The 71,635-nt window shown below is 48.9% G+C and overlaps 1 protein-coding gene across 3 annotated transcripts; it reads right to left on the minus strand.

Annotated features, from left to right (window-relative positions):
- Positions 1-3,164: 3,164 nt before the first annotated feature.
- LOC311515927 (GTPase IMAP family member 9-like) lies at positions 3,165-25,410 on the minus strand. 3 transcript variants are annotated; one of them, XM_084619444.1, is made up of 5 exons: positions 25,217-25,410; positions 21,250-21,324; positions 19,464-19,498; positions 14,937-14,986; positions 3,165-4,189 (listed from the first exon to the last, which is right to left on the minus strand). In XM_084619444.1, exons 4-5 carry the CDS (start codon positions 14,977-14,979, stop codon positions 3,279-3,281), a joined length of 954 nt encoding a protein of 317 aa, XP_084475570.1. In that variant the 5' UTR covers positions 14,980-14,986; positions 19,464-19,498; positions 21,250-21,324; positions 25,217-25,410; the 3' UTR covers positions 3,165-3,278. The 3 variants fall into 3 exon arrangements, with proteins under 3 accessions (XP_084475570.1, XP_084475571.1, XP_084475572.1); XM_084619445.1 differs by lacking the exons at positions 21,250-21,324; positions 25,217-25,410 and adding an exon at positions 20,217-20,245; XM_084619446.1 differs by lacking the exons at positions 19,464-19,498; positions 21,250-21,324.
- Positions 25,411-71,635: the final 46,225 nt, after the last annotated feature.

The raw sequence follows: 71,635 nt of genomic DNA on the forward strand, positions 1-71,635 counted from the left end.
TCAAAAATTTAAATTCTCCAAATCCCAGCTCCACTGTCACCTAACCCTGCAGGCACCTAAATTTCCTGCTGTAAAGTCCCCAAAGTGCCCAAATTTATGCTGCTGTGTAAATCTGAGTCCTGACAACATCTGACTCACACCTAAGCCCCATGAGATGCGCAAACTAGTAATTTCCCAACCCTGACCTAGCTCACCTGTAGTGCCCAAATGATGGCTGAGGGAGAAATGGCTCCCCCCCACTATGCCTGCTAGCCCAGTGGATAGGGCACTCACCCAGGGTATGGGAGAGCTAGGTTCAAATCCTTACTCTGCCTGGTATTGAACAGGGACTTGAACCCAGTTCTCCCACTCCCAGATGAGTTCCCTAATCACCAGGCTATTGGCTGTAATAGAGGGGGTATCACTCAGCCTCTCCTGTTCAAGGTGTTCCACTTTGTAGGCCATGGAATAACAGAAATGTAGGGCTGGGAACATAGGCACTGACTCTGAGGATGCTCCAGGGCTGCAGCACCCATGGGGAAAAATTAGTGGGTGCTCTGCACCCACCAGCAGCCAAGCTCCGCCCCACCTCCCCCACACTTCTCCCCACTCCTCCCCCCCAGTGCTTCCCATCCACCAGCCGCCTAACAGCTGTTTGGCAGTACTTAGGACTTTCCGGGAGGGAGGGGAAGGAGCAGAGACGTGGCCCACTCAGGGGAGGAGGTGGAGAAGAGGCGGGGCAGGGACTTGGAAGCGGGTGGGATGTGGGAGGGGTTGAGGTGGGAAAAGGCAATGCAGGGGTGTGGCAGTCGAGCACCCAGCGGGCAGAGGGGAAGTCGGTGCCTATGGCTGGAAGGAACCTCAACAGGATTTGCGTGAACTTTGGTTTTAAACTGAGTTGGGATATTAGTGTGAGCAATAGGCCCAAAGCATGCAAATATAGTACCAATCTATAAAAAGGGAAATAAGGACAACCCGGGGAATTACAAACCAGTCACCTTAACTTCAGTACAAGGAAAAATAATGGAGCAAATAATTAAGCAATCAATTTGCAAACATCTAGAAAATAATAAGGTGATAAGTAACCGTCAGCATGGCTTTGTCAAGAACAAATCACGTCAAACCAACCTAATAGTTTCTTTGACAGGGTAACAAGCCTTGTGGATGGGGGGAATCAGTAGATGTGGTATATCTTGATGCAGTAAGGCTTTTGATACTGTCTTGTATGACCGTCTCATAAACAAGCTAGGGAAATATAAGGTGGGTACATAACTGGTTGGAAAACCATTCCCGGAGAGTAGTTATCAGTGGTTTACAGTCAAACTTCAAGGACATATTGAATGGGGTCCTGCAGGGATCAGTTCTGGGTCCAGTTCTGTTCAATATCTTCATCAATGATTCAGATAAAGTCATAGATAATATGCTTATAAAGTTTGTGGATGATACCAAGCCGGGGGATGTTGTAAGTGCTTTCCAGGATGAGGTTAAAATTCAAAATGATCTTGACAAACTGGAGAAATGGTTTGAAGGAAATAGGATGAAATTCAATAAGGAGATAAGAAATATGTGGACAAGTTGGAGAAAATCCAGAGAAGAGCAACAAAAATTATTAAAGTTCTAGAAAACATGACATATGAGGGAAGATTGAAAAAAAATTGGTTTGTTTAGTCAGGAAAAGAGAACACTGAGGGGAGGACAAGATAACAATTTTAAATTACATAAAAGGTTGTTACTAAAAGGAGGGAGACAAATTGTTATCCTTAACCTCTGAGGATAGGACAATAAACAATGGACTTAAATTGCAGCAAGGGAGGTTGAGGTTGGACATTAGAAAAACTTCAGGGTAGTTAAGCATTGGAATAAATTGCCTAGGGAGGTTGTGGAATCTCTATTTATGGAGATTTTTAAGAGCAGCTTAGACAAACACCTGTCAGGGATGATCTACATAATACTTAGTCATGTCTTGAATGCACAAGACTAGACTAAAAGACCTCTTGAGGTCCCTTCCAGTCCTTCGAGTTTATGATTCTGTGAAATGATGTGTGTTCATGAGCAGATTCAAATTTTTGTTGTGATCTTTTTGGACATTTTGGACTGAACTAAGTAGTTAACTGGTGTTCAGCAGCATTCTCAAAGGAGAAACATGAACTTGTTGTCAACTTCCCACAGTGCTTCATGGTACTCCCTCCAAACCCTCACTTGAACCTCAATCTCTTTTGCACATGCAGCCACCAACAAGTCACAAGTTGTACATCTCTCTGATCCATCCACCTCTCCAATAAAACAGACTCAGACTACTTGACCTAATGTCTCCAGACACCCAAGGCGGCAATGTGTCCTTCCCTCAACAATACCATTCCCTTGTCTCCCCAGCAGCCACGCTGCCAACTATGTTCCTTCCTTCCCACACTTCTACCTCATTCTCTTACCCACCCATTCATCCCAAGCCTATGGCCACGGGTCATCAATGAAGCAAGCAACATGGGAGGTCTTCAGACAAGGGTCTTATTGAAGTTTCCCCCTCTACTGGCATGTTACAGTGAAGCTCCTGATAGCATGTTATACTGCATCCTTCAGTCGTCAGCAAAACTGTGGCCCAGTCAGTTTGCATATTTTAAAATTGATTCACACCTGTGACTGTGTAGGGAAGCAGCCATCAGTTTCTGGATCAGCATCTTTTAAAGTGACTGTGCAGTAACAGGACTTCGGTGTGTGTAGAGCGTTATTTCTTACAGAGCATTCTCTGCGAGGGGCTCTGACCTTTGGAATGTCGCCTTCCACACGCTGGTCCGAAACAGCCTGACACTGCTCACCTTCTGCACACCCTGCAAAGTTCACATTCTAAAAGACAGAAGCAGTTGTAGGGGGCCGCTCTATTGAGGAGAGAGTCCGGTGTGAGGGGAGAGTTTAAATCTACACTGGGCGTGCTGACTCTTCATCGCTATAAATTACGTGTTGTTTGAAATGACCAAAATTTGATACAATGAGATTTTAATGGAAATGCTGCCATGTTTATTATACTGCCACCATTTGGTTTTCCATAAAAAAAGTACAGATTTGACACATCTGTATACAATCCTTAATGGAATTTCTTGTGTGAAGTTATTGTAAAACAAATCTAAATGACTTAATCTAATCATAATTTGCATGTTTGTCTTTTGCTGTATTCGTGGTAAGAAGCTGAGCTATAGAACATAGGAAGCTGTAGAATTAGAATGAAGAGAAATTCTGTCCATGATTATTAATAAACTACATTTCAACTCCAAGAGAAAAACAAATAGGAAACTGAGTTATCATCATTAACCAAACCAGTAATTATACAATGAAAGAATGCACCTCCATCCTCTCCTACATATAGCACATCCTATCCTACATATAGCATATATCACAAATATCACAGGTCTCCATAGATAAACTGTAATTATACGACAACATGCTTTCCCAATTCTGTTTAATACCCCACAATGCTCAGATTCTGCCATGTCTTTTTGGTTTGTGATGTGCTGTTTCACGTCTTCTCCAAAGTTTTTGCATTTTTCTTCAAAGTTTCCATTAACATCACTGAGCACCACCTCTGCCTTAAAATATAATTCGCTAGTATAATATGAGTTTCCGTTTTCCCACACCATTCTCTCAGCTATTTCTATCAGCTTACTAACCTGCTCTTTCTGTTCTGCTCCAGTTGCTTTGTTATTGAAAGCACAGTATCGGTCCCCACACTTCTGAATCAGCGTCTGGAGATCTCTGTTATCCGAGTGTCTCACATAGTCACTCAGTGAACCATCTCCTAAATCTTCTTTTCGGGTGAACAAGACGATCATGTACCTCATGGCCTCAACTCCAAAAATCTCCTCTACTCTCCTCACCGCGTCCTTGTCTTCTTCAGTGTAACGGCCCAGCTGGGTCACCAGCACCAGAGCGTGCGGGCCTGGGACAGAGAGCGCGATACAGCGACTGATCTCTTGGTAAGTGTCTGTGCTACAGATCTTTGGATCAAAAATTGCAGGAGTATCAAGCACTCGAACTGTCTTCCCATTCCAGATCCTACTGCCAGCTTTACAAATCTTAGTTACTGTCTGTGCTCCCAGTATGGATGCAAACACTCTCTCACCAAGGATGGTGTTTCCTGTTGCACTTTTCCCAGCTCCTGTTTTACCTACAAGGACGATTCTCAGTTCTGATTCCCCGTATTGGCTGTGGTAACGCAAATCTGTTCAGAACAAAAATAGTAATGTCACTTCAGAGATAACAAAGTTCAGCCATGGGGGAGAGATTGATGTTTTGACATTACAGAAACGACAGGGATTTTTTGGGTGCAATCTTGCCTCCCGCTGCTTTGCTGTGTGGCCTCCCTGTGTCTCAGTACCACCACCCCGTAATGGAATCGCAGTACTGCTATAGTTAGGGCTGAGAATCACTTATTGTTTAAAGGATGACTTTTCTAAATCCTCTAAAACCTGCTTGGATTGTCTCCACATTTGCTGTGCCTCCTGGAGATCTAGGGCAGGGTCATTGATCTACATTTGGGGTAATTTGAGCCAGGAGTTCCTGACAGAAAGCCCCCCTAAAAATATCATGTGACATCAACACTTTTTGATTCTTCTAAGATTTGTTTTGCCTGCAGCTGGGGCTCCAACTGTGATGCTGATCCTCCCTAAACGGGGATATAACCCATTCAGGATTGATCTCGGCTAGTGCACCCACCCAGGTCTCCTTTGGGGAAGGAATACTGAACCAGCTATTGCGGCTAAAGTGTAGAACTCCAATATGGGCTGACTCAAACTGATGCTCTAGAGCAGGGGTCGGCAACCTTTCAGAAGTGGTGTGCCGAGTCTTCATTTATTCACTTTCATTTAAGGTTTTGCGTGCCTGTCATACATTTTAACGTTTTTTAGAAGGTCTCTCGCTATAAGTCTATATATTATATAACTAAACTATTGTTACATGTAAAGTAAACAAGGTTTTCAAAATGTTTAAGAAGCTTCATTTAAAATTAAATTAAAATGCTGATCTTACACCCTGGCCTGCTCATCCCGCTGCCAGCCTGGGGTTCCGTTCACCTAGGCCGACAGCAGGCTGAGTGAGGCCTGCGGCCGGGACCCTGGCTGGCAAGGAGCCGGCAGCCAGAACCTCAGACCGGCAGTGGGCTGAGCAGGGCCGGTGGCTGGGACCCCAGACCGGCAGTGGGCTGAGCGGCTCAGCCCGCTGCCACTCAGCCCGCTGCCAGTCTGGCGTTCCGTCCGCCGGCTCCTGCCAGCCAGGGTCCCGGCTGCCGGCCCCACTCAGCCTGCTGACAGTCTGGGGTCCCGGCCCTGTCCACATAGAGTGGGTACCTACCTTCTCCCTGGTTCTAGCCATTCTCTTCCTCTCTCTGCACTGAGATGAGGGTGGGAGTGTGCTGAGAACAGGGCTGGGGGTGAAGGAGCAGGCTGGGGGTTGGGGTGCAGGGTCTGGCCAGGAGCTAGAATGAGGGAGGGGGCTCAGGGTTGGGGCAGGAGGTTTGGGTGTGGAGTGCTTACCTGGGCAGCTCCCATTTGGTGCGAGGGGTGCAGGTGGGAATGTGGATGTGTGTGTGTGTACAGGCGCTCCCGTTTGGTGCTCAGGGTGGGGATATGGGGGGTGCAAGAATTAGGGCATGGGGTATGGGGGGGCTGGGTATGTGTGGGGGGTGCAGGAGTCAGGGCAGGGGGCTGGGGGTGTGTAAGGAGGGTACAGGAGTCAGGGCAGAGGGGGCTGGTTATGTGGGGGGGGATGGGGGTGCTGGAGTCAGGGCTGGGGCTGTGCGGGGGTGCAGGGGTCAGGGCACAGAGCTGGGGTTTGTGCGGGGTGCACGGGTCAGGGCACAGGGCTGGGGTGTGTGAGGGGGGTGCAGGGGTCAGGGCAGAAGGCTGGGGGGGCGTGAGGGGTTCAGGGGTCTGGGTAGAGGGATGGGGGGTGGGCTGGGGTCGGGGGGGTGCTCCCAGCCCCCTGCCCTGAGCGGCTCACGGCAGGGCGCTGGAGGGGATATGCCAATTCCACTCCCTTCCCCAAGGTCCAGCTCCACTTTTCCCGCTCCCCCTCCCTCGCAAGGGCCATCGGCGGCAGGGAGAGAGAGGAGGAGGGGTGGGAACCCGGCAAGCCTGGGGAAGAGGCGGGGGGAGGGGGAAGCTCGCCTGCCCTGCACGGAGAGAGCCGGGGGTGGGGGGCAGAGAAGAGTGGGCCGGGCCGGGCCGGGCAGGATTTTTAATGGCATGCTGCTGACTGCCGGGGTCCACAACGTACCATTAAAAATTGGCTCGCTTGCCGTCTTTGGCGCACGTGCCATAGGTTGCCGACCCTGCTCTCGAGAGAGTGAAATGGGCATGTGCGGCAGCAATGGGGCTCTGTTGCAAGCCAGAAGCTTGCAGGCTCTGTAGTTACTGCAGCTTGATGGCTCCAGGTGACATGCTGTGGTCATTGAATCTGAACACTTCTGGTTTAAGAACATATTTTAAAGTGCTCTAAAATCCATGTGCAGACTCCAAGTTTAGGGCATGTTTACACTCCAAAATTAAGTTGACCTAACTTATGTCGGCATAAGCGGCTACAGTAATTAGATCTCTTGTGCGTGTCTATACTTAGCTCCTTGTGTTGGCGATGTACGTCCTCACTAAGAGTGCTTGCACCAAGTGAACTGTCAGTGAGGGGCATTGTGGGACGGATTCCGAAAGCCACCAACTGTCAGTGTGAGCAACGCGGTGTCTACACTGATACTGCATCAACCTAACTACGTCGATGTTGACTCTACGCCGCTCACGGAGGTGGAGTTATTAAATCGGTGCAGTGGGAGAGTTTTGTCAGTGAGAGTGAAATGTTCATGTAGGCACTTACAGAATTAGTCGACATAAGGTGCCTTGCATCAACCTAACTCTAATGTAGACCAGGGCTTACTTTGGAAGTTTTGTAAAGGAAAACAGCATTGATTTACTAGAGGGAAGATAAAAGACTCTGGAGACCAGTTAGGCTCATACAATCATGACTCATGCTCCTCACCTGATTCTGAAGGGGCCAGGGTTCTGTGGCTGGAAGGAGCTGACACAGGCCAGAACAATGAGGGAGAGGGACAATTTTCAAAATAGGATATACAAATTACCCAAACCCACAACGAAGCACAGACAGCCACCAGCATTTCATTAGCATAAGAAAATAAGGACATTGTCATGTTAATGGTGTCTTCGTGATCAGGGAAGTGCTTAGAATCCAAAGAGGGTTGTTTTCAGAGTTGTGTTCAGCGTCCTACAACACACACACACACACACCTTGATGCACAAGGTGCTGGAAATGCTGGGTAGCAACCTCAGGGTAAGGATGGGTCTGAACTAGTCGGGTGGAAAGAAAGGGGAGAAAATTCAGTTTGTTTTTTAATTTTAAATATTCCAATCAGGTCTTGTCTGACCAGCACAAGAGCAGAAGGAATAAGAAAAGAAGGGGAACCTCTCTGAGGATTATATTCATGTATTAGACTTATAGGCCAGAAGGGACCATCATGATCATTTAGTATGACTTCCTGCACATTGCAGGCAACAAACTTCATCACCCACTCTCCACTTTAAACCTGCAAGTGACCCAGGCCCCATGCTGCAGAGGAAGGCTAAAAACCCACCAGGGTCTCTGCCAGTCTGACCTGGGGGAAAGTTCCTTCCTGACCCCAAATATGGTGATCAGTTAGACCCTGGAACATGTCAGGAAGACCCACTGGTCAGACACCTCCAGTTCCAGTGTCCGTAACTCAAGAAGTACGTTGATAAATTGGAGAGGGTTCAGATATATAAGCCCTAGAATGTTAAAGGCCCTCTTCCCTATCATCTGAGAAAGGATTACTTCAGGTCAGTCAGGATCAGCTGAAAAGAGGTTACCTGAGGTCAATGAGAAACACCTGAATCCAATTAAGGGATTTAATTTGAGAGAAGAGAAGAAAGAGAGGGAGACAAGCTGTGACTATGTTAGTGGTGGCAGGGAAGTGAGCATCTCGGAAAGGAGAGGCTGTGCTTCTTCCAATAGGGGAAACAGACAGGGGGAAGGTTTCAGAGGGGCAGCCGAGTTAGTCTGTATCAGCAAAAAGAAAGAGGAGTCCTTATGGCACTTTAGAGACTAACAAATTTATTTGGGCATAAACTTTCGTGGGCTAAAACCCACGTCATCAGATGCATGCAGTGGAAAATACAGTAGGAAGATATATATATACAGAGAACTTGAAGAGATGTGGGTTGCCATACCAACTCTAACGAGACAAATCAATTAAGGTGGGCTATTATCAGCAGGAGAAAAAAAACTTTTGTAGTGATAATCAGGATGGCCCATTTCAAACAGTTGACAAGAAGGTGGGAGTAACAGTGGGGGGGAAAATTAGCATGGGGAAATAGTTTTTAGTTTGTGGATGGGTCATTACATACTTGACCCTCTGCTATTTAATATTTTGATTAAGAACCTTGAAGAAAACATAAACATTTGCAGATGACACAATCACTGGGGGAGTGGTTACTAACGAAGAGGACAGGTCACTGATACAAAGCAGTCTTGCTTGTGTGGTAAGCTGGGCAGAGGAAAACAACATGTGTTTTATTATGGCTAAATGTAAATGTGTACATCTAGGAGCAAAGAATGGAGGCCATACCTGCAGGATGGGGGATTCTATCCTGGGAAGCAGTAACTCTGAAAAAACTTTGGGAATCGTGGTGGCTAATCAGCTGAACATGAGCTCTCACTGTGATGCTGTGGCCCAAAGGGCTGTTCGGATGCATAAACAGTGGTACCTCAAGTAAGAATAAAGAGGTTATTTTACCTCTGTATTTGGCACTGGTGCAGCCATTTTTGACACGGAACGTAACTCTTTCACCACTTGTGCCCATAGGCACCGACTCCGTGGGTGCTCCAGGGCTGGAACACCCATGGAGAAAAATTTGCGGGTGCTCTGCACCCACCGGCAGACAAGCTCCCCCGGCCCCTCCTCTTCCCTGCCTAGGGTGACCAGACAGCAAGTGTGAAAAATTGGGACAGGGGATGGGGGTAAAATAGGAGCCTATATAAGAAAAAGACCCAAAAATCGGGACTGTCCCTATAAAATTGGACATGTGGTCACCCTACCCCTGCCTCCTCTTCCCCCGAGCGTGCCACATCCCCGCTCCTCCCCCACCTTCCCAGCACTTCCTGCCTGCCAGCTGCCTAACAGCTGTTTGGTGGTGCTTAGGACTTTCTGAGAGGGAGGGGGAGGAGCAGGGACATGGTGTTGTGATGTTATTGATAGTATCTCTAACCGTATAGATTGCTGTTGCAACCACTGTTATATATTTGCAGTAAATATTGTACAAAGGTTGTCGTGTGAGGTTATGATTTGCTGGTTATGATTATGCTATCTGTATATGTGTATCATTTTTGTAGTTGAAGTTATGAATATTGGCTCTATACTGTCTGTATTTCAAACTTATGCTATGCTTCTGGGTGACACCCCAGACAAGTTGGTGTCAGCTCTGCCTAGCCTGCTTGATGGCCCATTAAGGACCATCAGCGATACAACTGACCCACTGAGAGGAGGCAGATATGCCTTGTGACTTAGCAAAGTATGCAGGGACTTGCCCATGTGACTCCAAACTCCATTTTGCTGTACTTTTCCACAGTAAGAACAAAGAGGTGTTCTTACACCCGGAAAAGACTATAAAAGGCTGATGCCTCATCTCCATCTGGTCTTCAATCCTGCTGCTTACCTCTGGAGGGACTTTGCTACAAACGGAAGTGCTAAACAAAGGACTCATGACCCATCCCAGCTGGGGATGTACTCCAGGGACTTGATTTGAACCCGCAGTTTATTCCATCACTGCTACAAGCCTGAACCAAGGACTTTTCCATGACTGTGTGTCATTGATTCCATTGAACCCATTCTAGCTCTCATCTCTATCTTTTTCCTTTTATGAATAAACCTTTAGATTTTAGATTCTAAAGGATTGGCAACAGTGCGATATGTGGGTAAGATCTGATTTGTGTATTGACCGGGGTCTGGGGCTTGGTCCTTTGGGATCGAGAGAACCTTTTTTCTTTTACTGGGTGTTGGTTTTCATAACCATTTGTCACAACCAAATGGTGTTGGTTTTCATAACCATTTGTCCCCAAAATGAGTGGCCCTGGTGGTGATACTGGGAAACTGGAGTGTCTAAGGGAATTGCTTGTGTGACTTTCTGTTAGCCAGTGGGGTAAAACCAAAGTCCTCTCTCTTTGGCTGGTTTGGTTTGCCTTAACAGTAAAGGAACCCCAGCCTTGCCCGGCTTTAAGCAATTTGTCCTGAACTGGCTCTCTCAGTTGTGTCCCGCCAGAACCAGCATCGTTACAGGCATGCTCAGGGGAAGAGGCGGAGAAGAGGAGGGGCAGGGGCGGGGACTTGGGGAAAAGGGGTGGAATGGGGTGGGGAGGGGGCGGGCTGGGGTGGGAAAAGGTGGGGAGGGGCAGGGACTTTGGGGAAGTGGTGGAATGGGGGCGGGGCAAGGGCAGTGCAGAGGTGGGAAGAGGCAGTGCAGGGGCGGGGCCAGAGGGCAGGAGTGTTGAGCAACCACAGGGCAGAGGGGAAGTCAACACCTATGCATTTGATCATTCCTAAAAAAGGTTATAACCATTGATTTTAACATTCCAATCATGGGAATCTTCCCACCAAGTTTCAGTAATACCAACTAACTCAGATTTATGCTCATAAATGAACAATTCCAATTCCTCTTCTTTGTTACCCTGGCTACTATCATTGGTGTACAGGCAATTCAAGAATTTCCTGTCTTTATGTCGTGTGGTTCCTTGATTGGTTTTTTTTTTTTTCTCAACATCTCATTTTTGTACAGATTGAGTGCTCAGATCTTTCCTCTTTTTACCCTCCCATTCTGTTATTAGTTTAATGCCCTGCTGAATACTGTAGCCAGCCTGTCCCCAAGAACTTTGGGCCTCCTTCTATGGGATACTCTGATGTGGGGCTCCTCAGTCCCTCCTGTTCAAGCTGTTCCACTGTGGATAAATCTATAGAAGAAGGTTCCAGGATTGTCACTCTGTCTGTGTCTTGCTCTGAAGCCTGGAATGTCTGTACAATCAACGTGACACACTAGAAACAGCTACAAGCATGGCTGGGGGCTCTTTTTGTTCAGAGTATCACCAGGTTCAATCATTACTGGGGTTTGCAGCATGACACTGCCCACTAGTTAAGTGCTCAGTGATTTTCAACTCATAAATTTTCCCTTATTTAAAATGGCCACCATCAGCTCTTACTGTCAGCCGGGGGGTGGGGAGGTGGTGCAGAAGGGGATCCTTTCTGAGCAGCCAGAGAAGGTAGTGTGGCCAGCTCTGAGGAACTGATCATGAATCACAGCATCTTGGCACGTGCAGGAGAAGCTGTCACAATGACACCAAAAGCTCCTCTGATTCTCTGTTTTTCAGGCATGTTGGCAGGGCTAGAGCCCTGCCCTGCCACTCCCTGAGCCCTACCTGCATGTATGGCCCAGAGCAAAGAGAAGGTCCTTGGGCAGTGGGAGGCAGGAGAGGGGGGAATTGGCAAAGTGGTGCTGCTGAGAGCTGGGAAGAGAAGCCCCCAGGGAGCAGGAAGCAGGGAAGTGCTGCTGTTTGATCCCATGGAGAGATGCCCCAGAGCAGCAGGAGGGAGAGACGTGTTTCTGCTGGGTCTGGACACTACTAGGGAATGGCGGCAGTTCCCCTCTGCTAGGGGTGAGGAAAGGGCAATTGGAGTCTCCAGCTGAGCAGCCAGGAAGAGGCCTGCATTTTTGTGTACATTAAAGTTTGACTTTTCAGCAGAGGATTAGAGGGCAGTTACAATGTCCAAAGCCAGACTATGATGAACGCAGTAAGTACGGTATAAGTGCAGAACTACACTGAGCCTGCGGAAACAGATCTTGGTTCAAAACTGTGTGAAAACATGGACAATCATCCTTAGTAATCTAAGAGACAACTGGGAGGTGGGAGTGTTTGAGTCAGGTCATAGGAGTCAAAGCTGTCACATGTGCCGGCATTGCAATTTGACAATGTGCATGTTTCGCATTCACAGTCTCTCTCTGTTTATTGCCGCATGTTTTCTCCCAGCAGTCCCTGTTACTTCACCTGGCTTTACGAATTACAGCCAGGCAACACAACAGGCTTTCAGCTAGTAATTAAGTAATCATTGGTGCAGGGGGAATGGACCCTGGGTCTCCCATCTCCTAGTGGGTGCCCTAACCATGGGACTATAGAATCATTCTCCTTCTCTCTGACCCGGTGACTAAGTATTTATACACAGTGGAACAACTTCAGCAGGAGGGGCTGAGGGAGCTCATACCAGACTATCCTGTGCTCTGGTGGTTAACGCATGCTACTAAGACGTGCAGGAGACCCCTGTTCAAATCCTCTCTCTGTCAAGCAGAAGGGGGGAAGTGAACTTGGGTCTCCTGCAGCCGGGGTGAGTGTTCCAACCACTGGGCTAACCGTTAGAAGGCACTGTCTCCTCCCTCTGGATTCTGAATGGGACCTGATCTAGCAGGCATGTTCGAGTGTGTATCCTGGACTGGGCCCTGCAGCAAGAAGGTAAGAAGGTGCTTCTCTGCCTGTCCTGTCCCAGTTTGTGGATTGCGCTGGGGCTCAGGCATCCACATGCCTAGGGTGAGGCAGCCTGTGAATGACCAGACACAGACATGTAGGCGCCTAGGAGGACTTGTGGATCTCAGTGGGCCTTAAAAGTGAGACTCAGACACCTATGTAACTTTGGGGATCGGGGATCAGGAACTTGAGAGTTCCTGCTCTAGGGGGCCCCTGTGGAGTAAGTAACATGAATAGAGTTAGCATGGCATTTTCCTTGGCTTGACTGACACAGCACATGTCTTCCCCTTCACTGAGGTGTCTGGGCTTCCTTGCTCCTCCTCTTTTAGGATATGTCTGCACTTCCAGCTGGAGGGGTAAATTTAACCTCAAGGAGACACACCTGCACTAGTTCTGATAGCATTAGCACACTAAAAGTAGTGTGTAGCCATAGCAGCAGAAGAGGCTAGCCACCCACGTACATACCTAGCGTCTTAGACAGGTACTTACCTGGGGCTGCTAGCCAGTTGCACCACTCAAATCTCTGTGACTACACCTTATATGTAGCACACTAGCTCAATCAATGTGTACAGGTATGTCTCCTGGACATAGCGTAAGTGGCCATGGGAGGTTCCTGGCTGAGCGAGACCCCGTCAGATGGACAGGCAATAATGCCTTTTAAACGGTAAGTGTTTAACTTCAGTTCGTTCTTATGCTTGTTCCACTAGGATTTAAAGGCACCTAAATGTCTACTTACATCATTTCAATTATTTATAATTAAATTATTTAAATGAAAATTATTATTTTGATAGCATGCCTATCACTGTAGCAGAGCAACTGATCCCATGGTAAGAGGAGAGAATAGGAGTAATAAGAATATAGGTGTTAATTAAAAAAGACAAAACATTCACATGGCGTGATGCATATTCATAAAGTGTACAAATGAGAGAATTCCATAGTTAGGATAAAATGTCCAGATTTCTGGACCTTCAGCCTTAACAAATAGAGTTGGGTCAAACAGGCGCTGTTAAGGGAGTGGATTAGCTGACTGCTTTCCCATACAAATACTGTCGGTCAGAATTTCAATCAGGGCTCAAGCTGTTGGAGTGTCTGTCAGGCATCTCTCAGGCATGAAGAACAAGGGGTATCCTCTGCAATACAAGTTCCAGGACAACTTAGAGGAGGACATGGATTGTCATTGCTACAGAGGGTATCTGACAGATGTGGGACTTACTCCAGGGTCTGCTGTCCTCGGAATCCAGAACTGCATTCACTTTGCCAGTGTCGATTCTTCCACACCTGCTATTCCCTATACATTGCCACTGTCCACTAAGGTACTCATAAAGCCCCATCGCTGGAGTATCAGAGAATCTCAGTCTTAAGGCCAAGGTCCCCTCAGGTCACCTAACTCCCATTGAAATGGGAGCCCTGGTCTCCCACAGATTGAAGAATTGCAGGGCAAGTCCTGCTCAGCCCAGAATACGTTAACAGTTTTGGTTCTCCCTATGTCCTGTGTGTTTGTTGTTGGGGTGAGGATGTGGAGGAGAGTAAGGTGGGGTGAGGATGTGGAGGAGAGTAAGGTGGAGCTAAGAGCACACAGACCCTGCTTCATGTGCTCCTGGACTAGCCCTGCAGTAGGGGAAGGGAAGGTGGGTGCTGGGCAAGGAGCTGTAAACTTTTGAATCTGGCAAATTAACAGGAGCTGAGTCATAGCTAAAGGGGCAGCGTCTGAGAGTATGTGAAGGGCTCCTGCTCTCCTCTGCAAGTGAGATGATGAGACATAGCCTGAACCATATTCTTTCCACTCCCCTTTGTTTTCTGTTGTCACAGATATGGGAATTTGCTGTACTAACCTGAACAAACCTTACTGAATTACGTTTAAGTAGCTTTGGAGTCCATTGCTTTAAAAAATGCAAAGACTATCTATTATTGTGAGATTGTATGCAGCTTCTCTAGGAGGGAAGTGTTCTGAGCTTCAAAGGACTCCTTCAAACGATGTGCCAGACAAGAATGGTCTTTGGGGACAATATGTGTGAAGTGGAATTCCTCGGAAGTATCTAGGGGGAGGTGAATGCAAATACCTTCCCCGTTTATGCAAAGACCCAACCTTTTGAAGCTACTCCCTGAGGAGAGAACCATTGTCTATGATTTACCCATTCCCAGATTAAAGTCCAAGGCTGTATAGGGGAGGGAATAAACATTTCATGAGCGTGCTTGTTCTGAGGAAAAGGTGTTATGAATTTGTAACTACAGGAAAATCCCTGTGTGGGGTTTGAAGGACTAACCCCGCCAGAGCCATTATTGGTATAATTATTAGCATGTGTGTTTGCTCTTTTATCTAGAACACAGGAAAATCTGAAATGAGCCCTATGGCACAAGTGAAGGCAAAATACGATATATTGTTTTTTTACCATGGGGAGCTTCTTCGTCTGCTGCCTGCTGTTTTCTCACCATATTTTTTCTGAAATATTAATGGAAAAACAGCACCATTTAGAAATTTATAATCACTTAGAAGTGTAGCAAATACAAATGGAGAGCTAAAACACACAGTATCTCCTTACATACATTTGTGCAGTATTGATCACCAGAAATTGAGAAGGATTTGGTGGGAGAATCAAAGGTTGTCTGAAGAGTATTTTTTTCTCTCTCTCCTTTTTTTTATTTAGTTATTTTTACGATGTTGAGGGGCTCAGGAATCCTGCCTTCATGGAATTATTTAAATATTGTGTGAAAATTCTGCATGGAGACCGTGAAGGTTAATCAAAGCCCTGACTTAGCTTGTTTTGGTTCTTCCAGGTCATCGGGGACCCATGAAATCAGTTGCCCCTTCTGCATAAAGTCTGAACACAAAGAGATGGGGAAGTACAAGTGGAGCCCTTCACACTGCTACAATGATTGTTGACCTCTAGTTCAGAGCTACTGTACAATGAAAAACACATGGAAAAGTGTGTGTGCGGGGGACATTTCAAACTCATCTAGGTGGCTTAAGAATCAATGGGACTTGTGCTTCTAAGTCACATGCCAGGATTTTCAAAAGTGACTCGTTAATTTAGATCAGGGGTCTGCAACCTATGGCACGCGAGCCAATTTTTAATGGCACGTTGCGGACCCTGGCAGTCAGCAGCATGCCATTAAAAATCCTGCCTGGGCCAGCTTGGCCCGCTCTTCTCCACCCCCCACCCCCGGCTCTCTCTGTGCAGGGCAGGCAAGCTTCCCCCTCCCCCCGCCTCTTCCCCCAGCTTGCCGGGTTCCCGCCCCTTCTCCTCTCCCTCCCTGCCACCGATCAGCTAATGGCCCTTGCTATGGAGGGGGAGAGGGAAAAGTGAAACTAGACCTTGGGGAAGGGGGTGGAATCGGCATATCCCCTCCAGCGCCCTGCCATGAGCCGCTCAGGGCAGGGGGCTAAGAACACACCACCAACCCCAGGCCACCCCCCCAGCCCTCTGCCCTGACCCCTGCACCCGCCTCACATACCCCCAGCCCTGTGCCCTGACCCCTGCACCCTCCTCACACCCACCCAGCCCTCTGCCCTCAGCCCTGTACCCCCCTCACACCCCAGCCCCGTGCCCTGACCCCTGCACCCCCCCACAACCCCAGCCCTGACTCCGGCATCCCCCCACATAACCAGCCCCCCTGCCCTGAATCCTGCACCCCCCCACACACCCCCAGCCCCCTGCCCTGACTCCTGCACCCCCCCACACCACCACCCCGAGCACCAAACAGGAGCTCCTGCACACACACACACCCACATTCCCACCCGCACCCCTCGCACCAACTGGGAGCTGCCCAGGTAAGCGCTCCACACCCAAACCTCCTGCCCCAACCCTGAGCCCCCTCCCTCATTCTAGCTCCTGGCCAGACCCTGCACCCCAACGCCCAGCCTGCTCCTTCACCCCCGTCCTGTGCTCAGTGCACTCCCATCCCCAGCTCAGTGCAGAGAGAGGAGGAGAATGGCTAGAACCAAGGAGAAGGTAGGTACCTACTCTGTGTGGACAGGGCCGGGATCCCAGACCGGCGGCAGGCTGAGTGGAGCCGGCAGCCAGGACTGTGGCTGGCAGGAGCCGGCGGACGGAACCCCAGACCGGAAGTGGGCTGAGCTCAGGCCACTGCCAGTCTCGGGTTCTGGCCGCCGGCCCCTTGCCAGCCGGGGTCCCGGCCGCAGGCCTCACTCAGCCTGCTGTCGGCCTAGGTGAACGGAACCCCAGGCTGGCAGCGGGCTGAGCGGGCCGGCAGCGTAAGATCAGCATTTTAATCTAATTTTAAATGAAGCTTTTTAAACATTTTGAAAACCTTGTTTACTTTGCATATGACAATAGTTTAGTGTTATAATATAGAGACTTATAGCGAGAGACCTTCCAAAAAACGTTAAAATGTATGACTGGCACGCGAAACCTTAAATGAAAGTGAATAAATGAAGACTCGGCACGCCACTTCCGAAAGGTTGCTGACCCCTGATTTAGATGCTTATATTTTTGGGTGTACACCTAAGACACCTTGAAGGGGACAGATTTTCAGAGAGCGGGTGCTCAATAATTTCTGCAAATCAGGCACCTTTTAGGGGTCTCAAGTAGGGCCCTCAAAACTGAGGCATCAAAATTCAAACTGGAGGGCTACTTCAAGCAGAGAAGGGCTACTAGGATGATCCGAGGAATGGAAAACCTACTTTATGATAAAAGTGGCAAAATGTCCAGTGCACCTTATAGACTAACAGACGTATTGGAGCATAAGCTTTCGTGGGTGAATACATGACATGCATCCAACAAAGTGGGTATTCACCCACGAAAGCTCATGCTCCAATACGTCTGTTAGTCTACAAGGTGCCACAGGACTCTTTGCCACTTTCACAGATCCAGACTAACACGGCTACCCCTCTGATACTACTTTATGATAGAAGTCTCAGGGAGCTTCGCTTGTTTAGCCTAACCAAGCACAGGCTGAGGGGAAATATGATCACTCTCTACAAATACATCAGAGGGACAAACCAGGGAGAGAGAGGAGTTATTTAGGTTAAGTGCCAATGTGGACACAAGAACAAACTGGCCACCCACAAGTTTAGACTTGAAATTAGATGAAGGTTTCTGACCATCAGAGGAGTGAAGTTCTGGAACAGCCTCCCAAGGGGAGCAAGTGGGGGCAAAAAACCTAACTGGCTTCAAGACTGAGCTTGATATATTTATGGAGGGGACAGTGTGATGGGACTGCCTACAATGGCATGTGGCCCAACAGTGACTGCCAGTAGCAAAAATCCCCAACAGTCAGAGATGGGGCACTAGATGAGGAGAACTCTGAGTTACTACAGAGAATTCTTTCCCAGGTATCTACCCTGGCAGGTCTTGCCCACATGCTCAGGGTCTAACCAATTGCTGTATTTGAGGTTTGTAAAGAATTTTCCTCTGGATCAGATTGGCAGACCCTGGGAGGTTTATACTTTCCTCTGCAGCATGAAGCATGAGTCGCTTGCAGGTTTAAACTGGTGTAAATGGTGAATTCTCTGTCACTTAAGTCTTTAAACCATGATTTGAGAACTTCTATAACTCAGCCAGGGGTTCGGGGTCTATTACAGGAGTGGGTGGGTGAGATTCTATGGCCTATGTTGTGCAGGAGGTCAGACTAGATGATCACGATGGTCCCTTCTGATCTAAAGACTATGAGTCTAACTCTCCAGTCATTTTGAAGAATCTTAGCTTTAGGCACTTTTGAAATAATTCATATAGAAACTGAGAAAAACTGAGAAAAAAAGTATTAAAAGGGATAACATTTTTAAAAAGAGAAATTTGTCTAAGGTACAGTAATAATTAAAGAGAGGCTAATACGAAAAGGTTAAGGATTAATAATAATGGTAATAGTTAAAAGTTAATAATTAGCAAAGAACACTCTGAGGTGAATAAAAAAAAGATTTGCATGAACTGTGCATTATCTAAACTGAATGAACAATGAGAGGAAAATGTCTTCTCTGTAATTCTATGTGAGCAGGAAACAGAGCCAGTTCCAGAGGCACAAAATAAATCAAGCTGACCACACCCTACTTCAAAACAATTTAATTGTTAAATTAATGTAACAAATGGGCTCAGTGACCAATATGTCTTTTAACACAGCCAAATATAGTGTCACCCATTCATAAAAAAAGAATGCAAGTCCCAGTTGAAAGAGGGGGATTGTATCCAGGACAGCAGTGACTCTGAGACAGGTGTAGGGGTGCCCTAGTGCCCTAACCAGGAGATGTCACACTAAGATTAAATAGGTTTTGTAGTCAAAGAGGAAAGGATCCATTGGTGGTGGTTCAGATTGGCACTAATGACACTGCGTTGAGGGATATCTTGCAGATAGTGAATGACTTTAGGGACCTCCGAAGCATGTTGAAGAAGAATGTCCAAGCGATCTTCCGCAAGATCCTTCTTGTTCCACAAGCAAAGGAAGACAGAAGGCAGAAGTTTATGGAAGTGAACCACTGGCTAGGTAAGTGATGTAGGGCGAAAGATTTTGATATTGTGGAATACATTGCTCCACCTTCTATGGGGTGTGGAGATTGTATAGTTTGGATGGCCTACACCTCCATAGAAAAGGGACCAATTTTCTCAGGACAGGTTGGTTACAGTAGTCAGGAGGGCATTAAACCATCAATAGAACAAGAGGGTAAGAAGAGGAAAGATGAGTACTCATCACAGAATTAATATCTTGAGAACAAAAATAATCAAGGAACCAAAGGACATGAAGAAAAACATTCTTGACTTGCCTATACACTAATGGTAGGAGCATAAGTAACAAACAAAAGGAACTGGAATAGTTCATTTATGACCATAAATTCTATCTAGTTGGTATTACTAAAGCCTGAAAGATGATTTCCATGATTGGAATATTAGCATAAATCATTATATCCTATTTAGGAAGGATTGAGTGCAAATGGAGAGTGGGAGTGATAGGATGAAATATTGCATTACCTGTTTATGATCTTGAATGCTTGTGGATCAATGTCCTAAGAGATAAAAAGCACAAGATAAGGTATTAGTTGGTGTCTGCTACTAGCCACCAAATCACACTAGGGAACAGGATAACTGGCTCCTTATGCACCTGTCTATAATGTGTAGGAAAAAACCTGCATGATCACGGGGGACTTCACTCTGAATGACAAATGCTGGAGGTCTCACGCTGCCAGTACTAAAACACCCTTGGAATTTCTAAATATTATACCTGACAATTTCCGAATTCAAAGAGTGGTGCAGAAAGTGTGGTGGGGAATTCTACATTAGCCCTCATCTTGGTGGATAAAGACGAACTGATCACACAACTGAATATTTATAGTAACTTGGGTACAAACGCTCATGACATTTATAATGTAGAAACCGAATAAAATCCGGACCAGTGATATATATACTTGGTGCTTTAAAAAGGCCAATTTCACAAAGCTGATAACAATTAGAGCCAATGCAGCTGGAAGGAAGAATTTAATCAGAAAAAAATGTGAATAATAATTAGGAATTGTTTAAGAACGCTTTACTAGAAGCCCAAAAAGCCACAATCAAGGAAGAAAGCCATATTGGTTAAAATGCCAACCTGGTTTAGAGGGCAAGTGAAGCAGCTATACAAATAATAATAAAGGGGAAGTTGATAGTAATCAATATAAGGCCTAGTCTACGCTGCACAGCTTTGTTGACAAAAGAGTAGAGGGTTACACACTGAAATGCTCCTCTCACCAATGTATCTCCTCTGCTAGGCCGACATAATAAAGCCATCTCAAAGAGAGGCTTATGTTGGTGGAGTTAGGGTGAGGCAGTGTTTGTGTAGAGACTGCATTCCTTACATCAGCTGTTGGCTGTCATTCTTCTGTGAAATTGACAAGAAAGTCAGGTAGCTAGAGCCCAAATGACCCCCGCTCCTCTGGGGAGCTGGATCCCACTCATGGCTAGGAGCTGGAAAGAGAAGCCCAAATGGATGGACCCTACTCCCGGCTGGGGGTCAGAAGCCCAGGTGGCTGGACCCCACTCCTGGCTAACAGCCGGGGAGAGAAGACATGGCTCTGGAGCCAATTGACAAGGCTGTCCAGCAGTGAGCGGGTGTGGGGATAAAAGACTGGAGCAGCTGGACCCTGTTCCCTCGGGGCAAGAAGCACTGGGCAGCTTCCCACCCCTGCTCCCATTAGGGAACAGGGAGGTGAGAAGCACTGGACATCTTCACCCCCACACTCCTGGCAGGGAATGCGGAGACAAGAAACCGGGGTGACTTCTCCCCACTCCCAACAGGGAACAGGGAGCTGGATGGAGGAGGCAGATTGCTGGGAGCCTGTGGGGCAGCCAGGCAGGGAGCTGTTAGCGGAGCTGAGAGACTGGGGTCTCAGCTCCTGTCAAGGTTCCTTCCCCATTCTGAACTCTAGGGTACATATGTGGGGACCCGCATGAAAAACCTCTAAGCTTATTTTTACCAGCTTAGGTTAAAACTTCCCCAAGGTACAAACTATTTTACCTTTTGCCCTTGGACTTTATTGCTGCCACCACCAAGCGTCTAACAAATATATAACAGGGAAAGAGCCTGCTTAGAAATGTCTTTCCCCCGCCACCAAAAATCCTCCCCAACCCCTACAACCCCTTTCCTGGGGAAGGCTTGATAAAAATCCTCACCAATTTGCATAGGTGAACACAGACCCAAACCCTTGGAACTTAAGAACAATGAAAAAGCAATCAGGTTCTTAAAAGAAGAATTTTAACTGAAGAAAAAAAGTAAAAGAATCACCTCTGTAAAATCAGGATGGTAAATATCTTACAGGGTAATCAGATTCAAAACATAGAGAATCCCTCTAGGCAAAACCTTAAGTTACAAAAAGACACAAAAACAGGAATATACATTACATTCAGCACAGCTTATTTTATCAGCCATTTAAACAAACCAGAATCTAACACATATCTAGCTAGATTACTTACTAAGTTCTAAGACTCCATTCCTTTTCTGTTCCTGGCAAAACAACACACAGACAGAGAGAGCCTTTGTTTCTCCCCTCCTCCAGCTTTGAAAGTATCTTGTCTCCTTATTGGTCATTTTGGTCAGGTGCCAGCGAGGTTATCCTAGCTTTTTAACCCTTTACAGGTTAAAGGGTTTTTCCTCTGGCCAGGAGGGATTTTAAAGGTGTTTACCCTTCCCTTTATATTTATTACAGATCCCCCCACTGTCCCTGTTAGGTTGGTGGAAGTGCTCCTGGTGAGGACACACACCACTGATCCAAGGAAGGTATTGTGGACATCAGCCACCACAGAAATTATTGCAGTGACTGTAAGTCATAAGTCAACTTATAAGTCGACCTAACATAAGTCAACTTATCTTTGTAGTGTAGACAAGGTCTAATTCAGAAACTAGGAGTGGAAGAAAATTGATAAGGGAAGCAAAGGGACACAAGGAAAAATCTGTGGTCAACAGAGTTAGTCAATAACAAGGAAATTATAAATTATATGGGGGCAAAAGAATGCTAACAATGGTATTAGTCATTACTAGATGTGAATGGTAGAATTATCAGTAATGGTGGTGAAAGGGCAGGAGTTTTCAACAATATTTCTGTTCTGGCACTGGAGAAAAAAAATCATGTCATTTGATAAGACTCTGTCCATTCCATAGTATCTCAGGAGGCTGTTAAACAGCAGCTACTAAAGTCAAACATTTTTAAATCAGCAAATCTTGATAACTTGCAACCACGAGTTTTAAAAGAGCTGGCAGAGGAGCTAATTGAAAAATTGATATTGATTTTCAGTAAGTGTTAGAACATTGGGAATTTCCAGAAGACTGGAAGAAACTAATGCTGTATCAGTATTAAAAACAGTAAAAGGGATGACCCAAATAGTTATGCGTCTGTCAGTCTGATGTTTATCCCAGGTGAAGCCATAGAGTGGCTGATATGGGACTCGATTAATAAAAAATTAAAAGAGGGTAATATAATTAAGACCAATGTACATGCATTTTTGGAAAATAGATCCTCTTAAAGTAAGTTGGTATCTTTTTTATGAGATTACAAGTTTGGATGATAAAGATAACAGGGTCGATATAGTATTCTTAAATTTCCATACTTGATACCGCACAGCGTTTTGATTAAGAAACTAGAATGATGCAAAATTAAAACAGCAGACATTAAATGGATTGAAAACTAGCATCCACATTTCAAGAAGGATGTTGAAAGATTGTAGAGTGTTCAGAGCAGAGCCACGAGAATGATTAAAGGATTAGAAAACCTGCGTTAGAGTGAGAAACTCAAGGTCAATCTGCTTATCTTAACAAAGAGAATGTGAAGAGGTGACTCGATCATAGCCTCTAAGTACCGATGTGGGGAACAAAAATTTGATAGAGGGATCTTTAATCTAGCAGACAAAGGTATAAAAATATCTAATGGCGGGATGTTTGAGCAAGACAAATTCAGTCCGGAAATAAGGCACACGTTTACAATAGAGAAAAGGAGGACTTGTGGCACCTTAGAGACTAACCAATTTATTAGAGCATGAGCTTTCATGAGCTACAGCTCACTTCCTCAGATGCATATCGTGGAAACTGCAGCAGGCTTTATATATACACAGAGAATATGAAACAATACCTATTCCCACCCCACTGTCCTGCTGGTAATAGCTTATCTAAAGTGATTTCCAGCACAAATCCAGGTTTTCTCACCCTCCACCCCCCCACACAAATTCACTCTCCTGCTGGTGATAGCCCATCCAAAGTGACAACTCTTTACACAATGTGCATGACAATCAAGCTGGGCTATTTCCTGCATAAATCCAGGTTCTCACATCCCCCCCACCCCCATACACACACAAACTCACTCTCCTGCTGGTAATAGCTCATCCAAACTGACCACTCTTCAAGTTAAAATCCAAGTTAAACCAGAACATCTGGGGGGGGGGGTAGGAAAAAACAAGAGGAAACAGGCTACCTTGCATAATGACTTAGCCACTCCAAGTCTCTATTTAAGCCTAAATTAATAGTATCCAATTTGCAAATGAATTCCAATTCAGCAGTTTCTCGCTGGAGTCTGGATTTGAAGTTTTTTTGTTTTAAGATAGCGACCTTCATGTCTGTGATCGCGTGACCAGAGAGATTGAAGTGTTCTCCGACTGGTTTATGAATGTTATAATTCTTGACATCTGATTTGTGTCCATTTATTCTTTTACGTAGAGACTGTCCAGTTTGACCAATGTACATGGCAGAGGGGCATTGCTGGCACATGATGGCATATATCACATTGGTGGATGTGCAGGTGAACGAGCCTCTGATAGTGTGGCTGATGTTATTAGGCCCTGTGATGGTGTCCCCTGAATAGATATGTGGGCACAGTTGGCAACGGGCTTTGTTGCAAGGATAAGTTCCTGGGTTAGTGGTTCTGTTGTGTGGTATGTGGTTGTTGGTGAGTATTTGCTTCAGGTTGCGGGGCTGTCTGTAGGCAAGGACTGACAATAGAGAGTGTAATTAAACACTGGACTAAGTTACCAAGAGTTGTGGTGAATTTTCTCTCAATGGAAAATTTTAACTCAAGACTGGATATTTTTCTAAAGCCCCACCAAAAGGGAGCAAAGTCTAAGTAGCCCAGGAGAGCCCTGGGATGGGTTCCAATCCCTCTGAGAGGGGACCAAGCACCTGCAGCATACACATGCTCATATTTAGGACATCTTCATAGTCTGTGACTGGCATCTCAAGAGGGCAGAGTCTGGGAAGCTTGAAACGCACTAGGAGCTCCTCAGAAACCTGCTGCATCCATTCTGATTTATATGTTCACTGTCAACCACCTAGTTCTTCTCCTGGAAATCAATATCTAATGTACAATTATTTATCTAAGGTTCATTACTATCAAACAATTTCCAAGGGAATCTCCTTTCTCCTTTGAAGTTCAGGGATGATTTAGGCACCCAAATCCAGGTTTTTAAAGGTATTTAGGTGCCTAAAGGTACAGATAGCCACCTAATGTAATTTGCAAAAGCACCTAAGCAGGTTTGGTGCCTAAGTTCCACTGAAATTAACGAAAGTGCTTAAAATGCTTCAAATATTTCTTGTAAAAATGTGAGCAGACAAAAATGTAGGATCTAGCTGGTCTGCATGAAGTGAGAAAATCATGTTCTACCCAGGACTTGGTGGAATCATTGAAAATCTCACTTTTCCATTGTACTTTCATCACCTGTGGCAATGATTCAACATACAGTATGTTAAACCAAATCCCCACAAGGTATCCTAGATACATACCAGGTTTGATTCTTTGAGGTGCTGAGCGCCTGCAGAGAAGGTTTGCGGGCACTGGGCATCTCTGCACCCAGCTGAGCTTAGCACAGCGACTGAGTAGGGAGGAAGGTGGCTTTACAACACCTTTATGCCTCCTCTAACTTGGGACAAAGGCAGGAGCGGGGGGGAGGGCTGGACTCTCTCGCAGGGTAGAGTAGCCTCCAGACTGCCCAAAATGACACCCAGCTGCCTTGCGGTTGTTGCAGCAGTTGGGAACAAGAAGTTACATCATCTGTGCATTTCAAGCATTCTCTGTCCGAACTTTGTTCCCCTCACTCCCGCCCCCCACATTCTCCCATCTCAGGCAGGCTTTAGGCACCCAAATGCCAGAGAGAAACCGGCTTGTTCCCTGCATTTCCACCTGCCTAACTCAGACATATTTTCATTTTTCACTCTTTGTAGGCAGTTTAAAATACTCCCCCTTGCCAACCCCAGTCCCTCCTATACATACAACCTTTTCGGTGTCAGTTGAGTTTGGAGATCAAATCTGTGATATTTCTTCAGATGAAGCAGATATTTACAACTTCTGCACAGTCCTCCCAGCTTGTGGTATTACTCAAAAATGTCTGAAGTCTTCTGGTTTCTCTTTTTGACAGTAGTTTCGTATTAATAGTGGATGAAACTGTTGTGAAAATGAAAACGAACTACTCAGTGATTCAAATTTCTTTGTAACTAAATGCAGTGCGATGAGCTGCTGCCACTGACCAGGAAATACCTTTTGCTAAATGAAGAAGTCTGAATTTTACAGGAAGTGGGTTTGTGCTGAACGTATGAGAACATTCAGCCTGCATCCAAACTACCCTGTGTTTAAGGACAGAACAACATCAACCGCCATAAAGAAAGCCACACAAAGATTATATGAACAGTATGCAACAGATCTAACCATTTAGACATGACAAATCCTGCATTTTGGCAGGGGGTTACGCTAGATGACCCTTGCGGTCCCTTCTAACCCTATGAGTTTGCAAATATGTGCCATTTTAAGTGAGTAAATAAATACAGGACTGTACCCAGGAAGATGTATGTGTGTGAGAAACAAAGAAAAATGCACAACCAGATTCATCAGAGATCTATACAATATTTGTGTGTGTATCTATCTATATAAAAACCTTTTGATGCTCTGACAAAAGTAGCGATCAGAAATCTTGGGCTGTGATATTTTTCTCTGATGACACATTGTAACCATTAACGATTAATAATAATCATATCTCTATATGTATTATTATTTTGGTAGCATGTGAAGGCTCCAGTTGAACCCCATCATTCTGAGTAGTGTTCAGACACAGAAAAGACATACTCCCTGCCCACAAGGGCTTACAGTATAAAGACACAAACAGAAATGAAGACTAGGGGATGGGATAAAACATACAAACAAAAGAATCTGGTGAAGAATTGGGATGTACTAAAAATGTGCCAGATTTCCCCATACAGAAAACATACAAACTGCAACATGTGGGAGGCATACGGTGCATCCTTTTAGGGAGGCAACATCAGTTTGTCACTATAATTTTGCAGATATTTCTAAACTATTTTATTGACAGAAAAAGAAAAAAACCCAGGTGAATCCTAGTAGTTTTAGCAGAACAGCAGCATCCTGGAAGGACAATGTAAAAACTGGAGGGATCTGTGAAGCCGAAGTCTGCATTCAGAGAGCTAAAGCCAAATTTTCAGAAGCAGAGGGGAGAATTCCATGTGCAAATAAACAGCGGCAGTTACGCAGGAATTACTGAGATTAGACATTAACCACATACACTAGATACCGAACCAAGGGTCTGTGCTCTCTGGGGTAAACTGGATCTACACACTGTGGCAATCATCTCTTTGTTTTTGTACAGCACCCAACGCAATTCAGTTGCCCACTCAGAATCATAGAATCATAGAATATCAGGGTTGGAAGGGACCTCAGGAAGTCATGTAGTCCAACCCCCTGCTCAAAGCTGGACCAATCCTCTGCTAAATCATCCCAGCCAGGGCTTTGTCAAGCCTGACCTTAAAAACTTCAAAGGAAGGAGATTCCAGCACCTCCCTAGTGAAAAAGTTTTTCCTAATATCCAACCTAAACCTCCTCCACTGCAACTTGAGACCATTGCTCCTCGTTCTGTCATCTGGTACCACTGAGAACAGTCTAGATCCATCCTCTTTGGAACCCCCTTTCAGGTAATTGAAAGCAGCTATCAAATCCCCCCTCATTCTTATCTTCTGCAGACTAAACAAGCCCAGTTCCCACTAATTCTTCCCAGTTTGTGAGCAGCAGGTCAAGAAGAGCTCTGCCCCTAGTTGGTTCCTCCAGCACTTGCACCAGGAAATTGTCCCCTACACTTTCCAAAAACTTCCTGGATTGTCTGTGAACTGCTGTATTGCTCTCCCAGCAGATATCAGGGTGATTGAAGTATCCCATGAGAACCAGGGGCTGCGATCTAGTAACTTCCGTGAGTTGCTGGAAGAAAGCCTCGTCCACCTCATCCCCCTGGTTTGGTGGTCTATAGCAGACTCCCATCACGACATCACCCTTGTTGCTCACACTTCTAAACTTAATCCAGAGACTCTCAGGTTTTTCTGCTGTTTCATACCGGAGCTCTGAGCAGTCATACTGCTCCCTTACATACAGTGCTACTCCCCCACCTTTTCTGCCCTGCCTGTCCTTCCTGAACAGTTTATAACCATCCATGACAGTACTCCAGTCATGTGAGTTATCCCACCAAGTCTCTGTTATTCCACTCACATCATACTTCCTTGACTGTGCCAGGACTTCCAATTCTCCCTGCTTGTTTCCCAGGCTTCTTGCATTTGTGTCTAGGCACTTGAGATAACTTGCTGTTTGTCCTGCTTTCTTATTATGGGGCAGGAGCCCTCCCCTCTCAGGCTCTCCTGCTCGTGCTTCCTCCCGGTATCCCGTGTCCCCACTTACCTCAGGGCTTTAGTCTCATTCCCCCAGTGAACCTAGTTTAAAGCCCTCCTCACTAGGTTAGCCAGCCTGCTTGCGAAGATGCTCTTCCCTCTCTTTGTTAGGTGGAGCCCGTCTCTGCCTAGCACTACTCCTTCTTGGAATACCATCCCATGGTCAAAGACACCACCTGCGTAGCCATTCGTTGACTTCCACGATTCGATGGTCTCTACCCAGGCCTTTTCCTTCCACGGGGAGGATGGATGAGAACACCACTTGCACCTCAAACTCCTTTATCCTTCTTCCCAGAGCCACGTAGTCTGCAGTGATCCGCTCAGGGTCATTCTTGGCAGTATCATTGGTGCCCACGTGGAGAAGCAGGAAGGGGTAGCGATCTGAGGGCTTGATGAGTCTCAGCAGTCTCTCTGTCACATCGTGAATCTTAGCTCCTGGCAAACAGCAGACTTCTCAGTTTTCCCAGTCAGGGCGGCACATAGATGACTCAGTCCCCCTGAGGAGAGAGTCCCCGACCACCACCACCCACCTCCTCCTCTTGGGAGCGGTGGTCGTGGAACCCCCATCCCTAGGACAGTGGATCTCATGCCTTCCAATCGGTGGAGTCTCCTTCTGCTCCCTTCCCTCAGACGTATCATCTAGTCCACTCTCCGCATTAGTACCTGTGGAGAGAACATGAAAACGGTTACTTACCTGTATCTGCATTGCTGGTACATGGATGCTCCCCTTTCTTCTTCTGGAGGTCACATGCTGCCAAATTTCTTCACCGTCCTCCTGTCCCCGCTGCGCAGCCTGCTCTGAATCTTCAGAACATTGTATCTGTAGAAGCATATCCTGATGTCTGTCCAGGAAATCTTCAGTTTCTCTTATGCAACGCAGGGTCGATACCTGTTGCTCCAGACCTTGAACCTTCTCTTCCAATATGGAGACCAGCTTGCACTTTGTACAGACAAAGTCGCTTCTGTCCTGTGGAAGAAAGACAAACATGGCACATCCAGTGCAGGTCGCAACAGCTGAACACTCCCCATCCATATTACCTTCCTTCTACGAGCTTCCTCGGGAGTTGTAGTAACTACTCAGAGAAGCCGGCAAGATGTCAGCCTCAGTGGGCTCTCCCCAGGCAAACTCCCAGGCAAACTCCCTATGTTAGCCTCTCTGCTGTTCACCGCTCAGCTGGTACCATGTTTTATAACAGTCTGGGCCACTCAAGGCTCACCTGGAACAAAGCACTCCGAGTTCACACTGTTCAAACAACCAAGCAAGCAAGCAACACACGGTCAAACTGTCAAACTGTCCCCACAACAGACACTTGCTTCATTAGATCCTGAATTTGTGGCTTCTTAGGAGATGATGCAAAAGCAGGCTCCATTCTCTTGGCGTTTTTAAAGGGAATATTGATTAATGAGAGTGTAACAGGGGCAGGGCTTGGATGGCCAGCCAGTCATCTGGTTTGATTGCCTGGCTCTCAGCTAGGGTTGCCAACTCCCTTGAAGCGGACGCCATTTTGTGGCGATAGTGTCTGGTCCGGGACAGCTGGCAACCCTCCTCTCAGCCTCCCTGCCCCATAACAGCTGAGTGGCCTCAGTCTTTAAGGCTGAGAGATGGGTAGGGGGACTCAATCCCTTCCTCTCCACTAAGTCTCAGCCCAGGGCCATGTGCATGTCAGCCCTTGAACAGGGGGTTGGTGTCCCTCCCAGCAGGGAGTCAGAATCCGCTGCCTTGGGCTACTTCCTACCAGTCTGTTAGTCCATTCACATTGGGGCAGAGCCCCCTAGTCCAATATACCAGGCAGTTTGTTACCTGCAAGATTCCCCCGGGGGTCAGACAGCACCTTGCTGCGTTCCCAGGCTCCTCCGGGCTGGGCAGCTGCAAGCTGGTGAGGGCAAGCCCCACAATGTCTCTGGGGCTCACTCAGTTAGTAATCTGCAGTGCTGGGGATTCCTCCACAGTTGCCCTTTGTCAGGAAACCAGTGCTTGCCTGCAGGGCTGTGCTCTGTGCCTTCAGAAAGGGACCTCCCACCATCTATGCCACTTTATGTCAGCTGAGAGCTTCCCCCCACCAGGGAAGTGTTACCAGATTTGCCCATTACTTTGGGGTACACTGATTTATGAGGGTTTCTCTTCGGGGGGGAGGGGTTCTGTAATTCTATCAATGTACTGCTTGTGTCACTTGTGTTTTCATATGGAGTTCTACTTCTCCCTTCTGCAAGTCCCCTCCCAATGGAGCTTCCTGCAGGACCGAGATTCCCCAGGACTGGGTTCCTCCAGCCCCAGAACCAGATGAACACACACACACACACACACTAATAAAGCGAGTCTGAGTGGACCGGGTCAGTCAGCACTCTCAAGCTGACCCCTTATATGTCCCTGGGCTCAGTGGGCTGGGTCAAGCAGCACTTTCAAGCTGCCACCCTCGTATTTCACAGGTTCATCACGTCCCTATCCCCACTTTCATGTTACAGTTGTTCTGGTCGTAACCCACTCGATGAGCAAACTCCACAGGATTTTGGGGCACTACGGGGATCTTTATCTTAGGTAAAAGAAGTGTTGCTGCAGAGTAAATGGGGAAGCCAAAAACACAAGAGAGTAAAGTTCGGGTGGGGCGGGGCGGAGTGGGGCAGGGGGGAAGCAACCAGCTTAACCATAAACGTTATTTATTGAATAATAGTGATAACCACACATGGAGAGCCTAAATAAACATGACAGTTACATTATTAAAGATTACAGAAGTCATATATAGAAAACTATACCTGATCAAACAAGTCAGGGTTAAAAGTTATACCTGAGGTAGAAAAGAAAACAGAGAGAGAGAGAGAGAGCTGGGGTCTCACCACTCCATGAAGCTTGAACTTGTGCTTCCCGGTGATGGTGGTAGCTCGGGGTCCTGAGTGCTGGAGACAGGCAGAGCCCCTAGCACGATCAATCAGGAGAAGATGAAGTCCCAGTGGGACTAATGCAGAGTTTGGATCCAGGCATCAGAACATGTACTTGAGCATGGGTAGGGGTTTTTTGTAGGGCAACAACAGTGGTTCCAGGGAGAACACTAGATTTGTTTATGGGTAAACTGATGACTCAAGGGTTTTCTTTAGGCTAGACAATAGGAACTGATCATTCCTGGGTATGTGTTGCGGTTCAAATACAAGACAGCACAAAGCTTTAAGCAAGCAAACAGGCTGGTCTGCCAACGGACTGGTGCTGTCAGCTTTCCACCCTCTCCTTTATTCTTTCTCTCCCCCCGCGCATTACATTCTCCAACAGATAAAAGGAATACACTGGCTTTGTTTAACATTCTTATTTACCAGTTTCTATCTACCGCATTCCTTGCTCTCGGGCCTTGAGCCCAGTCCTGGGAGGCTTCCCACGGTTCATGTCATCTGGGTGAGATTCCAAGGTTCATGCCCTTGAGAGGAGCTGTGTGTGCACAGCTCCTACACAACACTCCGGGTGTGCCCTGAATGTTGCCAAGTGCATGAGCCTTGTATGAATCCTACAGGTACGGGTGGTGTTCCTTCAAGGGAGCTCACAATGCAATTAGGCAGCTTCAGTATTTTGGATATCAGTCAAGGATTCACTACTAGAATTGGTCTGATAACTGCTGAGCTGGGTGTGTGCAAGCGTGGGTTCATTGACATCTGGAGAAGAGATCCCCCATGATGCATTGCTTCCCTGCTTTTCTGGTCCCAGAGTTCAGAGTGGTTCTTGCCTTGGAATCTCTGTTCTCCATTCTGTATGCTAATGGAGATGCCTCCCTGTCCCATTTTTGATGCAGATGAGGCTTGGGGAGTTGCCTTAATCCTGTCACCCTTGTCAGGAGGGGTGTCATAAATAGGGGTTTAGGTTTGTCTCCCACGGCCTTTTCGTTGCTTTCTGTAAGTCTTTCTTCTGATTGGTTTTGGTTCAAGCAGAGCCTGGGGTGTGGGGGTGTCCTTCATGAGTCAGACAGGCTGGATACTGTGCCCTGGTTCCCCAAGAACACAGAGCTGACTGGTGTCAAGTGTCCCAGACACAACCCTAGGAACCTCCATCTTGCAGTGTCCAGTTATGCCCACTGGATGCTGCAAGCTTATATGAGTTTGTCAATTTAACAAAGAAATTGATATGTACCAGGCTTGTTATCCCAAGGGGAGCCTCTGACATGCTTCAAACCAAACGCACTGCTTCAGATAGAATAAACAAACTAATTTATTAACTACAAAAGATAGCTTTTAAGTGATTATAAGTCAAAGCATAACAAGTCAGATTTGGTCAATGAAATAAAAGCAAAACACATTCCAAGCTGATCTTAACACTTTCAGTGTCCTTACAAATTTAGATGCTTCTCACCACAGGCTGGCTGGTTGCCCTTCAGCCAGGCTCTCCCCTTTGATCAGCGCTTCTGTCACTTGGTGGTGACGTCTGTAGATGGAGGTGGAAGAGAGAGGAAAAGCATGACAAACGTCTCTCCCTTTTATCATGTTCTTACTTCCCTCTTAGCTTTGTCCCCCACCCCTGCTTCAGGGTCAGGTGAACATTATCTCATCCTAGACCCTGACTGACCAAGGGAATGGGGGTGACTCACTGGACAGTCCAACAGATCCTTTATTGCTGCCTAGGCCAGTGTCCTTTGTTCCTGTGAGGCTGGGCTGGGTTTGTCCCATACATGCCCTGATGAGATGTGAACTGTCCCTTTGGTCCTGGAGAGTTTTGCCTGGGCTTGTTTTAAGCCATGAGGACACATTTTCAGCCTCATAACTATAAACATGAAATTACAACTTATAACATTACTACAACAACAATGCTCAGTGCATCATGAGCCTTCTGAAGACACCCAACATGACAAACTTTGCATTGGATACCACACAACCATACTATGAGGATGAACATGGGGGTGCAGGGTCTTCCCCCGAGATAGAGTGTCACACCTGCCCCCTTAGTTTACTGCAAGAGGGTTAGCCACTGACTATCTCGAAGGCAGTTTGTGTTATAGTTCTCTTGGCATCCAGCCATTAAGACCATGAGGCAGCGTGCCTCGGTTTCCCCATTCAGCAAACCAGGTTTTTTAGGGTTTCTCCGCTGTGATAAGCTTTAAACCTGTTTACAGGTATTAACTGAAAAGTAGCATTATCATAAGGTTTAACTTCCATGTCAAAATTCTTATCCCCAAAACTTAATATTAATACCAAAATTTTTATCACAGATGGGTATTTACAAGTATCTTTATGATACAACGCCCTCTGTTCAGATAGTGTAGTTTGAGGTTAGTTTGTTCATTACCCATGGCGTCCTTTGACTCATGCCCATATAATCAGTCACTGGCTTTTCTTTCCCTCCAGTGTCCCCTCTGTGTGGACTCTTCATTTAATCATGTTTCTGGAATTTTGGTATCTCAGGATCTGGCAAGATAAGAGTCTAGGGGGATCCTGCACATTGGCTGGCCCTTTGGGGAGCAGTCTCCCAACCCCAGGACTGTACATATACCAAAAATCCAGCTCTCTTTTTGGGGGGGTGGGGGGGTACTTTGGGGCTGTGAACACTTATCTGCACCACCAGGGTTCCAAAAGCTTAGTTTTGCGTTTGCATGAAAGGTGCCTTTGGGGCTCTTGCTAATGCTCCGTTCCTGTCCCGTATCCTGCAATCTCAGTCAAGAACCAGTCACCTAATGTCTGACCTCATTTCCCAGAGTCAGTTGGGAACCTATGGGACAGGGGGCTGCTCTCAGCTGAGAGCCATTAGCATGAGGCAGCTAACACACGTGTAACACTAGTCCAGGATCGCCACACACACGGCTGCAGCACACAGGTTATTGTGGTTCAGCCTAGGCTGAGCCCTGGGACACACATGTTACCTAATCCCCATCTAACACGAGCTTTTCCCTAATCTAGACACAGGTGAACACCTGGTACCTCGATTTCACTGGTCCAGGTCAAGCTTCAGGGAACCTGGAGCCAGCATGGACCAGTGAAATTGAGGCAGGAGGTGTTGGCCTGCATCTACACTCGGGCTAATGTTGATATTAGGCCAGGTTTAGCTAACCCTGACCTATACTTGACCTATTCTCCACTGCTGACCCCCAAATGGGGCACCCTCCCCGGGGAAGAGGAACATCCACCTGCAGAGGCAAGAGGCAGAAAGGGAGATTTGCAGAGGCACAAGGGGCCACTAGGCTCCTAACTCCCATGGAAAGTCAATAGGGGTTAGGCACCTCACAGCAATGGTGGCCTTTCACTCTGCCCCAGATTGCCCAGGCAGCCTGCTCACAGCTCCTCCTCCATCCTCCTGAGCCTTCCTGGCCCCTGCCTGGCTCTGCCGGGGCTCCAGGATTTCCCCAGAGTTCCCCTCTGCAGTGTATTGAAGGGCAGTTGCTGAAGCTTTGGGGCCTCAGACTGGGGTTATCTATAACAGGGTTTTGCTTGTGCTGCCCTCTTCCCCCCGCATCTCACCCCCCCCCCCCGGGGCACTCGCTCATTCACTCACCTGCCCACACAGGCGACACCTGCTCCCAGGTTTGCGGGACCAGCCTGGTTTGGAGGATCTGGCCGGGGAGCTGACGAGGGCAGAACCGGCACCTGTGTGTGCTGCACCCCCTGCCTGTGACGTCACCGTGGGGCTACTGCTGGGGCAGCCCCTCCTGGTGCGGGGTCCGTCCTGGGGGACTGATACTCACATGGCAGCTCCGTGTCCCGTCACTGCCCCAGTGTGGGGACTGCAGCATGCGCCCAGCTCACTCTGTGTCCTCACGTGGGGGTGTGACACACCAGCCTGGTGTCCTAGTGTGGATGCTGGGTGCTGAGGCCAGTCTCATGTATGGAGTCGTGTGGTCCTGACACAACACGGCACCTCTGGAGACTCAAAGCACTGGGGACCCTGCTTGCAAGAGGCGGACAGACCCATAAAAACCAGGCCTGTCCCCGGATCTCAGAGGGGCTGGAGCCCCCACTCGGTGCCTGGCTAAAGGACGTGTTCACTTCTCTGCCTGGCCAGGGTGTGCTGCGGGGGGGGGGGGCGGTCAGGGGGTGGGGAAGGGGTGTTATGGGGGGGAGCGGCTAACAGCAGCCCCGAGCACTGCAGCTCTGACAGGCTGACAGCGCACCTCGGGCTCCCTGGCTCCCATGGCCTTTCTGCAGGTCCCTCTGCAGCACAGGGCGTGTGGCAGGCAATGACCCAGCTGTACCCCCCTCTCCTGGCATGGGACAGATGGAGGGAGTGAGGAGCAGCCAGAGAGGGGATGGTGCCACCCAGCCACTGAAACACAGATGCCATCAAACCCACCAACCCCAGCTACCGCCTGAAACGTGCTCCCAGAGACAGAGCCAGCGAGCACCTTCAGCAGCCGCGGAGGAGGAGGAATGCCGGGGTGAAATGAGGGAGCAAAGGGAAACACACTGCCCAAGTTGAAGGGCCACAGCGCTGGGCTCGGTTCGGTTCGCTGTGCAATAGAATATTCGCTGGGCTCTGGTGCAGTGTTTCCAGGTCACTCTGTGCTGCAGGGAGCAGCCTGCTCTGGAGATGGGCAGGGGGCTGGACAGGCCTTTCCCACCTCTAAGGGCTGGGACTACAGGGACATGTCTGTCCAGAACCATCTCTCCCCGCGGAAGGGAAGGCAGAGAAACCAGGTCTCTCTGTGTTGTGGGCGGCTGCTCACCCACTTCTGGGATTTGGCGCCATCGTGTGTCCTTTTGCTTCCCCAATTCATGATGTGGTGTTAGCTGTCATTGTTTATTCAGGCTGCTGTTACGATACTAACAGTGGAAAGACAGAGGCGTTATTCACAGATTGTATCTTGCTCCACTGGTGGATCTTGGGCTCTTTCACGTAACAGCAATAATACAGACAGGAGGCAAAGACAAAACAAGAAGCTCCGCAGCTTCAGGGTGAGCTTCAGCCTGCACAAGTGGCCAGGTGACTCCAAGTGCAGCCGCACACACAGCAGAGCAGAACTTGGCTTCCCGTTGTCTCTTTCCTCATACAACGTGCCCCTGGGGGATCATCAGCAAGGATTGAACCCAGGGGGCTGACATCTACAACCAGGAGCCGCAGCACTTCGCCAAGCAAGTATAGACACAACCAGTCTTCTAGGCAGGGCTGGATTTATACCTTATGCACCCCTAGGCCCAGCATCGTCAGCGCTCCCCCCACCCCCAGCTGACCTTTGTGTTTTCCGTAAAAAATGAAACTTTTAACCCACTTTTAACTTTTAGGTGCCAGTAGAACACCGGTGCCCCAGGCAGGTACCTACTGTGCCTAACTGGAAATCCAGCCCTGGTTCTAAGCATGTACTAGACACACCAATACCATCCGGCAAGCAGTGGCTAGCAGTGGTTGGAGATGTGGGGCTCAGCCATTATACTGAGGAACATACAAATCACCAAATTTCTTATTATAGCCACTTATGATCATCAGTCATAGTCCTCTCTTCTGACAAGCCAAAATCCCTGATAGTTCCTCTAAACCCTGCATTCAGCGGACATAGTCTGGCCGTTGACCATGTCTAAGAGTTTTCTCTTCACCTGTTCCAAGGCGTATCACAGGATGAGGCATTTGATTGGCGGAACAAGACTGATCGTTGACACAGAGAGCCCTAGATCTCATTTATAAGACAAATGTACAGTTTGGGGTGATGGCCAGGCGGTTTGGATTTCTTGGGGACTAGGCAGTTTGCCCCATTTGACCTTCGCTTTTCTGGGTCTCACATCAAGTTATTCCAAACTCGTTTAAACTTACATTTTCTACCCCTTTAAAGCTGTAGCTTAATTAAGGCTCCTTGTTGGGATGGGCCTATTGACTCTCATTGTCTTTTCCTCCAAGAGGAAGCCAAAGGTTTGGAAGATGCATAAAGGTGATTGATGGCAATCTGAGAACAGATTGAGACAGAGTGAGAACCACCACTCTTAGTAATATATTTTCAGGAGAGACAAGGTGAGGGAGGTGACATCTTTTATTGGATGAACTTCTGTTGGTGAGAGAGACAAGCTTTCGAGCTACACAGAGCTCTTCTTCAGGTCTGGGAAAGGTACTCTGAGCAATCACTCTGAACCTGACCTATCAGTCCTCACCCTCATCCTCAAAGGAAACCTGCACAACACTTTCAAAAGATGAGCCTGTAAATTCACAACTCTGCTAGACACTAAAATCATGGGCTGAACAGAGACATGGGAGTCCTGGCTTATTACAACCATCTGTAACCCACGAACCCCTGCTGTTTTACCCCATGGCTGCAGAGTTGTTAATGGGCCACTCTGCCTTGAATGGTCCCTTGGCAGGTGTGTTAACTACTGATGCTAAACAATTTGTTCTACCTAGCATTTAGCTGTGATGCTCAGGGTACCCTTTTAAAAAAAATGTTGATATGTTGAACATTTTAAGACCTTGTTGGATTGTATCTATGATCATTGTAGGTGACGTTATGAAGTATTGTGATATGTGCCACTGAAATATGTTGCGAGGCTGGGAGATGCCCACAGCTGGCCTTTCTGTAGGGACAAAGGAGCAGCCATCACTGGCCAGACAGGTGTTAATGGCTCATCAAGAAGAATTACTCCTGGGGGAATTCTGCGCCACTGCCCACGTGCAGAATTCATGCGTCCTGCAGAATTTTTTTCCAGAAAATACATTCTGCCCAAGCAGTGCTGCAGTTCTGCCTTTCACCCTCCAGATGCTGCTTTGGCACCAGAACAGCCAGCAGCATGAAGGCAGCCGTTCCTCTGCCTCTTTCTGAGCTTTGTCCCTGGTCCAGCACAGAGACAAAGCCGGAGATGATTTGTCTGTTACCAGACAGGGGATGCCATTGTGAAGAGCGCGCCGCTCCACCCCGGCTGCCATGACCTTACCTGCGCAGTGCGGGCGAGGTCACACCGGCTGGGGCGGGCCAGCGAGCTCTTCAAAACGGCATCCGCCGTGCGGTTTGATGGTGTGGGTGAGGTCACGCCAGTGGGGGTGGGATCACATCAGAGGGGGCAGGGTCACGCCGTTCCCAGAAGTACCAGAACATCCGGTATTCCAGGAATGCGTGAGTGGCCCCCCTACTAGGAGCTTCCATTTGAGTCACCCGACCCCAATCACCTGACCACTCCTTGACCCTTCCCAGCTGTGTCTAATTACCCCAAATGCCAGTCTGGGGCAGCTGGGAGAGGGGGAGCACTGCCCCACTCCTGCTACAACATTTCAGGTCTCAGGCCTTTGGAGGAACTGTGGTCTGGGTTTTTTTCTACCTTCAATCTCCCATAACAGCCCCTTCCCCAGGACCAGCAGCCTCTCTCCCAGTGGCTGCTTCCAGGCCTGCATCCGCTTTTCCCTGGACACATGGAATGAGTAACTACGTCCTCTAGCCTTAAAGGGCCAGACCCCCATTACAGGCTGCATTGCTGGAGAGTCTTTGTGGGGCAGGAGAAAGCTGATCCAGTGGTCAGTGCAAATTCCCTTCTCTGGCTTCAGCGTCCTCAGTATTGGCTGTTTGTCAAAATCTGAACGTACCTCTAGTAACCCACCCCCCCACTATTAGCTACAATGTGTTTGACAGCCGCTAATAACCTGTGCAGAGCAAAGCCTTGAGTTCAGACCCTTTTGCTTTTTATCTCTCTAGCTTTGTGAGGTGTCAGACAAACTTGCTGCCATGCTGTGGGATTCGTCACAAACCTGAAACCCCAGGGGCATGTCTCTGCACTGAGCACGGTCAGTGCAAAGGAGGAGATGGGGTGCTGCTTATGGACAACAGACTGGCCTCATCTCATCTATCCATCTTACTTGCTTGAAAACTCCTGACCTCAGTCTCAGGACTCTGTGTCCTGCGAAAGGCAAGCTGTTTGCAGGTCTCTGATGTGGAAAGAGCGGAGAAAACATGTGCATTGTTTGGGGTGGGTTTCTGGCTCACGTTTGGAGCCAGGCATTTTGGTTTCTTGATCAGGGTCAGGGGAAACGATCTTTGCTCCTTTCTGCAGAGGGCGATGCTGTACGAGTGTCTGGCAGAAGCTCTGCCTGGGTCTGCCTGGGTGATGCTGTTCCCCTGTTCACACCACAGAACGTGTCGTGTAGTCAGCAGAGCTGGAGTGAGCAGATGCAATTTTTATTTGGCGGTGTCCCTCCGTAGAGCAGATTGCCCCCTGCAGAGGGAGCTGCTGCCCCCTTGCCATGGGGCTGGAAGAGGAGGTGTCCCGAAGCTCCTTGTGTCAAAGCACCGGAGGGGTGATAGACAGAGGAGTCCTGCACTGTGGGTTCACCTCTCTATTATATCACTGATCGGAGCTGAGGTGCTGAGGGGAGAAGGAGCTGGGAGCCCGTTCAGCTCCGGAGTGGGGAGCTGGGAGCACCAAGAAAGGTTTCTGTCCTCAGCAACAAATGAACCCCTTAGTCTGGGGGTTTGTTTCACAACCTTCTTCTGTGAACAGACGCTTTAGGGTATGAAGTTATATCAGTTCAGTAGATACGCATGTGTATAGAAAAAGCTTTACCGGCAGAGGGTGAGTTCTGGCTACACGACTGTATCCAGCTGTGCTGACCTAGTTGTATTTTTTACAGTTATTCAGTAACTATCACTACTCTAGGAAGATTTCAGGGGTTGCTTGCAATGGAGCCTGGTCACTCAAAGAGGAAAAACCAGCATCAATAGGATTTAGGTGAATGAGGCTTCAGGTAGCTCTTGTATAATTACATGAACTGGTGACGTTATAATAAAAACCTGCTGGATTCTTCTCGTGTTGTAGGGCTCAGAACTACAAATAATACAAACCTTCTTCATTTCCTGGAGGGAGGGTGTTGCACTTCCCAGTGAGACCATCACTGAACACCAGCAGCTGCTAACCTGCCTGAGGCATTACCGCACAGCCTTGCAGTGGTGCGATTCCTGAATCCAGACTTCAAACAGGCTTTTTGCTTTCGTTTAGGCAAAGGGCTTGTCTACACTACCGAAGGGTTGATCTAAAATACGTAACTCCAGCTATGTGAATAGCGTAGCTAAAGTTGACGTACTTAGATCTACTCACCGTGGCGTCTCCCCTGCAGTAAGCTGACAGCTGACGCTCTCCCGTTAACTCCGCTTGCGCTCCTCGTTCTGGCGTCCTCAGCTCGTCCTCCTAGTACCGGAGTCGACGGGAGAGCGTTCAGCAGTCGATTTATCGCGTCTAGACTAGATGCGATAAATTGACCCCTGCTGGATTGATCGCTGCCCGCCAATCCGGCTGGTAGTGTAGACAAGCCCTAAATTTTCAATTCGGTTTCAGAAGAGGAAAAGAAATCATCAGGTAATCTGAACAGGTAGGATATTTATTCCCTACCAATGGTCACCTGTCTGATTTGTTCTGAAGCCAGATGGTATCAGCCTCACTCCTACAAACAGAAACAAAACAGTGTCATTACTAGGGCACTGTCTCATGAAAAGTGAAAATTTACTTAAACACATTTGATCTGTGCTCCATTTTAAAATGTGTGTAAAATCGCCATCTCTGATGGGGCAATTGGGGAAAATCTCCCCTAACCCTGCCCCAGCTTCTTCCCCCCTTACCCCCTGCAGGACATTTATCCCCACTCTCCTGCCTCATCAAAACATCCCTGTTTTCCCTTAAATCTTATGTGGCTTTGTGACGAAGCGGGACTGTTCTTAATGTTTCCTCTGAATATTGTGGGGGTGCCTCAGTTTCCCCTATGCAGTTCTTAAGTATCTAGGTGGTGGGGTGAGGGTGTATGATCATTGCAGAGCCCTAGAGGGCAGGTGTGTGCAGGGGTCTGGACACAGAGAATGGCCAACACCCTGTTTCCTGGCCACTGATGGCCTGGGCCCTTCCCCCCCTGCAAGGTGAGAGCTAAAGGGTTGGAGAACAAAGGAATCAGGTGACCACCTAGCCTGGGAAAGCCCAGAGGAGGAGGGGCTGGAGGGGGAGTCAGTTTGGGGCTGGCTGGAGACAGGGAGTGAAGGGCAGACGTGGTTGTCTGGCTCACTGCCCCCCCAAAATGGACCCAGCTGAGGGGTCCTGTTCTCTGCACCTACAAGCTCTGTGTTAGATCATTTTCCTGTCATCTAATAAACCTTCTGTGTTACTGGCTGGCTGAGAGTCACATCCATCTGCGAAGTTGGGGAGCAGGACCCTCTGGCTTCCCCAGGACCCCACCTGAGCGGACTCGCTGTAGGAAGCACACGGAGGGGCAGAGGAGGCTGAACCCTCCGAGGTCAGACCCAGGAAGGTGGAAGCCAGGTGAGCTGTGTGTCCTGCAGACAGGCTGCTCCCAGAGAGGAGACTTCCCAGAGTCCTGCCTGGCTATGTAGGGAGCAGTTCCAGAGCAACACCTGGGGACTCCGTGACAGGCTTCAGGGGACGTTGTGGGAGGTTCTGCACCAGCTCTGAGGGCCTTTCCCTCTTTGCCAGAAGCTGGGAATGGGTGACAGGGGATGGATCACTTGATGATTCCCTGTTCTGTTCATTCCCTCTGGGGCACCTGGCACTGGCCACTGTCGAAAGACAGGACACTGGGCGAGATGGACCTTTGGTCTGACCCAGTCTGGTGGTTCTTATGTTCTTAAGAACATGGGCAAGGGGACTGGGCCAGATAAAGGGGTTTCCCCAGCCTGGGGAATGCCGGGTTCGGGAGTGGCACCGTTTGAGCAGCGGGCAGATTGTGGCTAGATCCTTGTGGTGGATCCTGCTACCTGCAGCAGCCACGCACCATCCAAGATGATACATTAATATTGTCACCAGCTTTCATTTGAAAGCCCCGTTTTAGCCCCCTTATAACTTTAGCCTGGAAAATATCTTAGGCCCAAAAAATCCCAGATTCACTTTGTAAGCCAAGAGCTTCTGAGGAGTCTGACTGTAACTCGTGAAATGGTGTTTGAGTTACGGAACATGAAAACATTCCCCCGATTTCACATTTTCACATTTCAATGTTTCTTTGGCTCCCTCTAGCTCAAAGAGCAGTTTGTTTGTTCTTCAAAGTTCCTATATTGTTAAATCGCCCTGAGAGCTCATGCACTGGCGATATTTGGTAAAAAGAGATTGTAATTAGGCCGTTATTTAATCTTTTTTTTGTTGGGGCCCAGCCTAGTTCCTGTTGATAACAAGAGGAGTCGTTTCTCCTGGGCTTCGATGGGACCAGAACTGGGCTCTGTACGCGTGTGTGCTCTGTACGGGAGTCCCTCCTTGGTCCCCTCCACTTCTCCCTAAACACACTGGTTTCCGGCGATCTCAGGCCTGCTGACGGGGGAGGGGGCAATTGCCCAGGGGCCTGGGCGATTTCAAAGGGCAGAACAGTCAAGGGGCCCCCTATGACGTGGGCTACCTGACATTTGGGCAGTGCTGCGCAGGAATGATTCAAGTAGGGTGACAAGATGTCCCGATTTTATAGGGACAGTCCAGATATTCAGGGCTTTTTCCTATATATAGGCACTTATTAACCCCCCACCCCCCGTCCCGATTTTTCACACTTGCTGTCTCGTCATCCTAGATTCAAGTGCTGCCTGGCTGATTATCAGAGCGCAGTGTTCAGTGGTGCTCCTCCCCACATCGCTCCGTCCTGCTGCGGCTCCCGGGACCCGCACCCGAGCTGTGCAGAGCGGGCAGTAGGGGGTGCTGATGTGAGGGTGTCCCCGCCTCTGCACCCCATCTCCGCAGAGCAAGGCACAGGGGACATGACACGACACCGCCTGGTTCAGGAGGACTCAGAGCTACTGCAGTCTCCTCTGTGGTAAGTGCCTGCCTTTCCTAAAGAGACACTGCTCTGATTGTGAGATTTCCCCAGCAGCCAGCTCACACTGTCTCTCTCTCTCTCTCTCTCGCACACACACACTGCCCTGTCTGTCTCTGTGTCTCACACATACTGTCCTGTCTTTGTGTTTCTCTCACACACACACAGTCCTCTCTCTCTCTCTCTCTCACACACACACACACACTGTCCTGTCTCTGTCCCTCTCTCTGTCTCACACCCACACAGAGTCTCTTTCACACTCACCTCCCAACACATACGGGTATTATTGTTGTTGTTACTTCTTGGTACTTCCTGCAGTGCACATATATTCTCTGCCATTTTATTCTTTTAAAGTGTGTTATTTTCATATTTTAACTGGTCTGTACATTTCAGTATTTGTATTTCTCTTACACTTTAAATTTACTTCTTTGAGTAGTGAGTTCTAAAATGCCTAACCTGTCCTGGCTGGAGTAATTATCCCTATGGTAACTTTTTAATCTATATATACATAATAGCTGGGGGGGCGGTGTTTGTTTCTACAGGTGGTGCGCATCCACACGTACCTCGGTGCACACAACAAAATTTATTGCTCACTGGATGGGAAAAAAATAGAGGAAACATGCGAGCAGGGCAGGCACAGCACTGCCCAAATGTCAGGCAGCCCGCGTCATAGGGGGCCCCTTGACTGTTCTGCCCTGGGGCCCAGAATTGCTATCCGCGGGCCTGGGTGATCTCACTCAGCGGTCACCTCTATGCTGGGGACCCACAACAGGCCAGATTCGACGGCAGCTTCTCTGCCTCGGACCCAGCGTGGAGTCCAGGAGGGCCTGGGCTCCCATACACCACCTCCGCTCCACCACCTGGAGGCGGTGAACAGAAGCCCCGGTGTAGTGGTGCGGCAGCCCACTCCAAAAAGGGAGCAGGGAAAGCAGCCTTCGGGAGGCTGCGCAAACCTGCAGCCAATTAGAAAGGGCCTGTGGGGAGCCAGTCAGGGCCCATGTCAAGGTTCCTTCCCCACTCTGAACTCTAGGGTACAGATGTGGGGACCCGCATGAAAGACCCCCTAAGCTTATTTTTACCAGCTTAGGTTAAAACTTCCCCAAGGCACAGATTCCTTTCTCGCCTTGGGAACCAGCGTAGGTGAAAACCTGGTACGCTGCCACCACCAAGCGATTTAACAAAGAATCCAGGAAGAACCCACGTGGAGACATCTTCCCCCAAAATACCCCCCCAAGCCCTTCACCCCCTCTCCTGGGGAGGCTTGAGAATAAACAAGATGAGCACAAACCAGCCTTGGATTTTTAAGACCCTAAAAACCCCATCAGATTCTTAAAAAACAGAACTTGATTAAAAGAACAAAACAAAGATAAAAGAAACACTGTGTAAGATCAGAATGGAAGATAATCTTACAGGTAATCAGATTCAAAACATAGAGAATCCCTCTAGGCTAAACCTTAAGTTAAAAAAGACACAAAAACAGCAATACACATTTCCTCCAGCACAGCAAATTTACAAGCCAAAACAAAGAAAACCTAATGCATTTTCTAGCTAGATTACTTACTAACTTTACAGGAGTTGGAGGGCTTGCATCCTTGATCTGTTCCCAGCAAAGGTATCACACAGACAGACCAAAGCCTTTTCTCCCCCCTCCAGATTTGAAAGTATCTTGTACCTTCATTGGCCATTTTGGTCAGGTGCCAGCGGGGTACCTTAGCTTCTTAACCTTTTACAGGTGAAAGCGTTTTGCCTCTGGCCAGGAGGGATTTTATAACACTGTATACAGAAAGGTGGTGACCCTTCCCTTTATATTTATGACAGCCCATCTGGGCCCTATAAAAAGGCTGCAGAGCTGAGAGGAGATGAGTCTAGCCCTGACCAGCAAGGGTGAAGGACTGGTTCCCTGTAGAACATCAGTTCTCAAACTGGGGGGCGTGAAGAAATTCCAAGGGGGGGTGCAAGGCTACCCGACCCTTGAGCTCCTGGCCCCTCCCCTCCTGTCCACTCTCCCCCGTAGCTTGCACCTGCCCAGCTCCCAGGCTTTCCAATAAGCCAGTCCTGCCACTCTGAGAGACCTGGTAAGGGAGCGCGGGGAGGTGGGATAAGGGGCAGGGGGTCCTGGTGGGGCAGTCAGGGGACAGGGGGCAGTTGGATGGAACGGAGGTTCTGGGGGGCGCTCAGGAGACAGGGAGCAGAGGGGATTGGATAGGGGGTGGGGTCCCGGGGGGGGCAGGGGTCTGGATAGGGGGCAGGGCAGTCAGGGAGCAGGGGGAGTTGGATAGGCATGGGAGTCCCGGGGGGCCTGTCAGGGGGTGGGGGTGTGAATAGGGGTTGGGGCAGTCAGGAGACAGGGAGCAGGGGGGGTTGAATAGGGGGTGGGGTCCTGGGGGGTGGGGGGTCCCGGGAGGGGGCGGTCAGGGAACAAGGAGCAGGGGGGGTTGGATAATGGTAAAAGAGAAGTGGGGGGTGTGAGGGTTTCTCGAAAATTAAAAAGGGGGCATGATGCCGAAAAGTTTGGGAACCACTGCTGTAGATGGAGCAGCACCTTGGACAGAGCCGAGAGCTCCGGCCCGTTACCTGCCAGGTTGAGGCCCCTGACAGAAAGAGCCGAGGACGTGCAATGGCCAAGGGGAAGTGGCCCAGGGAGCATGAACAATAGAGGGGAGAGAAGGAGGGCAGGACACGGCTGCTGCTAGAGGGTCCCTGGGTCGGGACCTAGAGTAGTGGGCAGGCCTGGGTCCCCCCACCCCCACCTCCCTTGCTCTGCACTTGTTACGGAGCAATGTGGCCGAGACAGATTGCAGTTTGCCCTGAGGCTGCAGTTGGCCACAGAGGCCATGCAGAGACTGCAGACAGACTGACAATACCCCCGGAAGGGGGCAGAATGGAGTTGGGGGCACAGCTGGAGTGCTGTGTCCTGAAGCGACGCTGCGGCCCAAGGCGCAACATGGGTCCAGCTACAGGCGGTGGAGACAGAGCAGAGCAGACACCAGGCGAGACACCAGCCGAAGGCAGTGCACTCAGACTGGATTGAGCTCATTCCCGGACTGACCAGCAGGAGGTGCCGCGGTGGTGAGTCTGCGCCCCGTCACACCCAGCAATCAAGGGGGCAAAGGGACTGGTTGGAGCCCTTGCAGCCAAGGCGTGAAAGGGCTTGTTTGGTTTGTTTACACTCTTGTTTTATCCTGCCAGGGCAGGTGGAGGGGTCGAGGAGAACTCTTCCTTTGGCCAGAGATCTCAAAGCACCAAACTACCACCTCATTAATGCAGCCCATTACCAGATGTGGAGGGAAGCTGAACCAGCAGTTGCTCCAGGCAGAGAGTCAGGTGAGCAGCTCTGTTACTCTCAGATTCAGGAATCTGGCTTTTCTCATTTCAAAATGTCCAAATGCCGGGTGTCTTGGAGTCACCAGAGCTTAGGTCAGCAACTGACAGCAACAGGCTTCCGGAATTTCTGTCTAAAAGTGGGGTGTTCCTTGCACTCAGGTGTATTTAGAGACTGAGGTCTGGAAAGTTTTGTTAGCTCTTAAGGCATGTTTAAGTGTTTGTACAAAGCATTCCTCTAGTCCCTGTGTAGCAGGGTGGTGTGGAGCTGAATGTCTGTGCTGAATTCCATTTAAAGACGTGATGCCTAGCCTTCATCCGTACAATGCCAAAATGACCTTCATGAAGAGTTTCCAAACCCCGAGACTGACGTGATTTCGGAATGATCACTCGCATTCCCCCCAAAACACAACTGTGATTCACAGATAATTCACACTGATGTGACACGAATGGTGTGAACTGGGGATTCTTTTGATCCAATGCTCTACCTTGTAGCACCATCCCCTTCACAAGAGAAAGCACATCATCCTTAGTGGTTTCTTCGTTGATGTCTGCGCTAGTGACGGGTAACCTAGCCACCAAATTGAGACAAAGCACTTTGTCGCAAGTTTCTTTGGGTTGATGAGAGCTTGGACTTGGCAGATGTGACTGCCCATCAGCATTGCCGTGCTGAGTTCCTTCACAGAACTGAATGGTATAGGAATGAGCTGAAAGTAGCAAGGCCCATCGTTGCATACGAGCAGCAGTTAGTGACGAAGTTCCATGCTTTGGTCCAAAAATTGAAAGTAACAAGCGATGATCCTTCAGCAAGGTAAAATGTCTAGCACACAGATAGGAAATTTCCAAATTCTAAAGATAATGCTCAGAGCTTCTCAATCTGTTTGCGCATAGTTCTTCTCAGGCATGGTGAGTGCTCATGAGGGAAGGCAATTGGTTTTTTCATGCCATTAGGAAAAAAGTGGGGAAAAACTGCACCCACTCCAAGTGGTGAAGCATCACAAGTCAATTGCAGTGGTAACAAAGCATCTAAGCATGTAAGAGCGTTGGCTGATTTCAGCAGTTTCTTTGCTTCCTTAATTTCACACTCGCAATCTTTAGTCCATTTCAAGTTTTTATTTGCTCATAACAGTTCACACAAAGGTGCCAATACGTTTGCCAGATTAGGCAGAAATTGGCTGTAGTAGTTAAGCAGTCCTAAAAATGAATTTAACTGTCACATGTTCTCTGTCAGTTTCCTTAAGCTCACGGCATCAGTTACGTGTCCAAGGTATTCAAATTAAGGTTTGAAAAACTCACATTTGTCTCAGCGCACTCTCAGTCCATGGACTTCCAAATGTCGCAAAACAGCATCCAAATGTCAAAGATGATCCTCTTAATCCTTTCCTGTATTAAGAATGTCATCCAAATAGCACTGAACTCTGTTCAGTCCCTTCAGAATCTTATCCATGGCTTTCTGGAAGAGGGCAGGTGCCCAGTGTGATACTGAAAGGTAACCTGTGGTAGCGAAATGTAACCCACACACCTCCTGGGGGTGGGGTTCTGTCCCATCTCGTGGCACCGAGACCACTTACGGAGAGAGATAAAATGAGTCTGCTCGATAGCCTGAGCTAACAGCCAGCTGGCTTTTAGCTCCTGCGGTAGAGGCTCATGCACTAAGCTCCAGAGGCCCCAGGTTCGATCCCGCCCGTCAGTGACCAGGGTCTGATGGCATTACGCAAACAAGACTGTTTGTGAGATATTTGCGAGATGCCAGGTCAGTCTCCATTTGTACATATGCGCTGAGCAAATCCAATTTACTGAAACACTGTCCTCCACCAAGAATAGCAAACAAATCCACAATATGAGGTAGTAGGCACTGCACATAAAACTGGATTCAGTGTCACTTTGGAAAGTCAGATGGAGCCATCCTTCTTGATCACTGGTATCATGGATGTAGCCCACTCACTGCTGCGATGGGTGTAGCCAGGGGTGAAAGTAACTTAAATTTCTTACAGGTACTGTCATATCATATGAATGCAGGGGGCTCAGGGCAGGGGGTTAGGGGGTCTGGGAGGGCTCAGGGCAGAGGGTTGGGGTGCAGGGGAGTGAGGGCTCTGGGCTGGGGGTGTGGACTCTGGGGTGGGCCCGTGGATGAGGGGTTTGGGATGCAAGAGAGGGCTACAGGTTTAGGGAGGGGCTCAGAGCTGGGGGTTGGGGTGCAGGAGAGGGTACGAGCTCTGAGCTGGGGGTGCAGGCTTTGGGGTGGGGCGAAGATGAGGGGTTTGGGGTGCAGGAGGGGGTTCTGGGTTTGGGGGGGGCTCAGAGCTGGGGCGGGGGGTTGGGTCTTGGGCTTACCTTGGGCAGCTCCTGGGCAGTGGTGCTAAGGCAGGCTGCTTGTTTGTCTTGGCTCCATGCTGAGCCCTGGAAGCGGCCAGCAGGTCTGGTCCCTAGGTGGGGGTGGGGGGCAGGAGGCTCCGTGGCATGCACACTGCTCTTGCCCACAAGCACCCCTCCGTAGTTCCCATTGGCCGGTTCCCGCCCAATGCGATTTCGGAGCCGGTGCTCAAGGCAGGGGCACTGTGCAGAGCCCCATGGCTCCCCTGCCTAGCCTGCCTTGGCTCCGCAGCACCGGCAACCGGACTTTTAATGGTCCGGTCGGCGGTGCTGACTGGAGCTGCCAGGGTCCCTTTTCAACTGGGGGTTGGGGGATGTGGAGGGTGTGGGGGGTTCAGGGAAGGGAGTTGGGGGGGCTCAGGGCAGGGGCTTGGGGGCATGGCGGGGTCAGGGCAGGAGGTTGGGGGGGGTGTGTGTAGGGGTTTGTGGGGGGGGGAGTTGGGGCTAGGGCAGTCCCGGTTGCAGTCGGTGACCCTGCCCTGCACTGCTCCTGTTCCCAGCCAAATGGGAGCTGTGGGGGTGGTGCCTGCAGGCAAGGCAGCGCACGAAGACCCCCAGCTGCTCCATTCCCCCCAGGGGCTGCACGCCACAGGGACAGACCTGCGCTGCTTCCCCAGCTCCTCTCCTCCCCCCCAAAGTGCACCGTGTCCCCGCTCCTCTGCCTACCTCCCAGCGCTTCCCGCTACCAAACAGCTGTTTGGTGGTGCTTAGGGCTTTCCCGGAGGGAGGGGGAGGAGCGGGGACACAGCACGCTCAGGGGAGGAGGCGGAGAAGAGGCGGGGCCGGGGCGGGGATTTGGGGAAGGGGTGGGAATGGGGCAGGGAGGGGGCGGAGTTGGGGCGGGGATTTGGGGAAGGGGTTGGAATGGGGCAGGGAGGGGGCAGAGTTGGGGCAGGGACTTTGGGGAAGGGGTTGGAATGGGGGCAGGGAAGGGGTGGGAAGAGGCGGGGCAGGGCCCCATGGAAATCCACCATGGATTCACCAAGGGAAGGTCATGCCTGACTAATCTAATCGCCTTTTATGATGAGATTACTGGTTCTGTGGATGAAGGGAAAGCAGTGGATGTATTGTTTCTTGACTGTAGCAAAGCTTTTGACACGGTCTTCCACAGTATTCTTGTCAGCAAGTTAAGGAAGTATGGGCTGGATGAATGCACTACAAGGTGGGTAGAAAGCTGGCTAGATTGTCGGGCTCAACGGGTAGTGATCAATGGCTCCATGTCTAGTTGGCAGCCGGTATCAAGTGGAGTACCCCAAGGGTCGGTCCTGGGGCCGGTTTTGTTCAATATCTTCATAAATGATCTGGAGGATGGTGTGGATTGCACTCTCAGCAAATTTGCGGATGATACTAAACTGGGAGGAGTGGTAGATACGCTGGAGGGGAGGGATAGGATACAGAAGGACCTAGACAAATTGGAGGATTGAGCCAAAAGAAATCTGATGAGGTTCAATAAGGATAAGTGCAGGGTCCTGCACTTAGGACGGAAGAACCCAATGCACCGTTACAGACTAGGGACCGAATGGCTAAGCAACAGTTCTGCGGAAAAGGACCTAGGGGTGACAGTGGACGAGAAGCTGGATATGAGTCAGCAGTGTGCCCTTGTTGCCAAGAAGGCCAATGGCATTTTGGGTTGTACAAGTAGGGGCATAGCGAGCAGATCGAGGGATGTGATCGTTCCCCTCTATTCGACATTGGTGAGGCCTCATCTGGAGTACTGTGTCCAGTTTTGGGCCCCACACTTCAAGAAGGATGTGGATAAATTGGAGAGAGTCCAGCGAAGGGCAACAAAAATTATTAGGGGACTGGAACACATGAGTTATGAGGAGAGGCTGAGGGAGCTGGGCTTGTTTAGCCTGCAGAAGAGAAGAATGAGGGGGGATTTGATAGCTGCTTTCAACTACCTGAAAGGGGGTTCCAAAGAGGATGGCTCTAGACTGTTCTCAATGGTAGCAGATGACAGAACGAGGAGTAATGGTCTCAAGTTGCAGTGGGGGAGGTTTAGATTGGATATTAGGAAAAACTTTTTCACTAAGAGGGTGGTGAAACACTGGAATGCGTTACCTAGGGAGGTGGTAGAATCTCCTTCCTTAGAGGTTTTTAAGGTCAGGCTTGACAAAGCCCTGGCTGGGATGATTTAACTGGGAATTGGTCCTGCTTTGAGCAGGGGGTTGGACTAGATGACCTTCTGGGGTCCCTTCCAACCCTGATATTCTATGATTCTATGATTCTATGAAAGGGTGGAGTGGGGGCGGGGGCAGAGGGGAGGTCTTGAACAGAAGTAATTCTAAAAGTAAATGCGTGGTTTGTTGTTTGAGTGGGGTGCATTATTGAGTGTTTATATTTTATTAAAACCCCTCGGAAATGACTTTGGCATCGAAAAAAAGAACACTTGTGGAAGAAAAGAGAGTTTTCCAAGACAAATGGGAGAATTTATATTTTTTCACAGAGGTAAAAGATAAAATTCAATGCCTTATTTGTCAGCAAACGATTCCTGTTCCCAAGGAGTATAACGTATGACAGCCCTACCACACGATGCACTGTGAAAAATGTGATGCATTCACTGGAAAAATCCGAGAGGAAAAAGTTCGGCAACTTAAAGCAGCATTTGCCAAGCAAAGAAATTTCTTTTTGGAGATTAACAAATCTAGTGAAGATTCAGTAAGAGCAAGTTTTGTAATAAGCAAAATGACAGCTAAATCATTGTGACCTTTTACAGAAGGCCTATTTGTAAAAGAATGTCTTGTGAAGGCCAGCGAAATTTTATGTCCTGATAGGAAGAAAGTTTTTGAAGGCATAAGCTTGTCTGCCACTATGGTTGCCTGCAGGATAACGGATTTAACGGATAATGTACAAAAACAATTGATTCAAATGGCAAAAGACTTCACAGCATTTTCAATTGCTCTTGATGAGAGTACAAATGTATCAGATACTGCACAGAGTGCAGTGTTCATTAGAGGTGTGGACTGCAATTTGAGTATAACCGAAGAATTGCTAGACGTAATGCCACTGAAGGGTCCCACAGTGGGACGTGACATATTTCAAGGACTGGAAGAGTGCATTGAAAAAGCTGCGCTGCCATGGAACAAACTCGTATCTTGGGCTACGGACGGTGGCCATCAGCGTGCTCTGAAAACGTTGGCGTGGTTGGATGATTGAAGACCGAAAGGAACAGGCCCAATAGACCAGGCATTAGCTTCACCAGCATACACTGCATTTTGCACCAAGAAGCCCTGTGTAGTAAAAGTCTACAAATGAAGGAAGTTATGGATGTAGTTGTTAAAACCGTTAATTTTATACATGCACGAGGGCTGAATCACAGACAGGTCACTTCTTGTCTAGCAAGTATGGACAGCGAATATGGGGAACTTCTGTATCACACTCAAGTGAGCTGGCTGAGTCGTGGAAATGTTCTGAAGGGTTTTTCGCACTTAGAGAGGAGATTGATTCCTTCATGAAAATGAAAAACAAGGAGGTTGCATAGCTTGCTGATTCCACTTTTATCTGCAGCCTTGCTTTTCTCACAGACAGAACTGATCACCTGAACGCACTGAACGTGAAGCTTCAGGGCAGAAAACAGGCGATAACACAGATGTATGACAGTGTGAAGTCATTCAAAGTCAAGCTTACTTTGAGGGGGAAACAGCTGACTGCTGGCAATTTGGTCCATTTCTCAACTTTGAATTCCTTAGGAAAAGTTGAACCCGAATCCTTGAAAGAATATGCAGATATCATTTCTAACTTACACATACAGTTTGATGTCCGGTTTAAAGATTTCAAGGTGCTTGAACCACATTTTCAACTTTTTTCCACACTATTTTCTGTAGAAATTGACAATGTTGCAGAGGAAATGAGGATGGAGTTAGTGGAGCTTCAGTGTGATACCATTTTGAAGCAGAACTATACAGATGTTGGAATTCCAGAATTCTACCGGTTTCTTTCACAAGAAAGATTTCCCATGTTATTCTCTGCTTCCGCAAGGGTAATGGCAATGTTTGGAAGTACATAGATATGTGAACAGTTTTTCTCTTCCATGAAGATTAACAAATCTGTGTTAAGATCAAGGCTCACTGGTGAACATTTGCGAGCAACACTGAGATTGGTTTCATCTCCGGATATCAAACCTAATATTGATGCTCTGGTTGATGCAAAACGCTGTCAGCTAAGTGGACAAAAATGAAATGACTGTCAAAATTAGCACTTCGCATTACAATTCTTAAAAAGTTAAGACATTGATTTTTAATAGCATATTACTCTTCATTTTTTTTCATTTTTTACTATACTTTTGTATCGTTGTATGAAAAGGTTTCAGTGACGCAGCCCTTGGGCCAATGTACTAGTCCTCATGTGGCCCTCGTGGTGATCTGAGTTTGAGATCCCTGATCTTGTTGAACTTTCACCTGGCGTATCCCTTTTGGGACTAACTTTTCTCTGGTATAAGGCTTCAAAACCGTGGCAGTTTCTTCCGGAGGAACTTGTGACAAAGTCTGGTGACAGGTGAATGCAGGAGACAGCAGCTCCAGTATCAAGCTCCAAGCTTGTAGGAACTCCCTCGATCGAGGGTGTGACCCTGATGCCATCTCTGACTCCAGCTTCCGATAACCCATGTAGTGCTAGGTCTTGGGCAGTGTCACTAGAGCTCTTGTCTTTTCCCACATTATGAATTCCTGACTTCGATGCTGTCTTAGGTTCATTCTTCATAGGTGTCTTCTGGGGTGGGTGGTTAGTCTGTGCTCCTGGTCATTAAACTCTGCGACAGGACACAGCGAGGTGTCCTTTCTTCTGGCACTTCCTGCGAATGACCTGGCAGGCCCAGCAATCCTGCTCTGCATGCACAGTTTGTTCACAACATCCACATGGACATTCCTTACATGTCTGTGTTTCTCTGCGTCACCAATTCAGAAGGTGAATTTCTTGGTTCACACTAAATCCCAGGGTAACTGTCTCTGCAGTTTCCATGGCCCTAGATATTTCAATAGCCTTCTTGAACGTAAGTGCTGATGCAGTCAGTAACTTTTTCTGAATCTGGTCATTACATAATCCAGAGACAAACTGGTCATGCAGAGCATCACTTACCGTTTGTCCGAACTGACAGTGCTCTGACAACTTCCTTAGAGTAGGAACTCCGACTCTCCACTTCTCTGATGTCGCCGATGGAACCAATATCATTCCGCTGTCATTGATGGGGTTGGGGAAAAATGTCCCCACATTGCTGCCGAAATTGTGATGTGCGTGGCCATTCTGGGCACAGTTGGAGACAAACGCTCATGCAGCAGTCCGCGTGCCTGCTCGGTCTACAAGACTGAAACTCTTCGTCTGTCTGGATTGGAGTTGCAAGCTACAAATTACTCAAAATGTTCAAGGCCCACCACCCAGGATTCACAGTGGGAGCGAGGACTCAGATCCTAGACGTCACCTCTGCCACAAGAAAACGGATTTGTTTGTCATGTGCTCTGTCTGAGCTGGATTTCCATGTACTGGCTCCTGCCTATGTAAGCGGGGGGATAGTCCCGCTATTGTGGGGAACTTTCCTGGCTTATACACGACCCCAGTGGAATTGGCTAGTGAAAGGATCTGAGTCCTCGCTCCCACTCCCTTTACCCAGAGGCCTGCCTGACCTCGAGGGCTCCCCTCCCACTCTCCCGTGTGGCAGAGTCCTCATAACCCCAACAAAGCTGACTCCAGGATTCTTGGGGGGCTCGACTCCAACCTTGCTGTGGTCACTTAGGGCAGGGGCTCGGGTGTCCCCACTCCGGGGTGCTCTCTCTGCACTGGACGCTTCCCTGACCCACTGATCGTTACATACAGTTCAAAGCAAATACAATTTATTAAACAGCAACCAATTAAAATAATAAGGAAAACTGGGAAAGGTGACAGGAAAACCCACCCCCCGGCTCTGTGGCAGGGACCATCACAAACAGCATCTCTGGGATGTCAGGGCAGTTCACAGTCTGTTCCTCACACGTCCCAGGCTCCTGCCCAGGCCCTGGCCGTGCTGCAGGGATGCTGCGGGTCAGACACTCGCTCTGGTGGTGGCCACGCGCCCTCAGGCTCCAGGTGGCAGGACCCTTCTTCCCAGCGTCGGCCCCCACGTCGGGGCTACAATCCCCCTCCGAGTCTGGCCTGCAGAGCCTCTTGGCTGGGGCGTCTCTCTGCGCTGGGCCCGCTGCCCAGGGTCCCGGTCGCTCTGCCCAGCTGCTCCCCGCACCCGGCTCCGGACGGCTCCAGTCCCAGCCCCACCTCCACTCTGCCTCAGCACGGCTGGTGCTGCTGCTCTGCCTCCAGCCCCCTGGGCTGCTTCTCTGGCCCCCCTGGCTCCGGTCGCTGCAGCTCTGCCCCCAGCACAGGGGCTGCTCCCTGCGCTGCTTCTGTGACTCTGCTCCCAGCTCTGACCTTCTCCCTGGCTGCTTCTCTGGCCCCCCTGGCTCCGGTCGCTGCAGCTCTGCTCCCAGCACAGGGGCTGCTCCCTGCGCTGCTTCTGTGACTCTGCTCCCAGCTCTGACCTTCTCCCTGGCTGCTTCTCTGGCCCCCCTGGCTCCGGTCGCTGCAGCTCTGCCCCCAGCACAGGGGCTGCTCCCTGCGCTGCTTCTGTGACTCTGCTCCTAGCTCTGACCTTCTCCCTGGCTGCTTCTCTGGCCCCCCTGGCTCCGGTCGCTGCAGCTCTGCCCCCAGCACAGGGGCTGCTCCCTGCGCTGCTTCTGTGACTCTGCTCCCAGCTCTGACCTTCTCCCTGGCTGCTTCTCTGGCCCCCCTGGCTCCGGTCGCTGCAGCTCTGCCCCCAGCACAGGGGCTGCTCCCTGCGCTGCTTCTGTGACTCTGCTCCCAGCTCTGACCTTCTCCCTGGCTGCTTCTCTGGCCCCCCTGGCTCCGGTCGCTGCAGCTCTGCCCCCAGCACAGGGGCTGCTCCCTGCGCTGCTTCTGTGACTCTGCTCCCAGCTCTGACCTTCTCCCTGGCTGCTTCTCTGGCCCCTCTGGCTCCGGTCGCTGCAGCTCTGCCCCCAGCACAGGGGCTGCTCCCTGCGCTGCTTCTGTGACTCTGCTCCCAGCTCTGACCTTCTCCCTGGCTGCTTCTCTGGCCCCCCTGGCTCCGGTCGCTGCAGCTCTGCCCCCAGCACAGGGGCTGCTCCCTGCGCTGCTTCTGTGACTCTGCTCCCAGCTCTGACCTTCTCCCTGGCTGCTTCTCTGGCCCCCCTGGCTCCGGTCGCTGCAGCTCTGCCCCCAGCACAGGGGCTGCTCCCTGCGCTGCTTCTGTGACTCTGCTCCCAGCTCTGACCTTCTCCCTGGCTGCTTCTCTGGCCCCTCTGGCTGGCCCAACTCTGCTCCCAGCTCAGCTCGGGCCCCTGCTCTCCCCTTAGTTCGGCCCCCCTCTGTCTGACCCAGGAAATTCTGGCTCACATGGAGGATGGGACCCCCCTGGCCTCCTGACTCCCTGATTACCCTGCCCGCCCTGTCAATCAGGCTGACCTGGAGCATTGGCCTCTCCCCATTGCCCCTGGGGACTGTCAGTCTCAGGGATCTGGTTTCCCATTGACCCTTCCCCTTCCTTTTTGTACTGGGAGCTAGCAACCAAAACACCCCCACTGAGTTTTAGTGAGGGGACAACAGTCCCCTTACACTAGGAACTAATTGCTGCCGGTTCAGGGATGCACTGCGAGCAGCCAGCCACCCATAAACCTGAATGGGACATGCTCCCCAGGGCCGTGCTTAGGCATATGCAGTGTATGCGGCTGCGAAAGGCACCCGAAAATTTGGGGCACCCATGGGTCTTAGTGGCCACCCTTCTGCCTCTTCCTATCCCTGTTCTGACTCTTCCTGCAGGCTCCCACAGCTCGCTGCTGCAGCCTGGTGAGTCTTCCTCCAGAAGGAGTACTTGTGGCACCTTAGAGACTAACCAATTTATTTGAGCATGAGCTTTCGTGAGCTACAGCTCACTTCATCGGATGCATACCGTGGAAACTGCAGCAGACTTTATATATACACAGAGAATATGAAACAATACCTCCTCCCACCCCACTGTCCTGCTGGTAATAGCTTATCTAAAGGGATCTAGTAACTTAAAAGTGAAAAAGCCTCCAACCTGCCAGACTGATTAGCACAACATTGAAACTGTTAAAGAGCCATTCAAGGGGGAATGAAGCCATTTAACAGGCATTTGCCAATCCCCAGGTATAGACTGTCAGTTTCTGAATTTACTGACAGAAACAGTTGTACATTGCAGTAATATTTACTCAGAACATGTCAGTCTACAGGACCTTAGTTTAAAATTTGTTTTAAAAATATTTCATTAGTGAGTTGCTGAAGATTTTAAAATCACATCTCTAAAAAATCCTTGCATAGATTTTTAGATGCACAATCTGAATATTCATCTTTAGCCTTAAATGCTCGGATCTTCAGACATATAGTTTTTTAAATAAATCCTTCAAAAGACCACCCTTCTCTAACATACACATTTTAATTGTAATTACTATAGTACAAAAAACTTGCTTCCAAAGTCTTCCTGTCCATCCCTTTCTCCTTGAAGAGAGCCCTTAAAGGGACAGGATCGCTGGACAAACGAGTTTCCCTTTCTTTACTTCTGACTATTTGATGAACCAGTTTTAAGAGAACCCTCCAGCAAAATCAGCACCTGGTCAGATATAAAACCCTTTGTTGTGCCTAAAATCTTTGGAAACATATTTTTTAAAGTTGGTGAAATTTCATAAGCATGAAATTTAATAAGAATAATAAGAAAATAAGAATATTTCCAACACACCTCGGAACAACATACTAATCCACAGAGACCTCCATACCAACCCTACAAAAAGAGGGATTCTAGGTGGACTCCTCCTGAAGGTCGAGACAGCAGACTGGACTTCTACATAGAGTGCTTCCGCCGATGTGCACGGGCTGAAATTGTGGAAAAGCAGCATCACTTGCCCCATAACCTCAGCCGTGCAGAACACAATGCCATCCACAGCCTCAGAAACAACTCTGACATCATAATCAAAAAGGCTGACAAAGGAGGTGCTGTTGTCATCATGAATAGGTCGGAATATGAACAAGAGGCTGGTAGGCAGCTCTCCAACACCACTTTCTACAAGCCATTACCCTCTGATCCCACTGAAGGTTACCAACAGAAACTACAGCATTTGCTCAAGAAACTCCCTGAAAAAGCACAAGATCAAATCCGCACAGACACACCCCTGGAACCCCGACCTGGGGTATTCTATCTGCTACCCAAGATCCATAAACCTGGAAATCCTGGACGCCCCATCATCTCAGGCATTGGCACCCTGACAGCAGGATTGTCTGGCTATGTAGACTCCCTCCTCAGGCCCTACGCTACCAGCACTCCCAGCTACCTTCGAGACACCACTGACTTCCTGAGGAAACTACAATCCATCGGTGATCTTCCTGATAACACCATCCTGGCCACTATGGATGTAGAAGCCCTCTACACCAACATTCCACACAAAGATGGACTACAAGCTGTCAGGAACATTATCCCCGATAATGTCACGGCTAACCCGGTGGCTGAACTTTGTGACTTTGTCCTCACCCATAACTATTTCACATTTGGGGACAATGTATACCTTCAAATCAGTGGCATTGCTATGGGTACCCGCATGGCCCCACAGTATGCCAACATTTTTATGGCTGATTTAGAACAACGCTTCCTCAGCTTTCGTCCCCTAATGCCCCTACTCTACTTGCGCTATATTGATGACATCTTCATCATCTGGACCCATGGAAAAGAAGCCCTTGAGGAATTCCACCATGATTTCAACCATTTCCATCCCACCATCAACCTCAGCCTGGGCCAGTCCACACAAGAGATCCACTTCCTGGACACTACAGTGCTAATAAACGATGGTCACATAAACACCACCCTATACCGGAAACCTACTGACCGCTATTCCTACCTACATGCCTCCAGCTTTCACCCAGACCACACCACACGATCCATCGTCTACAGCCAAGCTCTACGATACAACCGCATTTGCTCCAACCCCTCAAACAGAGACAAACAGCTACAGGATCTCTATCAAGCATTCTTACAGCTACAATATCCACCTGCTGAAGTGAAGAAATAGATTGACAGAGCCAGAGGAGTACCCAGAAGTCACCTACTACAGGACAGGCCTAACAAAGAAAATAACAGAACGCCACTAGCCGTCACCTTCAGCTCCCAACTAAAACCTCTCCAACGCATCATCAAGGATCTACAACCTATCCTGAAGGATGACCCATCACTCTCACAGATCTTGGGAGACAGGCCAGTCCTTTCCTACAGACAGCCCCCCAACCTGAAGCAAATACTCACCAGCAACCACACACCACACAACAGAACCACTAACCCAGGAACCTATCCTTGCAACAAAGCCCGTTGCCAACTGTGTCCACATATCTATTCAGGGGACACCATCATAGGGCCTAATCACATCAGCCACACTATCAGAGGCTCGTTCACCTGCACATCTACCCATGTGATATGTGCCAGCAATGCCCCTCTGCCATGTACATTGGTCAAACTGGACAGTCTCTACGTAAAAGAATAAATGGACACAAATCAGATGTCAAGAATTATAACATTCATAAACCAGTCGGAGAACACTTCAATCTCTCTGGTCACTCGATTTCTGGCCTGAATGTGTCTATTCTTCAACAGAAAAGCTTCATGAACAGACTCCAACGAGAGACTGCTGAATTGGAATTCATTTGCAAATTGGATACAATTCACTTAGGCTTGAATAGAGACTGGGAGTGGTTGAGTCATTATACAAAGTAACCTATTTCCCCTTGTTTATCCCCCCCTCCCCCCCACCCCTGTTCCTCAGACGTTCTTGTTAAACCCTGGATTTGTGCTGGAAATGGCCCACCTTGATTGTCATACCCATTGTAAGGAGAGTGATCACTTTAGATAAGCTATTACCAGCAGGAGAGTGGGGTGGGGAAAGAGAAAACGTTTTGAAGTGATAAACACCCATTTTTTCATGGTCTGTGTGTATAAAAACCTCCTCACTGTATTTTCCACTTTATGCATCCGATGAAGTGAGCTGTAGCTCACGAAAGCTCATGCTCAAATAAATTGGTTAGTCTCTAAGGTGCCACAAGTCCTCCTTTTCTTTTTGAGAATACAGACTAACACGGCTGCTACTCTGAAATAAACACGTCTATTGTTATGGAGATCACACAAAATAAATTATTGTCCCTTTTTCTAAAAGCAGTGAACATTGTTATGAACACACTACACCGCTGTGACTGATGAATTTAACATAATGTCTTTGTTTCAGTGAGTTAAATCTGTAGTACTCTGGAATGATTCCTTTCTGAAGGCTTAAGAGTGCATTTAAAATATAAGATCAGCTTAGAAATACTGATTAAGAAAATGTAAAACAGAGAAGAGCTGCATCATGTATCCCATAATATTTCACGTTGTATTCAGCACGGCAGCTGACTCGCCCTTACTACAAAGTTTTTGCAAATAAATCTCTGACAAACTTCTGGGCATATCAAAAAACCCGTGACTGACGCTTTTTATTCCCAAATTTAGTGCTTTTAATTAGGTACCTTCTGCATGTCCAGTTGTCACCATCTGACATGCAGTGGAAAACACGCTCCATTTTCTCTAGAAAGAAATGGCAGAAGAGTGTTTTTTTCAAACGTCATTTGCTTCATTTGGGTTCAGGGATTTGGCTGGAAGGGGGTGAGCAGGGAGGAGGAGGAGGGAAGAGATGAAGGAGACAGTGGGGAGAGGGCGGGGCCTGGGCGGAGTGAGGGCGTGGCCTGAGTGGAGTGGGGGAGGAGCAGGGGTGGAGTATGGGCGGGGCCACAGGCAGAAGAGGTGGGTGGGGAGCGAGGATCCCCAAGCAGCAGCTTCACTCACCGCCCATGACAGCAGGTGAGAGCAGGTCGGCTCCCGCACACCCAGCGCACACTGCCCTCTCCTTCGGCAGGGGCCGGATTCACAGGTACCAGCACCGCGCATTCTGCGTGAGGGAGAGGGTCCGGGGGTCTCTGAGGGGAACTGTGACTCTCCGCCACCGTGAGGTGGGCCGGGCGGCTTGGTATCCTTTGCTGCCTCGTCCCTCCCGCCCCGGGCTGCGACCCCGGGCTGCCGTCGGGCATAGGGGCACCAGTTTAATAATACTGCGTAGGGCCCCATAAATCCTAAGGATGGCCCTGACGTTCCCTGACCCTCTCACAGCTGATAGGTGTATCTGGTCCCATCACGGCTCTGGAAAGAAGGCTGGCATGTGAAATAGACCCATTCTCCCTCTAACCTTTACTAATCCTCGACAAGAATTCTGCGGATTCGGCAGCCGTTAGCTGAGACACTGAGTGCAGGAAGCAAACAAGGGAAAAACCAAATATCCTGCCCCAGAAACACGGAAAAAGACAGACCTGGATTCTTCATCATTCTCCAGTTTACAACGAAATATTCTTCTGGCTTATCTGAAAGGGAGAAGTGACAATAAACTGCTGAGAGGCTTTTCTGCTCAGGTAGAACATTATTAATTCTTATTGTTTCTATTGCAGTAGCACAAAGAATCTCGTTGCACTTGGTGTTGGACAGGCACAGAGACAGACACAGCTTCCAGCATGGCCAGTGTTTACCCTAGACTCAGAATTCAGCATCATTCGTTGCAGGAAGACTTTAGAACGCTGTCAGCCACTGTTTAATAGACCTGGGTTTCTATTGACAACAAGCTAAATCCTTGGAGTTTGTGAGTAGTTTTTATGTGACTCTTTTAGTAAGACGTGACTTTGGTATAAATTCAGACTCGCCTTCTATACAATTAACAAACAGGCTTTTAATTTAACCTCCTGTTGCTACAGTGGGGACGAATGAAATGGGCTTTGTTTGTTCCTGTGCTGTTCATCCCGGATGATATTTCTGAGGAATAGAAAAGGCAGCTGGGTGGTGCCACCGTGTGGCATTTGCTGTTCACATCTAAAGAGGGACTGTTTTATGCCTAAGTAATTTAAAAGTTTGGGGCCAGATTCTGATCTGTTTTAATCCAGTAATAACTTCTCTGAAATCAGCAGAGATTGTCTGAATTTCCATCGGTGTGACTGAGGGCACAGGCCCGTACTCTTGTAAAGCTCCTCTGTGATTTCAGCACTTTTGTATATAACAATATAGTGAAAATTCAAATTGGAAATAAAGGGCAAATTTTGAAGTGCGTGTGATTAGCCACTGGAAGGAGCTTCCCAAGGGGATGTGGTGGATTCTTTGTCATTTTAAGTCTATAAATTGAGATTCGATGTCTGTTTTCTAAGACAGTTTTTCAACCTTTTCGATACCAGGGACCAGCTTGCTGCATTTCTAAACTGTGTCAGAGAGATCTCAGGGACCAGCGCCAGCCCACAACCCGTCGCTGAAAAACACTGTTGTAAGAGATGCTTGAGTTTAACTACCAGTTACTAGGCTCACAGTGTCACTTACATACAAGAGAAGAATAATTCCTCCTCCAATACAGGAATTGCTGGATCCTGAGTGAAATTCCCCAGCCTGTGTGTGCAGAAGATCATAGAATCAGAGAATATCAGGGTTGGAAGGGACCTCAGGAGGTCATCTAGTCCAACCCCCTGCTCAAAGCAGGACCAACCCCAACTAAATCATCCCAGCCAGGACTTTGTCAAGCTGGGCCTTAAAAACCTCTAAGGAAGGAGATTCCACCACCTCCCTAGGGAACCCATTCCAGTGTTTCACCACCCTTCTAGTGAAATGGTGTTTCCTAATATCCAGCCTAGACCTCCCCCACTGCAACTTGTTCTGTCATCTACCACCACTGAGAACAGCCGAGCTCCACCCTCTTTGGAACCCCCCTTCAGGTAGTTGAAGGCTGCCATCAAAACCCCCCTCACTCTTCTCTTCTGCAGACTAAACAAGCCCAGTTCCCTCAGCCTCTCCTCATAAGTCATGTGCCCCAGCCCCCTAATCATTTTTGTTGGCCTCCGCTGGACTCTCTCCAGATGGGATTGGCATAATGGTCCTTCCTGGTCTTAAAATCTATGAACCACTGCTGAATTTGACCTCAGTGTTCCGGGATATTGACTCTGGTTTGGGGGCGGTGTTTGTCTTTGTTTTTTAATGTCACCATCCACTGTCAACAAAATAACTTCAGAATTCCTTTATTATACCCAGCAGGTGAGGTCCCATGGTTGAAAAGGAAAAGCATCAACATGGAGCGGTCTCAAGAAGCTGGGAAGAGAATGGCTTCCAGAGCTGTGACAGTGGGAGACACTGCAGGAGCCCACACAATGTGATACAGGAACCGAGCAGGAAACACACTAGACATTAGTGTGTTGTGGAAGAGGTTCCAACAAAGCCACAAACTTTATACCCATATGAATGTGGGAAAGAATCCAGAGGAGAGGTGTTAGATTTATCCCTGTGGGTCTGCAAAGGGCAAACCTAACAGAAATATCCTCAGGTAAAGAAAGATGCTCAAGGTGCATCCAGGTATCTGCATCCAGGGGAGAGGGCGGTGTAAATGCACTGAGTGTGGCAAAAACCTTCCGGCAGAAGAAGATCCTGAAGGTGCATCAGATTGTGCCCATGGGGGAGAGGCCACACCAAGGCAGAGAGTGTGGGAGAAGAGCTACCGGCATAAACAGATGCTTCTGACACACCAGCATCTGCACACGGGGGAGCGGCCATATGCCTGTGCTGAGTGTGGGAAGAGCTTCCGGCAGAGGAAGATCCTGTTGAAGCACCAGGCAATCCACATGGGGGAATGGCCCTATCCCTGCACCGACTGTGGGCAGAGCTTCTGGCAAAAGGAGATGCTGATCATCCACCAGTGTATCCACACCGGGGAGCGGCCCCACGCCTGCCTACGCCGCGGGAAGATCTTCCGCAGAAGAGCGGCTTGAACAAGCACTAGAGAGTCCACGGGGTGGACGTGACCCCGCATTGTGCCCAGTGTAGGAGGGACATCGGCAAGACTCAGGGGGTCTCGGTACACCAGGCCTCCTATCGATGTCCTGAGTGCAGCATAGACTTGAGTCTGAGAATCCACCTGCAGGACATGATACATCGCTACAGTGACAGCAGGAGGGGCTTTGGGAAGGAGCCAAAACCGATCAGGCCACTGGAATGCCATGCAGCAGAGAGGCCCTTCACAGGCACAGAATGTGGGAACAGCTTAAAGCAGAGCAACCACATGCTGAGCCACCAGCAGCCCCATGCCCTCGGCGAGCCACCGGCAGCCCCACGCCCTCGGCAAGCCACCACATATGCAGCCAGTGTGGAAAGAGCTTCAGCCAATGGATACATCTGACAGCGCACAAGAAAACTCACACAGCAGAGAATCAGATTAAATGCACTGACTGTGGGTAAAATCGGTTCCTGGGAGAATATCCCCATCACATGCTTAGAGTTAGGGCAGGGGAAAGAACGCTTTCTGTGTGTCGGTGGTGGAGGGACACCTTAGCAAGGGAATGACACAGGAAGGAGACTCCGTAGGGGTCTATTTACATGCAAAGAACCACAGAAACAGATTGTGTTTGAACATCCCTGCTCTGACCAAGGTCTGCTGAGCACCAGACTCGGGGAACGTGGGGTCAAGGGGCTTTAACACCTTTACACTCCCCTGATCCAGGAGTCTGTCCCCAGCCTATGCGATAGCACCTCATAGCTGCTCTAACATGTCAGCTGCTCAAAGCCCCAGGGAGCCGTTCCGGCAGCAGGGGATTGCCGGGGTGCAAGTTCACTTTGGACTTGCCCCTTCACCACAAGGCACATCACCTGTTAACGTGGTTCTACACCACCCGAGAATTCCCCAACACTGTGGGGATCCTCAGCGTATCCCCTGCTTCCACGGCTGCAGAGGGCAGCGAAGCGGCTGAGACAGACGTGTCATTGCTGAGTTCTCCTCCCCCAGCTGAACTCACTGGGAGAGAAACTCAATAAATGTGAGCAAAGCTGTTTTGAATGTTCCATGCCACACTAGGCCCTGGTCTACACTAGGACTTTAGGTCGAATTTAGCAGCATTAAATCGATGTAAACCTGCACCCGTCCACATGATGAAGCCCTTTATTTCTACTTAAAGGGCTCTTAAAATCGATTTCCTTACTCCACCCCTGACAAGTGGATTAGCGCTTAAATCGGCCTTGCCGGCTCGAATTTGGGGTACTGTGGACACAATTCGACGGTATTGGCCTCCGGGAGCTATCCCAGAGTGCTCCATTGTGACCGCTCTGGACAGCACTCTCAACTCAGATGCACTGGCCAGGTAGAACCGTGAACTTTTGAATCTCATTTCCTGTTTGGCCAGCGTGGCAAGCTGCAGGTGACCACGCAGAGCTCATCAGCAGAGGTGAGCATGATGAAGTCCGAGAATCGCAAAAGAGCTCCAGCATGGACCGAACGGGAGGTATGGGATCTGATCGCTGTTTGGGGAGAGGAATCCGTGCTATCAGAACTCCGTTCCAGTTTTCGAAATGCCAAAACCTTTGTCAAAATCTCCCAGGGCATGAAGGACAGAGGCCATAACAGGGACCCGAAGCAGTGCCGCGTGAAACTGAAGGAGCTGAGGCAAGCCTACCAGAAAACCAGAGAGGCGAATGGCCGCTCTGGGTCAGAGCTCCAAACATGCCGCTTCTATGATGAGCTGCATGCCATTTTAGGGGGTTCAGCCACCACAACCCCAGCCGTGTTGTTTGACTCCTTCAATGGAGATGGAGGCAATACGGAAGCAGGTTTTGGGGACGAAGAAGATGATGATGAGGAGGAGGTTGTAGATAACTCACAGCAAGCAAGCAGAGAAACCGGTTTTCCCGACAGCCAGGAACTGTTTCTCACCCTGGACCTGGAGCCAGTACCCCCCGAACCCACCCAAGGCTGCCTCCTGGACCCAGCAGGTGGAGAAGGGACCTCTGGTGAGTGAACCTTTTAAAATACTATACATGGTTTAAAAGCAAGCATGTGAAAGGATTACTTTGCCCTGGCATTCGCGGTTCTCCTGGATGTACTCCCAAAGCCTTTGCAAAAGGTTTCTGGGGAGGGCAGCCTTATTGCGTCCTTCATGGTAGGACACTTTACCACTCCAGGCCAGTAACACGTACTCGGGAATCATTGTACAACAAAGCATTGCAGTGTATGTTTGCTGGCATTCAAACAACATCCGTTCTTTATCTCTCTGTGTTATCCTCAGGAGAATGAGATATCATTCATGGTCACCTGGTTGAAATAGAGTGCTTTTCTTCAGGGGACACTCAGAGGAGTCCATTCCTGCTGGGCTGTTTGCCTGTGGCTAAACAGAAATGTTCCCCGCTGTTAGCCACAGGGAGGGGGGAAGGTTGAGGGGGTAGCCACGCGGTGGGGGGAGGCAAAATGCGACCTTGTAATGAAAGTACATGTGCTATGTATGTAATGTTAACAGCAAGGTTTACCCTGAAAGAGTGTAGCCACCGTTTTATAAAATGTGTCTTTTTAAATACCGCTGTCCCTTTTTTTTTCTCCACCAGCTGCATGTGTTTCAATGATCACAGGATCTTCTCCTTCCCAGAGGCTAGTGAAGCTTAGAAAGAAAAAAAAACGCACTCGCGATGAAATGTTCTCCGAGCTCATGCTGTCCTCCCACACTAACACAGCACAGACGAATGCGTGGAGAAAAATAATGTCAGAGTGCAAGAAAGCACAAAATGACCGGGAGGAGAGGTGGCGGGCTGAAGAGAGTAAGTGGCGGGCTGAAGACAGGGCTGAAGCTCAAATGTGGTGGCAGCGTGATGAGAGGAGGCAGGATTCAATGCTGAGGCTGCTGGAGGACCAAACCAGTATGCTCCAGTGTATGGTTGAGCTGCAGCAAAGGCAGCTGGAGCACAGACCGCTGCTACAGCCCCTGTGTAACCAACCACCCTCCTCCCCAAGTTCCATAGCCTCCACACCCAGACGCCCAAGAACGCGGTGGGGGGGCCTCCAGCCAACCAGCCACTCCACCACAGAGGATTACCCAAAAAAAAGAAGGCTGTCATTCAATAAATTTTAAAGTTGTAAACCTTTAAAGTACTGTGTGGCATTTTCCTTCCCTCCTGCACCACCCCTCCTGGTCTACCTTGGTAGTCATCCCCCTATTTGTGTGATGAATGAATAAAGAATGCATGAATGTGAAGCAACAATGACTTTATTGCCTCTGCAAGCGGTGATTGAAGGGAGGAGGGGTGGGTGGTTAGCTTACAGGGAAATAGAGTGAACCAAGGGGCGGGGGGGTTTCATCAAGGAGAAACAAACAGAACTTTCACACCGTCGCCTGGCCAGTCATGAAACTGGTTTTCAAAGCTTCTCTGATGCGTACCGCGCCCTCCTGTGCTCTTCTAACCGCCCTGGTGTCTGGCTGCGTGTAACCAGCAGCCAGGCGATTTGCCTCAACCTCCCACCCCGCCATAAACGTCTCCCCCTTACTCTCACAGATATTGTGGAGCACACAGCAAGCAGTAATAACAGTGGGAATATTGGTTTTGCTGAGGTCTAAGCGAGTCAGTAAACTGCGCCAGCGCGCCTTTAAACGTCCAAATGCACATTCTACCACCATTCTGCACTTGCTCAGCCTGTAGTTGAACAGCTCCTGACCACTGTCCAGGCTGCCTGTGTACGGCTTCATGAGCCATGGCATTAAGGGGTAGGCTGGGTCCCCAAGGATAACTATAGGCATTTCAACATCCCCAACAGTTATTTTCTGGTCTGGGAATAAAGTCCCTTCCTGCAGCTTTTGAAACAGACCAGAGTTCCTGAAGATGCGAGCGTCATGTACCTTTCCTGGCCATCCCACGTTGATGTTGGTGAAACGTCCCTTGTGATCCACCAGAGCTTGCAGCACTATCGAAAAGTACCCCTTGCGGTTTATGTACTCGCCGGCTTGGTGCTCCGGTGCCAAGATAGGGATATGGGTTCCGTCTATGGCCCCACCACAGTTAGGGAATCCCATTGCAGCAAAGCCATCCACTATGACCTGCACATTTCCCAGGGTCACTACCCTTGATATCAGCAGATCTTTGATTGCGTGGGCTACTTGCATCACAGCAGCCCCCACAGTAGATTTGCCCACTCCAAATTGATTCCCAACTGACCGGTAGCTGTCTGGCGCTGCAAGCTTCCACAGGGCTATCGCCACTCGCTTCTCAACTGTGAGGGCTGTTCTCATCTTGGTATTCATGCGCCTCAGGGCAGGGGAAAGCAAGTCACAAAGTTCCATGAAAGTGCCCTTACGCATGCGAAAGTTTCGCAGCCACTGGGAATCATCCCAGATCTGCAACACTGTGCAGTCCCACCAGTCTGTGCTTGTTTCCCGAGCCCAGAATCGGCGTTCCACAGCATGAACCTGCCCCATTAGCACCATGATGCATGCATTGGCAGGGCCTATGCTTTCAGAGAAATCTGTGTCCATGTCCTGATCACTCATGTGACCGCGCTGACGTCGCCTCCTTGCCCAGTATCGCTTTGCCAGGTTCTGGTGCTGCATATACTGCTGGATAATGCGTGTGGTGTTTAATGTGCTCCTAATTGCCAAAGTGAGCTGAGCGGCCTCCATGCTTGCCTTGGTATGGCATCCGCACAGAAAAAAGGCACGGAATGATTGTCTGCCGTTGCTCTGACAGAGGGAGGGGCGACTGACGACACGGCTTACAGGGTTGGCTTCAGGGAGCTAAAATCAACAAAGGGGGTGGCTTTACATCAAGGAGTATTTCAGGCAGGACTTCACGGAGGGGTCCAATAAGAAATGGTGCACCTAAGTTATTGTTAGGTTTCAGAGTAACAGCCGTGTTAGTCTGTATTCGCAAAAAGAAAAGGAGTACTTGTGGCACCTTAGAGACTAACCAATTTATTAGAGCATAAGCTTTCGTGAGCTACAGCAGGAGGTTAGTCTGGCCTCTGATTGATACATGGCTAGATTTACCTCGCTGCACCTTCTCTGTGAGTGACTGCAGTGTGACCTAGAGGAATGAGTCCCCTAGACAGGGGAGGAGGCAAATGAGTACAAAACAAATCTGGTCTATTTCTTGTTTTGATCCACTCCATCTATCTTTTACATCTTTGGCTGGCAGCAGACGGTGCAGAAGGACTGCATGCCATCCACATCTCATGGCTGCTCGGCAGAAGATGGTACAGTACGACTGCTAGCCATCCTCAGCTCTTGCCTGCCTGGCAGAAGATGGTACAATACGACTGCTAGCCATCCTCATCTCTTGCCTGCCCGGCACAAGATGGTACAGTACGACTGCTAGCAATCCGTATCGCCTGCCTGCTCACCATAAGACAGTTCAATAGGACTGACTGCAGAACTAAAGAGAATGACCTGGTCAAGTCACTCCAAATTTAGTCCCTGCGCCCATGTCTGCCCAGGCACTCCCAGTCGACGTGGCCAGGAGCACCGTCATGACAATGACGGCTACTAGTCATACTGTACCGTCTGCTGCCACAAGGCAAGGGGTTGCTGCTGCTGTGTAGCAATGCCGTACCACGTCTGCCAGCACCCAGGAGACATAGGGTGACGGTTACCTGAGCGGGCTCCATGCTTGCCGTGGTATGGCGTCTGCACAGGTAACTCAGGAAAAAAGGCGCAAAACGATTGTCTGCCCTTGCTTTCACGGAGGGAGGGAGGGAACGGGGGCCTGACGATATGTACCCAGAACCACCCGCGACAATGTTTTAGCCCCATCAGGCATTGGGATCTCAACCCAGAATTCCAATGGGCAGCGGAGACTGCGGGAACTGTGGGATAGCTACCCACAGTGCAACGCTCCAGAAGTCGACGCGAGGCTCGGTACTGTGGAAGCGCTCCGCCGAGTTAATGCACTTAATGCACTTAGAGCATTTTCTGTGGGGACACACACACTCGAATATATAAAACCGATTTCTAAAGAACCGACTTCTATAAATTCGATCTTATTCCTTAGTGTAGACATACCCTAGGTGTGGATAGAGTCATGAATCCTGTGCTGTGAGTGCAGGGCCAGGTGTGTCCTGTAGCCATGTATATCTAATGTCTACACAAGAGTGTCTTGTTGCCCTTGGAGGGCTTGTGGGGTGTTTATTATGTAAATGGCTGGGGATTAGAAAGTTGGTTCTTTTTAATCAAGAATGGAATTTCTTAGCTTGTTTCCATGTAGTGCCTGGTTTTTCAACCACAGGGGATCTGGGAGCCTGAACTCTTTTGCCACAGACCAAACCTTTAAACCCAAGACAACCTGTGCTGTCTGCAAACCCTGTTGAATCGACACGGTTAGTATAAGAAACCACCAGAAATGTGCACTGCTGCAGGTACCCTCAATCCAAGTATCTCTCAGCCCTTCACACACACATGAATTGCGTCTCACAGCCTGCCCTGTGAGGGAGAGAGGCAGTTATTATTATCCTCGCTTTATAAATGGGAAACGTAAGGTCCAGAAAGGGTAAGAGGAGGTGCATCCGGGAGCAACAGAGAAGGGGAGGGGCACTACTTGGCCCTCAAACCTTCCCCCTCTCCCACCCCCATCACAGCCCATGAGGCTGTGGCTGCAGGAAAAGCCCCAGGTGGCCACGTTTGAGAACCGCTGAACCACGTGAGTGGAGAAGGTTCTCAGGAAGGTTATGATCTCTCCTTAGCCCTCTTCTGTGCTACCCTAGAAATAGCTCGTCCCTGCCCGGTGACGTTGTGACAGGTGACTCACCTCTTCGAACAGCGTATGCTTGAGCAGTGAGCTCGTGCGTCAGCCAGTGACGGGGCTCACTCCCCACACTAGTGCCCCTTGCTGGACATCTTAGGGATTAGCTCAGCAGGTCGGTACTCCCTCTCCTGGTGATGCCTCGCCTGCCATCACATCTTCTCTCTGACCCAGGTTACTCCAGGACCGTGGTTTAGACTCTCTGGCTGTAAGGCTCTGTCTACACTACAGCCTATGTTGGCAAAACTTATGTCACTCAGGGGTATGAATATTCCACCCCCCTGAGCAACATCAGTTACGCCGACATCAACGCTCGTGTGCACAGCGCTATATCAGTGGGAGAGCTTCTCTTGCCAACATAGCTTATGCCTCTCGTGGGGCCGGGGGTTTTATGTGGACGGGAGAGCTCTATCCCATTGGCATAGAGCATCTTCACCAGACGCACTGCAGTGCTGCAAGTGTAGACATGCCCTCAGAGTTCAAACAGCGAAGAGAGAGATGGAAAATTTTTCTGTGGCTTTGTTTTATTTCCTTCATTCAGCTCAGCATTTCGATAGGGTCATGAACCAATCCTTTGTATTGCAATGTTCCTTGATGGCCCATCTGATCTGATAGTCCTTCTGGATGGGTAGGGGACAGGGATGATTTCCTTGCCTGGGTTAACAAGTTCAGAGCAAACATTTTCAAAGTTATAAAGCAAAACTTGTGTATTTTCTTATAGCAGGGAATGCCAACATTACACATGAGATTAATGCAAACAACAACTTACAAACATTTCTTAGAGTCTGAACACTAAATATATTCTTATAAGATTAATAGTTTTGCTCAAAATAGATAACATACAGGTGAATTGGTTTGGTCTCCGGTGATAAGTTTGTTAGTTTTTAGCTACTGCCTGCAGTATTGGCAAGAGCTGGCCCCTAGTTTGCCAGCGACTCAAAATTAACCAAATGTTTGGAACAGTACAAACATACATGCATGGAAGAAGCTTACTGAAAATACAAATACTCAGTGGGAGGGAGAAACCTAGGACTTGTACTGCTTAGAGAAGCAGGGTGTTCAGTAGTAACTAATACCAATTCTGCACTATGGAGACTTTGGGCCAGATCCTCAGTTGGTGTAAATCTATGAAGTCAATGGATTTTGCTCATATGCATCAGATGAGGATCTGGCCGATTGTGTAGGGTCTAGGAGGACTGGAAGGATTGTATAATAAACTCTGTGCATTTCAGTGTAGCCAACACTCATGGTTTTATTGCAAGTCTCATGGTATTGGATGCTTTTCTTACAAGCCCCAGCTCTGGGAGTCATGTCAACGTGCGAATTTCAGCTAGTGCTCATGGCTTTGCAGGAAAGCTTGGAAACATGACCCATCCGCCTCTGAGGCTACGTGTACACAGCCGGTGGCAGCAAATCTCAGCACCTGGGCAGACTCAGGCTTGCATTACAGCTCTAAAATCAATTGCAGAGACATTCGAGCTGGAGCTTGGGCTCTGAAGCCCTTCCCCTTCCCTAGGCTCCAGAGCAGTTTTAGTGCGGAGTCGCCAGTCCTGTGAGTCTGAGCTGCCGACCGGGGGTCTGCAATTCACTGCCGCGGGCTGCCACTCACGGTGTAGATGCACCCTTAAAGGCTCACAAACCAGGCGGCAAATAAAAGAACCAGCCATTTGTGGGTATGAATTTCCATGATTTTTTTTAAAAAAGGAGTACTTGTGGCACCTTAGAGACTAACAAATTCATGAAAAAACTCATACAGATACAGACAGACATCATCTTCCTTTCCAAATGCAGACAGATGGACGTCGTACCAAAAGGAGTGAAGGAAAAAAATGTGTTAGTCTCTAAGGTGCCACAAGTCCTCCTTTTCTGTTTGCGGATACAGACGAACACGGCTGCTACTCTGACACCTGTCATGATTTTTAAGGCAGTCGCATCCTTTGGAGGACCTGGCTTATGTGTTTTGAACACTCGGGGTTTGTACTTTCTGGGATCTCAGGAGGCAGCAT

This window comes from Lepidochelys olivacea, assembly GCF_965140295.1.
Source record: "Lepidochelys olivacea isolate rLepOli2 genome assembly, chromosome: 2".
Classification (NCBI taxonomy): Eukaryota; Metazoa; Chordata; order Testudines; family Cheloniidae; genus Lepidochelys; species Lepidochelys olivacea.

What these genes read in the sequence shown, in the direction of transcription:
- LOC311515927 (XM_084619446.1), bottom strand. Translation starts at nt 14,979, where the DNA reads ATGGTGAGAAAACAGCAGGCAGCAGACGAAGAAGCTCCCCATG. An exon ending in AGACGAAGAAGCTCCCCATG is followed by an intron (nt 4,190 to 14,936) that starts GTAAAAAAACAA and finishes TGTTCTGAACAG; the next exon opens with ATTTGCGTTACCACAGCCAA.